This window comes from Enhydra lutris, unplaced genomic scaffold (genome assembly GCF_002288905.1).
Source record: "Enhydra lutris kenyoni isolate GAN:26980312 unplaced genomic scaffold, ASM228890v2 scaffoldscaffold13, whole genome shotgun sequence".
NCBI classification, from domain to species: Eukaryota; Metazoa; Chordata; class Mammalia; order Carnivora; family Mustelidae; genus Enhydra; species Enhydra lutris.
Window position 1 is genome coordinate 30333944 of NW_019154097.1, and position 70965 is coordinate 30404908.

The 70965-nt window shown below is 40.8% G+C and overlaps 3 protein-coding genes and 1 pseudogene across 6 annotated transcripts in view; 3 read left to right on the forward strand and 1 right to left on the reverse strand.

The window, feature by feature from the left end:
* The window catches only part of LOC111146295 (Rab9 effector protein with kelch motifs), a 20051-nt gene extending 15239 nt beyond the window's left edge, over window positions 1-4812 (forward strand). Inside the window, exons 6-8 of the mRNA XM_022501786.1 lie at window positions 1200-1349; window positions 3620-3769; window positions 4254-4812. Of these exons, the coding sequence (XP_022357494.1) occupies window positions 1200-1349; window positions 3620-3769; window positions 4254-4546 (593 nt within the window). The 3' untranslated portion in view covers window positions 4547-4812. The remainder of the gene's footprint in view (window positions 1-1199; window positions 1350-3619; window positions 3770-4253) is intronic.
* Window positions 4813-6656: 1844 nt separating this feature from the next.
* LOC111146005 (heat shock protein family A (Hsp70) member 5) lies at window positions 6657-11379 on the reverse strand. 3 transcript variants are annotated; one of them, XM_022501369.1, is made up of 9 exons: window positions 11000-11379; window positions 10664-10895; window positions 10101-10238; window positions 9467-9579; window positions 8990-9380; window positions 8567-8804; window positions 8048-8215; window positions 7502-7573; window positions 6657-7237 (listed from the first exon to the last, which is right to left on the reverse strand). In XM_022501369.1, exons 1-9 carry the CDS (start codon window positions 11119-11121, stop codon window positions 7011-7013), a joined length of 1701 nt encoding a protein of 566 aa, XP_022357077.1. In that variant the 5' UTR covers window positions 11122-11379; the 3' UTR covers window positions 6657-7010. The 3 variants fall into 3 exon arrangements, with proteins under 3 accessions (XP_022357077.1, XP_022357075.1, XP_022357076.1); XM_022501367.1 differs by having other exon boundaries at window positions 6657-7573; window positions 11000-11219; window positions 11301-11360; XM_022501368.1 differs by having other exon boundaries at window positions 6657-7573; window positions 9467-9525; window positions 10206-10238.
* Window positions 11380-17161: 5782 nt separating this feature from the next.
* LOC111145980 lies at window positions 17162-18259 on the forward strand (annotated as a pseudogene). The gene has a single exon (XR_002640512.1). The product of XR_002640512.1 is annotated as a hypoxanthine-guanine phosphoribosyltransferase pseudogene (transcript).
* Window positions 18260-22695: 4436 nt separating this feature from the next.
* Window positions 22696-57584, forward strand: LOC111145459 (GTPase-activating protein and VPS9 domain-containing protein 1-like). The gene is made up of 3 exons (XM_022500357.1): window positions 22696-22753; window positions 55192-55409; window positions 56705-57584. The coding sequence occupies exons 2-3, from the start codon at window positions 55225-55227 to the stop codon at window positions 57582-57584; spliced, it is 1065 nt and encodes a 354-aa protein (XP_022356065.1). The 5' UTR covers window positions 22696-22753; window positions 55192-55224.
* Window positions 57585-70965: the final 13381 nt, after the last annotated feature.

Sequence of the window (70965 nt, forward strand, 5' to 3'; positions counted from 1 at the left end):
AATAAAAATAAATAAAATTTAAAAATAGCAGAGATAATTCTACATGTAATATTTGTATCCTATATTTTTCATTTAAGCACTTTCCCTGTGATCGGGAGGTTTGCACCATTTTTATTTATTTGTTTGTTTGTTTTTAAGATTTTATTTATTTATTTGACAGAGATCACAAGTAGGCAGAGAGGCAAGCAGAGAGAGAGGAGGAAGCAGGCGTCCTGGGGCTCGATCCCAGGATCCAGGGATCATGACCTGAGATGAAGGCAGAGGCTTTAACCCACTGAGCCACCCAGGCGTCCCTTTTTGTTTAAGTAGGCTCCACACCCAGGGTCGGCCTCGAACTGATTCTGAGATTAAGAGTCTCGTGCTCTACTGACTGAGCCAGCTACGTGCCTCAGTCTTCAACATTTTTAATAAATACATACTGTTCTGTCATGACTGTAGTAATAACCTGTTGAGGCACTGAAGCTATTTTCAGTTCTCTTCTCTTACAAACAATGCTATGATGAATGTGTTTGTGCATAAACCTTTTTCAGATTATTTCAAACTGTATTCCTTCAAACAGTGGGGCTCCATGCACAACCTTTAGACATGCCACCCATAGCAATTCTAACATAAACTCTCACGCACTGAGTACTTCCTCTGAGCCTATGCCTTATGTACATCATCTCATTTAATCCATACTTTAACCCTGAGAGCTAGGTAGTATGCTTACGCCCATTTTACAACTGTGAAAACTAGAGCTTAGGGAATTCGCTGGTACAAGGCCACAAAGTTGTTCAATGAAATGAGCCAGTTTTAACTCCATACCTCGTGTTCTGACTCCTACTCTATACTGACACTTTAGCAGGCGCTGCTACATTTGAAAGTAGTCTTTTTTTACCCCCGTGCTTCCAGCAAATCAGTCAAAGATATACTGTGAAGGCCTGTCATGGAAGAAGCAGTCTCATTCTTTTGAACTCTGGAACAGTTCCAGGCCAAAGCAAAGAATAGTTTCCCAATGCCCAGTAGAAGGGGCAGGCATGTTAGGTAGTGAATTCTCCAGCCCTGGAAGTGTTCAGGCAGAGGCTGTATGGGCTGTGGGAGAAGGGAGGCCTGGCTTGGGTTAGCATGTTGAAGTGAATGACCCCAAGGTCTCTTTGCTGGGAAGTGAAGCTTCTTCTTCCTAGCTTTTTCATCTGATGTCCGTGAATTTACTTTTCTAGACACTATGACCTGGTCACAGCCGGAAACACTTGGAAAACCTCCATCCCCCCGGCATGGTCATGTGATGGTGGCTGCAGGGACAAAGCTCTTCATCCATGGAGGCTTGGCAGGGGACAGATTCTATGATGATCTCCATTGCATTGATATAAGTAAGTAGGGTAGAGTGCATGGGGGTTTGTCTTCTTAAAATTAAATAAAATATGCTTTGATAGAATATAGCGCTGCTCTTAAATGTGGGTAACCGGCCAGCTAGCAGAATCTTGGCTAGATTTCTGTCAATTGTGGCCTGAATAATAATAAATAATAAAACCAATGAAAGCCATCCCTTTCTGAGTACTTGCTATGTACCCAGCTATTAATTATCTCTTATGCTTCCAACAACCCTGCTCCTTCATTAAAATTCATTATTCTTTGTATTCCCTGGCTGGCATTAACCATTAACCCTGTGCCCATGAGGGGCATGGACAACTTCAAATGTGTCTGGAGGTAGTCATGCTAAATAGTTAAAAACACCAGGAAGAGGGGGCACCTAGGTGGCTCAGTCCATTAAGCATCTGCCTTTGGGTCAGGTCATGCATGATCTCTGGATCCTGGGATCGAGTCCCACATTGGGCTCCCTGCTCAAGGAGGGAAGCCTGCTTTTCCCTCCGTGCTCTCCCTCTCTCTCTCCTTCTTAAATAAATCTTACATGCACACACACACACACACACACACACACACACACACACACACACAAGAAATAGAAGAAAGGGAGAACATGAGAATTGTCTCTAGGGGTCTGAAGGGCTGATGTGTCCTAGAGATCTTGGACTTATTCTGGGTCATTCTTTCAGACTATGAGCTTCCTTAGGGCAGGGGCTATGTCTCTTTTGTTCCCTAGTATATTTCCAGCACTTAACACAGTGTCTGGTAGATTGAGGGTGATGAGTGCATGCCTTGGATGGACAAACAAATGAACATCTTTTGTGTTACTGTAGAATACAAGAATTAGAACAGTGGGCAGAAGGCAGGAGAACTGCTATGCAGTGTTTTGGACTATCTTGCCCAATAAAGGATTCTCTAGGTTGGTGACATCTGAGGCTAGGTGACACTGGTTGGGATTCTTGTTCTGGTTAGGCTGGGTGATTCTCCCTTCCAACTCTGAGATGCTGGGCCCCTGCCTTGAATTGACAGATGGAAAAATATCTTCACGGAGGTGTTCCTTGCAGCAGTCAACTGAGGCTTTATTTTTAAATTATTTGTTTTTTAAGGCTTTATTCGACACACAGAGAGAGAAAACGAGTGGGGGGGAAGAGGAGGGCAGACAGAGAGGGAGATGCAGGCTCCCTGCTGAGCAGGGAACCAGACATGGGGCTTGATTCCAGGTCCCTGGGATCATGACCTGAGCCAAAGGCAGAATCGACTGGGCCACCCGGGCACCCCTCAACAGGGATTTTAATGTGTATTTATTTTATTTTTAAAATATTTTATTTATTTGACAGACAGAGATCACAAGTAGGCAGAAAAGCAGGCAGAGAGAGAGGAGGAAGCAGGCTCCCTGCTGAGCAGAGAGCCCGATGCGGGGCTTGATTCCAGGACCCTGGGATCGTGACCTGAGCTGAAGGCAGAAGCTTTAACCCACTGATCCACCCAGGTGCCCCTTAATGTGTATTTTAAAAAAGAAAGTCCTACTCGCTTGTGCTGAGGAACTGCTTCCTGGCAATTTCTCTTCCTTTCCTACCATGGTAATTCTGTAAACCTAAAATGCAAGAATATCGTGCCTCATTTCAATGCCTGTTTGAAAAGATGCAAATATCCTTGCCAAAATAGGTTGCGAGCAGGTGCTTGAGGCAGCACGTTACAGTGTTGAGAACACAGGTTCTAGCATCAGACCTGAGTAGACACACATTCTAGCTGTGCCTCTTGCTAGCTGTGAGGTCTTGGACAAGTGTCTCCGTCTTTGATTCTGTTTTTTCACCATTAAAAAGAGAGTAGGCAAATGTAATATCAGTTTCAGAGGACTGTTGTGAGCAAGCAAAATGTTTAAAGTGCCTAGCCAGCACTCCCAACTTTGCTTTCTAAGGAAGTGCTAGTATTTAAAACGTGCACACACATAGAACTTGACTCCTTCTGGGCTCCAAATTAGTAAGTGGTGACACTCACCAAAGATCATATCCTGTTAATCGGTAAGCTCCAAAGACCACTTACGTCAGAATCATCTGAGATACTTGCTAAAACCAGGGAGTACTGAGCTCCTCCTCCCTCCCTGGACACCCAAAGGGAATTTGAAGCTCCCTCAAGTAATTTCTGCGCCCATTAAACCTTGCTGTATTACCTCTCAGAGTGCTGAGTGGATCGGTTTGCACACTGCAGGAGTCTGACAGGTAAGGTGGAATCCATCTTCTAGGTCATGTTGTACCCACTTGCTTTCTCTTGGCAGGTGACATGCAGTGGCAGAAGCTAAGTCCCACTGGGGTACCTCCCACAGGCTGTGCTGCCCACTCAGCTGTGGCTGTGGGGAAACGCCTGTATATCTTTGGAGGGATGACTCCCACAGGAGCGCTGGGTACAATGTACCAGTATCACATAGGTGAGCAGGTGTTCACTGTGGGTCTTTAAACAAATGTTTAAGCAAATGTGACTGTTGTTTGAAAAGTACCAAGGTGCTTTGTTTTTTCCCTCCACATCTAAATCCAAAGGAACAAAGGCCAGACTTCAGGGAATGACATCATTAAAGCAGCAACCATTAGTTTTTTGTTTTTTGTTTTAAGATTTATTTAGTTTAGAGAGAGAGAGAGAGACAGCATGAAGGGGAGGGGCAGAGGGAAAGGGATTATCACAAGCCCACTCTACACTGAGTACAGAGTCGGACATGGGGCTCAATCTCACAACCCTGAGATTAGGACCTGAGCCAAAACCAGGATTCCAAGACACCTAACCAACTGCACCATCCAGGTGCCCTAGATTTTTCTGTTGCTTCCTATTTCTGTTAGGGCTGATATAGCAAATCACTGAGCATTTCTGGAAATTTCTTAACACAGAGCCTTTGTATGTTTATCTTTTCTCTAACATAGAAAAGCAGCATTGGACCTTGCTTAAATTTGACACTTTTCTATCCCCTGGACGACTGGATCATTCCATGTGTGTCATTCCGTGGCCAGTGATGTGTACTTCTGAGAAAGAAGATTCAAATTCTGTCACTCTAAACTGTGATACTGAGAAAGGGTATTCCAACGACAAAGGAGTGACCGAAGGTGGTGACTCACATGAGGAAAGTCAGGCTGACATACTGCTCTGTTTTGTGTTCGGCGGGATGAACACAGAAGGGGAAATCTATAATGACTGTATTGTGACTGTAGTTGACTAATACATGCCACATTTTTATTAAATGACAGACTTTCAGAGAAGTTAAATGAAACTTTAGCTGTTTTATACCTCCAAAATATTTTTTGCACACTATATCCCTCTTGCTCTCACCTACACAGTAGGTGAGGAAATGGGATAGCCCAAGTGCAAAAACCTCTATTAAAAGGGTTTTACCAGCAATATAGCTTAAGTAAATGTGATTGCTTTGGAGTATTGATTACAAAGGAGCACCCGGCTGGCTTAGTCAGTAGAACATGTGATGCTTGATCTCAGGGTTGTAAATTCATGCCCCATGCGTGTAGAGATTACATAAAAATAAAATCTTTAAAAAAGAAAATTGACCACAAAGATGTTGAATAAGGCTGTATAAATCAGGGAATGGACATTTACAGGTTGAAGTCTATCTTTCTAGTATTCAGAGCTGCTCTCCAGAAAGAGGTGCAGCCTGTTGGTATTTGGTACTGAGAGCCACTGGGGACAGGGACGAAAAATGGTCCTCGTCTTTCCCAACCGCCGGCTAACACCACAGCACACAGCACTGCAGATCACTTTTCTTTTTTTTTTTAAGATTTATTTATTTGACAGAGATCACAAGTAGGCAGAGAGGCAGGCAGAGAGAGGGGGGAAAGCAGGATCCCCGCTGAGCAGAGACCGATGTAGGGCCCAATCCCAGGACCCTGAGATCATGACAGGAGCCGAAGGCAGAGGCTTAACCCACTGAGCCACCCAGGTGCCCCCTGCAGATCACTTTTAAGGTTTGTGTGGAATTTGGCCTGAAGATCTTCCGTATTACGCTTTAGGCTTGTCCAAATGCTTCCGGGGCACTGTAGCAGGATCTGGGCCTCAGAATAAAATAATCACGCACGCCCTCAGGTTTCATTTCTGCCACAGTTAGCCAATTAACCTTTCAGCTGGTTGCCCACCTATAAAATACTTATCCTTGAGCAGTATTGGATTTCTTATTAGCACCAGAGAGCCTGCCCTTTATTGATCACACAAATTATTCATTTAGATCATTTGTTTCCTCAGGGAACCAGTCAAAGTAATCTTGAACCTCTTTTGATACAAATGACTGCCTTTGATCCACAATTGTAGTAGGGCTTCAAATGGTTTCAGGATCACCATCCTAGATCCCACTCCAGACCACTAATGAGAAATTTCAGAGAGGGAGATTCTGACATAGCAGAAGTTTTAAAATACACCTTTGTATCCTAAAGTTATGAACTAAGTCCAGGTGTATAAAGTTAACATCCATGATCTGTCACTCATACCAAGTCTTAGAATAGCAGCTGCAAAGCATTGGTAATAAAAAGCCACTAGAAAGTTTTAAAGGGGAAATCGGAAATTTCAACTACATTCAAGACAACTCCACCCTTGGGCACTGTAAAAATGACCCTTGTCTAGGTAAGAATGTTTACCTTTTCTGTCCCTTTTTAAATTTTTTTAAGATTTTATTTATTCAACAGAGAGGGAGACTGCTTGTGTGAGCACAAGCAAGGGGGAGGAGCAGAGGGAGGTGGAGAAGCAGACTCTCTGGTGGACAGAGAGCCTGATCTGGGGTTTAATCCCAGGACCTCAGGATCATGACCTGAGGCGAAGGCAGAGCCCAACTGACTGAGCCACCCAGGCGCCCCTCTTTTAAGATTTTCTATTGTGGGAGTGGGGGTAGAAGGGGTGGTCTGGGGAAGGGGCAGATAGCAAGGAAGATCTCAAGCAGTGTGCTGAGCTGGGAGCTGAAAGGGGGCTCAACCTCGTGAGCCTGAGATCATAGCCTGACCCAAAACCAAGAGTCGATTGCTTAGCTCACTGTACCACCCAAGTGTCCCTCCCTACTGCCCTCCCTCTTTTCTTTAAAGATCTGAGGAAGAGGGAAGGGGGAACAAGGTGGAGAAGCAGAGGGAGAGGGACAACCCAACCCCACAACACAGAGATCATGACCTGAGCAAGTCGAGTCAGACGCTCAACCGAGACACCCAGGGGTCCCCCACCCCTTTCTTAAACTAGGTTAACATTAGGCAAATTCCCTGAAAGTGTTAAGACCCAACGCCCCTCCACACAAGCGAGAATTTAACCTTGAAACAAATGACTTAATTAGAAGCTTATCACAAAAATTAGACCAGTGTAAATAACAAACATTTATTGGTGTCACTTATGGTAGAAAAAGTTCCTACACCAGATGCGCATGACCCAATTGTTAAATAGAACATTTCCAAGGTGAACACACGCCCTAACCCAGCTTTTTTACCCACGTTTTAAGATAGCCAATTCTTCCGTTCCCCCCACCCCAAGACATGTGAGCAACTGCTAATGAAAAGCAGTAAACAGCCACTTAGGCTATATCATTTTCAACTCCACTCCAAGGTGAAGATTCCAATTACATTCGAGACTTAAGTTCTCTCAATTTTCTCCTAACGAAAGTTCCTGAGTCCAGTATTTACAATATTTAAGCACTAGCAGAGCAATGTCTACAACTCATCTTTGTCTGCTGGTTCCTCATCACCAGTTGGGGGAGGGCCTGCACTTCCATAGAGTTTGCTGATAATTGGCTGAACAATTTCTTCTAGTTCCTTCTTTTTAGCTTTGAAATCTTCAATGTCAGCATCTTGGTGACTTTCTAGCCATTCAATCTTTTCCTCTACGGCTTTTTCCATGGTCTCCTTATCTTCGGAGGAGAGTTTACCTCCCAGCTTTTCTTTATCTCCAATCTGATTCTTTAGAGAATAAGCATAGCTTTCCAATTCATTCCTGGTGTCAATGCGCTCCTTGAGCTTTTTGTCTTCCTCGGCAAACTTCTCAGCATCATTAACCATCCTTTCAATTTCTTCAGGTGTCAGGCGATTTTGGTCATTGGTAATTGTAATCTTGTTTTTGTTGCCTGTACCCTTGTCTTCGGCTGTCACTCGAAGAATGCCATTCACATCTATCTCAAAGGTAACTTCAATCTGTGGGACCCCACGGGGAGCAGGAGGAATTCCAGTCAGATCAAAAGTTCCCAGAAGGTGATTGTCTTTTGTAAGGGGTCGTTCACCTAGAAGTTACACCAAAAAAAAAAAAAAAAAAAAAAAAACCCACAAAAAACAAAAAAACAAAACTTGTTAGTTGTTACTGACAAACATTAGTGGATCTGGATCCTTGTATTTCAGTCTGTTAGAGCCTACAGTGGCACGGGCATGCTTATCAAGCTAGAAGTGGGTCAGTATTGATCTATAAGGAGTAGCAAGCGGGACTATTAAGTTACTACTAACTTTTAATTGAATTTCATCTACAGCATTATCAACATTTCTAGAAGCCAGCTCAGAAGTTATTTTTAAAGGCAAAGAGTGCCAGATAGCAAGGTAAGAACTAGATTTTGGGGCTGACTCTACCAAACTCAACACTAGTCATATTAGGGACCCTGTCTGAAAATAGCAAATATTTCTTTCCTTTCTCATTTCAATAGAATATATTAAGAAAACATCCTTCTCAAAAACATAGTATGTCATTCACAAACGTAGGGTATTACCTTCATAGACCTTGATTGTAACAGTTGGTTGGTTATCAGAAGCTGTAGAAAAGATCTGAGACTTCTTGGTGGGCACCACAGTGTTCCTTGGAATCAGTTTGGTCATGACACCTCCCACAGTCTCAATACCAAGTGTAAGGGGACACACATCAAGCAGTACCAGATCACCTGCAAAGGTAAAGTTAACCAAAGTTAAATTCCAATTCAAGAGTCACAAGAACACTACTAAGCAGTCTCCCCTGGAACTGTGTAACTTTATCTTCTCCAACTTGCCATTTAATGTGAGGTTCTAATGCAGAATCATTTTAGAAGCATTGAATTCAATATAGCCGCTAATGATCTTGAAACTGAGCCAGGTCTTGTCCTCACTCTATCCTTTACTAGCTGTGAGACCCTGTTGCTCATGTTCTATTACCTTGTAAAGCAAAAGATAGTTATACTCTTCCCATCAAGCTATTGAAGTACCTATCAAGCTATTGAAGTGAAAGTACTGTGGAAGATGCTGTGACAGGGACATACCTGTATCTTGATCACCAGAGAGGACACCAGCCTGGACAGCAGCACCATATGCTACAGCCTCATCTGGGTTGATGCCACGGGATGGCTCCTTGCCATTGAAGAACTCTTTAACCAGTTGCTGAATCTTTGGGATTCGAGTAGAGCCACCAACAAGAACAATTTCATCAATATCAGACTTCTTTAAGTCAGAATCCTCCAGCACCTTCTGGACAGGCTTCATGGTAGAACGGAACAGGTCCTGGAATAGAGAACACAATTACTGTGATGATGCCTATTGTACCTAGATATTGTCTACATACCTAAATACAGTACCCTAAACACAAAGTCTAACTAGATCCCATTAGCAAAGCAAAAAAAACCCAAAAAAACAAAAACAAAAAAACCCAAAAACAAAACAAAACAAAAAAAACCCCAAGAACATACCATATTTAGCTCTTCAAATTTGGCCCGTGTCAGAGTCTCAGAGAAGTCTTCTCCTTCATAGAAAGACTCAATTTCAATTCTTGCTTGATGTTGAGAAGACAGGGCCCGTTTGGCCTTTTCTACCTCCCGCCGGAGTTTCTGCACAGCTCTGTTATCTTTTCTAACATCTTTGCCAGTCTTCTTTTTGTAGAGTTTGATGAAGTGTTCCATGACACGTTGGTCAAAGTCTTCTCCACCCAGATGAGTATCTCCATTAGTAGCTACGACTTCGAAGACACCATTGTCAATGGTGAGAAGAGACACATCGAAAGTTCCACCACCCAGGTCAAACACCAGGATATTCTTCTCCCCTTCCCTCTTATCCAAGCCATAAGCAATAGCAGCTGCTGTACTGTTAAGAGAAAGAGAAAGAAAAAAAAGTTTAGTTTACATTCCCCCGATTTGGAAAATATGCCATGCTTTTGAATTAACACTCACGGCTCATTAATGATCCTCATGACATTCAATCCAGCAATAGTCCCAGCATCTTTGGTTGCCTGTCGTTGGGCATCATTGAAATAGGCTGGTACAGTAACAACTGCATGGGTCACCTAAAAGAATAACAAAAGGTAAGTTAATGTATTTTATCACACGGTTTACCTCTTATATAAGTTGCACTCAAATCATCACTTTAGGGGCGCCTGGATGGCTGGTTAAGCATCTGCCTTCGGCTCAGGTCATGATCTCAGGGTCCTGGGATCGGGCCCCACATCAGGATCTCTGCTCACCCACTCCCCCTGCCTGCCCCTCTGCCTACTTGTGATCTCTTTCTGTCAAATAAATAAAATCTTAACAAAACAAAACAAAAGAACACCACTTTAGTTTCTAAGACAATTTGTTAGGTGTGTATAATAATATGTAATTTTATACCCACGGATTTCCAAGCATTACATGGTAATACATGAAAAGTCCTTAATATTTTGTTTGGCCCACAGTAAAACATGCAAGTAATTAAAACTGATATACATAGATGTCATTCAGATTCAAAATTATTAAAACAATGAAGGCATCTACACAATAAATCAAGAATAGTAAAAATAGAATTACTTAACACCGTTCTAGAAATATTTACCTTCTTTCCCAAGTAAGCCTCTGCAGTTTCCTTCATTTTGGTGAGAACCATGGCAGAAATTTCTTCAGGAGCAAATGTCTTTGTTTGCCCACCTCCAATATCAACTTGAATGTATGGTTTAGTCTTCTTCTCAACCACCTATTTTACAGAACGATCATTACTTCCAGGCACAGAAGCAAGAACATTGAAAACTTAGAGGGCTGTCTGAGTCCCACTTCCTCCCCCATGGTTTGGTTTACTTTGATCGCCTGGAACCGCATACTGACTAGAAATAGGTTAAGGAATATGGGTGCCTGACGAAGACAAGCCTCCTCAATTTTAATCAGGCTCTTAATCCTAAACGATGGAGACAGGACAGTTAACGTGTGAAATGTCTCTGCCGGCCAAGCTTTCTTCGAGCAAGTTTTGTAACATACCAAGATTACTCAATAAAAGTTACTACAAACACACTAGGTCTGTGCCCTTCCTGTTGTCTCCACCATTTTCCAGCAACTTCTTAATCTTAAAAAACACTCCGACCACAGCCGCCCACCTCCGTTCGGGTGAGGAAAACCCCATCGCACCTTGAACGGCAGGAACTTGATGTCCTGCTGCACGGACGGGTCGTTCCACGTGCGGCCGATGAGCCGCTTGGCGTCGAAGACCGTGTTCTCAGGGTTGGAGGTGAGCTGGTTCTTGGCTGCGTCGCCGATCAGACGCTCCCCTTCCGGAGTGAAGGCCACATAAGACGGCGTGATGCGGTTGCCCTGATCGTTGGCGATGATTTCCACGCGGCCGTTCTTGAACACCCCGACGCTGGCAGAGAAAAATCACCAAGAACGCCAGGAATCAGCACCGTGATTCTCACAGTGGCCCAGGAGGCCACGCCCCATTCCCCCCTTTCCAGAAACCCCACTCACCAGGAGTAGGTGGTCCCCAGGTCGATGCCTACCACCGTGCCCACGTCCTCTTTCTTGTCCTCCTCCTCGGCCCGCGCCGCGCCGAGCAGCAGCAGCACCGCAGCCACCAGGGACAGCTTCATCTTGCCGGCGCCGTAGGCCAGTCGGTCAGCAGGCTGGCAGGACGTCACAGGCAATCCAGCCACAGGCCACAACACCCGAGCGGACCGAGGTTACTGATCTGAAGGTACAGGGCCCGGGGTGAGCAGGCAAAGCAGACAAGGCGAAGGGCAGGTCCGGAAAGACAGGCCGCGGCGCTTACCTCTCAGACTCACAAAAACCCCCCAAGTTGATGAGCCTGTGATGTCTCAGCCAGCGTCAACCGCGCCTTCGCCGAGGCCGCTTATATACCCTCCCCCCAGCCCCGTCGTGGAGGCCACCGATTGGCGAAGGCCCTACTCGTTGGAGGCCGCTGATTGGCCCAGGCCACCAAGCTGGCCGCCGCCGATTCGAAGCGGCCTCCTCCGCAACAAACGTCACCGCTACGCCCCCCCGGCGGACTCATTGGCTGCTGGCCGCACCCGACAGCCACCAATGGGAGGCAACATCCGCTCCAGGCGCAGGCCCCACTGGTTCAGCAGCTGCCTGTCCCTCATGCGACCTCTCACCCGGAGGCCGTTTCCGCAGGTAACGGCAGAAGTCCCGCCTTCCACGCTGGGCCCTGGGGGGCCGAGGCTAGTGTGCAGTGCGTGATTCCCTCGAGGCGGTGGGATTTGGGTCTCTTGCTTCTGGTTCCCCCCTGTCTGTTTGTCCCTCCTCCGTCCTTCATCTTGGAAGCGGGAAGCGGCTCTTCCTCTTCCCAGCTTCCAACCCGTCCCAGGCAGGCAGGTCTCAGCGTAGATGCTGTGATCACCTCAGAAGAAATTTCTTTGCCCTTTATAGCCGCTACGGTTCTGGGGTGTCCGAGCCTCAGGGCTTTTTGTTGTTATCCAGCCCGCAGCCCTCGAGCTGGGTCCTGGCCGGAGCACCGCTCGGCCGCAGATCGTGGCTCCTAGCCATTCTGTCGGCTCTGCTCTCCCTAGCCACCTATATTTATTTATACCAGGCTACTTCACATTAACCTACCCCACGGTAAGTCACAGGGCTGGCCAAAGTAACTGCCTCCTCGCCCCGAGTCCCCACCCCGGTGTGGCAGCCCTCTCCTGAAGAGCTTACTAATGCCATCGCTCCCACCTTGAGATGTACCATTTTTCTAGCTCTCCTTCTCTGCTCATCTTTTTTTTCTTTTCTTTTTCTTTTTTTTTTTTTTCCTTTGTGGCCCCGATTATCATTATCATTTATCATTTGGTTGTCATTTGCAAGGTCTTCCCCGTCCTTTATTCTTGATACCTTTCTAACTTCACTCTTCCTGGAAAAGGTCAGAGTGTGCTTGAACCCATTTGATAGACAAAGACTTTTTGAGATTGCCTTTACTCTTGTATAACAACCTGTAGCAAAAAATAATAGACGCTGCTATTTACTGTAGACTTACTATGTGCCAACCATTGTTTGGTTTCCTATGCCATTCGGCCCTTACAGTTTAATACTTGAATTTCCCGTTTTCCAGATGAGAAAATTGGGACTGAAATATTAAATAAGTAGCTTAAAGTCATAGAGCTGGTGAGTGATGCACTTAGAATTGATATCCAAGTCCGCTTGGCTTCATAGCCAATGCTCTCAGTTTTGTTCTTTTTTTTTTTTTTTTTAATGGTTCATTCAGCAAATCTTTTTGGAGGACCTGCTATGGACTGATACAAAATATTTTGAGATCTTACAAAAATGCATGGGACTTTATCATAGGAACTGATGACTCCAGTATTTTTCCACTAAATGTATTCTTGAGATTCATGGTATTCATCATACCTTGTCCAAATAGGACTGAAACATCTTACACAGGGTTTACTAAGATGTTCAGCTTAGGAGTCAGTACTCAAGAATTTTTCCTTTCTCCTTCACTGCTTCTCAAAGGTTATGCTGGTGACTCAGGATTGACTATTGAAGTTGCATCACCCATCTTACAACAGGGCTTGTAATACTGCCGTAATACTGACCCTCTGTAGTTTGCATCAGTCCATTATTAAGATAGAAATTACCATCCAGCCACTTTCCAGCTTCATATAATTTCAAACAAACTTTGTATATGTAACATCTATTTCCCTTAAAAGCAAAGCTCTCAGTTTCAGCCTTGTCATTGATAGATGGCGTAATCTTTTGCAACTCTTGTTCCTAAGATTTAGATAAGTGATATCTGGCTAACTCCCAAAGGGAATGAGTATATTGGTGGTTGTAATATCTTTTTAAAACCAAGTATATTAGGTATATGTTACTGTATAACCCAAAGTGTGGTCTTTTATGGATTGAATAGAAAAATGCATAGATAAATCTAGTTTCCTGAATGTTAAATGCCAATAATAGTATTGGTGCCAAATTATCAGTACTTAACTAAGCACTAGACACTTTGCTAAACACTTTATGTGCTTATCTTTCAACTTTTATGAAAGCATTTTTTAAACCCTTATTTTAGAGCTAAGGAATGTGAAGAAGCCCCAAGAGGTAAAGAAACTTGCCCAGGAGATTACACAGCTAAAATAGAGAGCCAGGATTTGAGCCTTGGCAATTTGATTTTTAATTTCTGTGGTTTAGATTATCATCCTGAGCTTTGGGTTTATAAGATTTATATCTCATTTAGGGTATAGAGTAGTTACATAGTTTACAAATATTTTGATGAGTGTATCCCATCAAAATCTACAATCTACAAAATCAAAATCTACAATCTACAAAAGTCTACAAATGTAGAGTTTTATCCAGTAATTTAAACCAGCTCGTTTGGCTTAACGCTCTTATGGGTAAGAAAATAGATTTCTATTTCCCATCTGATCTCAGCTAAGCAGAGTTGGGACTGATCAGGATTGGATGTCATTTAGCTCTTAAATCTTCCTTTCTGAAAGGGAATTATACGCATACAACAGGAAGGAAAAGGAAAAGACTTATGTAATTGACAAATTGAATGTTTAGACCCTGATAACTGAGAATTTTCCACATCCTCTGTTGGGGAGAATATTCAGCTAAAAGATAAGGTACATGACCTTGGGGAACAAACCTACCAGAGCCTCAGTATTTTTATCTGTTGTATGTCAGGGATTTCTGTCCTGTTGGCTTTAGCAGCTTGTTTCAAGGATCAGATAAGATACTGTATATAAAAGTCTGTGGGAAGTTGTAGGGTAATAGGAATGCTATTAATCATGTGACTATACCATGAGAAGAAATTTTAGAAGCTCTTCAAGAAACCCATCTCGTGAGAATGAATTTTCAAGATTTCTTTCAATGGGAAATAATGTATGGTAATTATGTTGAATTTGACATATTTTTGGAAATATTTTTTAAGTGCTCTAATTACTCTCTTATATGGTTAGATAGATGTCTTTTTTATTAAGAGACTCAGCCCTTAGAACCCTGAACTTCCCTTTTCTTAGAGCATTTACTTCAAGAAAACTCTGATTGTAGGAGTGCCTGGCTGGCTCAGTCAGTAGAGCATGTAGCTCTTGATCTTGGGGTTGTAATGTGAGATCTTGGAGTCCCACACTGGGTGTAGAGGTTACTTTAAAAAAATAAAATCTTAAAAAAAAAAAAGAAAGAAAAGAGAGACTGGGCCTTAACTTTTATTAAACAAGTGAGGAGTAAAACAAAAGTATCTTCCTGACACCTGAGCCAGGAACAATACTAGGTATAAATCATGTAGCTTTTTTGTGTGTGTGTGCGCTTTTGAAAGTGCAATGTGTTATGCAATTAGTTTTCTTTGTCTTGACTTTTTTTTTTTTTAAGGGTTTTATTTATTTGATAGAGAAAGGGAGCACAAGCAGGGGGAGCTGCAGAGAGAGAGGGAGAAGCAGGCTCCCCACTGAGCAGAGAGCCCAACGAGGGGCTTTTAGGAACCCGGGATCATGATCTGAGCTGAAGGCAGATGCTTAATCGACTGAGCCACAGAGGTGACCCTTGACTTTTTAAAAGAGAATTTTCTGATTAATAGGGAACCCTCCCCACACACAAATGAGAAGCTACAAATAGTGCATCTTCTTCTTTTTTTTTTTTTTAAGATTTTATTTATTTATTTGTCGGAGTGAGCACAGGCAGAGTGGCAGGCAGAGGCAGAGGGAGAAGCAGGCTCCCTGCTGAGCAAGGAGCCTGATGTGGGACTCAATCCCAGGATGCTGGGATCATGACCTGAGCCGGAGGCAGCCGCTTAACCAACTGAGCCACCCAGGCGTCTCAATAGTGCATCTTCTTTACTTCCCCCGCTCCCCTGGTGGAAGACATTTAGGAAGGCATGCTGTGTCAGATAGTGTGATTGAGAGAAAAGCACATGAGGTTTGGAAGCATAAAAACTAGTTATAGTTCTATCACCGAACTAGCTATGATTAGGGCAAGTCATTTAATCTCTCTGAGGCTCTGTTCAGTAGTGTGTGAAATGTATACAATTTTGCTTCCTCACAAGGCTGTTGTTATGATAAAGGTATTTTATTGTTTTTTTTAAATTTTTAATTTTTTTTTTTTTTTTTTTTTTTAAGATTTTTATTTGAGGGAAAGCAGGCCAAGTGGTGGGAGAGACAGAGGGAGAAGCAGACTCCCCTGTGAGCAGGGAGCCCGACGTGGGGCTCCATCCCAGGACCCTGGGACCATGACCTGAGCGGAAGGTAGATGCTTAACAAACTGAGCCACCCAGGCGTGCCTGTATTTGATTGACTGAAGCCTTTTCATTTTACAGAGAAAATATTTTAATTTTTCTTCTGTTTTAAATTTTCTGTTGAAGTAAAATAAGCTACTAAGTATAAAGAGCTACCTCTATAGAACCTGAATGATATTTGAGTGACAATATGTATCCTAAATCTCTAAATTTTTAAAATAGGGGTGTCTGCCTGGCTCAGTCAGAGGAGTGTGCAACTTCAAGCCCCACGTTAGCTGTAGCGATTACTTAAATAATAAATGCTTAAAAATAAATTGAAATAGGAAATTATGTATGTGGTACAAAATCCAAAGGGTACAATGTATAATATACAATGAAAATAAGTCTGCCTGCCACCCTATCCCAGCCTTACTCCTCTACTGGTAAAGATAACCACCATCACCACTTTCTTGTGTAGCCTAGAGAGGTTTTATTCATATTCATATGCAGTGTGTGTGTGTGTGTGTGTGTGTGTGTGTATGTGTGTGTGTATTCCTAATTTAAAAATAGTGATGGAGAATGCTACATACATGGTTCTGTTTTCATCCAGTTAGCTATATTTCTTGGAGATTGTCACAAATCCACTGCCTCTTTTTTTTTTTTTTTTTTTTAATGGCAATAGTAGCTACCCTTAATTGGATATTTACTATGTGCTGGATGTTTTACATATCTTAACTTTTTTTTATTATAAATTGCAATGTGAATACAGAAAAGTACATGAAATGCAAGTATACAGTTTAATGAATAGTCATTAATAATATTTGTTATTTAATAATCTATAATTTTAAATATTATATGCTATACCATATATAATAAATGCTATAATTATAGAATTAAAAACATAAAAATAATTTTATAATTTAATCAATAAAATAAATCCCTAGGTATTCAATGTCCAAATTAAGAGAATGTTGTCAGCACCAAGAAGTCCTCACTTTTTCACCCCATCTGATCCTAATTCCTCTTCCATAAAAAAGTTAACTTTTCTTTATTGTTCCAGTCTTTAGAATTTTACCATTTATCATATTAGCTTCTGTCTTAATTACTATAGCTTGATATCCAGTAGAACATGTTCTTCCACCTTAGGAGTGTCTTTTGCTTTTCTTGGTACTTGTATTTCCATATAAACTTTAGAATTAGCTTGTCAAGTTGGCAAAACAAACCTATTATATCTTGTTAAGTAAGAAAAGTAAGTTATTTAACAGTATGATAATACTATGCCATTATTTTTAAATATGCTTTATAAGGTCTTAAATCTCAATTTCTATATTCTAGAATTTTTTAAAAAATTGCATGAATTTAGTATTTAATATTTATTGGAAATTAATAATTTTGTTTTTAAATGATATATTATGTTACTTCAAGATGATGAAATGTGGCTATTAAAATTATTGATACCTATGATTTTCAAAGAGTAAATTGTAAGTATGTTACTTTTTTGTCTACTTTTCTTGTTATTTAAAAAAAAATCCCTGTTTATCTATCAGGAATTTACTGAGCTTGAAAAATCTTTAAGAACTAAAACTAAAAGTAATACAGAAGAGAACTGCCCTCAGTCCACGCACCAGCCAGCTCCGTTATGGCAACCCGAAGCCCCAGCATTGTGATTAGTGATGATGAACCAGGTTATGACCTAGATTTATTTTGTATACCTAATCATTACGCTCAGGATTTGGAAAAGGTGTTTATTCCTCATGGATTAATTATGGACAGGACGGAACGGCTTGCGCGAGATGTGATGAAGGACATGGGAAGCCATCACATCGTAGCCCTCTGTGTGCTCAAGGGGGGATATAAATTCTTTGCTGACCTGCTGGATTACATTAAAGCACTGAACAGAAATAGTGATAGATCCATTCCTATGACTGTAGACTTTATTAGACTGAAAAGCTACTGTAATGACCAGTCAACAAGGGACATAAAAGTAATTGGTGGAGATGATCTTTCAACTTTAACTGGAAAGAATGTCTTGATTGTTGAAGATATAATTGAAACAGGCAAAACAATGCAAACCTTGCTTTCCTTGGTCCAGCAGTATAATCCAAAGATGGTCAAGGTTGCAAGTTTGCTGGTGAAAAGGACTCCTCAAAGTATTGGATACAGACCAGACTTTGTTGGATTTGAAATTCCAGACAAGTTTGTTGTAGGATATGCCCTTGACTATAATGAATATTTCAGGGATTTGAATCATGTTTGTGTCATTAGTGAAAGTGGAAAAGCAAAATACAAAGCCCAAGATGAGAGTTCTGGAAGCATCTAGAGTCCCATTTAAATCAATAGTAAAATGGTTAAATGTTCTAGTTCTGTGGCCAGCTGCTTAGAGGGGCTTCTTGCGTGTATCTTCTAAGAATTTTATCTGTTTGGTATGTTTGTTAGAAATGTCATTTGCTGCATTCCTAAAGTCTTTATTTGCGCTATGAGCCTCTAGAGTATCAGTTCTGTTTGGGTGGATTGTTTAACTTATGAATGAAAAATCTCTTCAACCACACCACTGTTGGATGAAAATATTGAAATTGTATTTGTCGGAAACATTTAAAGAGAAGATATATTCATTTTTAATTGGCATTTTAATTTTTATGTATTCAGGAAAAAAACAGAAGTGATTGAATATTGTTGATTATGCCACTGTGTTTAAAGAAGCAGTCAGTTTTTGTATCAATGACAGCATTTAAGAGGCATTGTTTTGTTGGATAAACCATGTGTCCTTGAATTATTTTAGTGTTTCAGTAGTATTAACTGTATTTTTCTGCTTGTTCAGATTATTTCTGGTGAATCTTTGTCAACAGTTTATTTTAAATACAAATCAATAAATTCCAAAATACCTAAAACAATAAAAGTAATACGAGAGAACATCAAAGGTCAGTGAAAGATAAGTTTAAGATACATTACATTGGGGTGCCTGGGTGGCTCAGTTGCTAAAGGGTCTGCCTTCAGCTCAGGTCATGATCTCAGGGTCCTGGGATCGAGTCCCATGTTGGGCTCTCCACTTACTGGTGACTGCTTCTCCCTCTATGACCTCTATTGCTTTCACTGTCTCTCAAATGAATGAATAAAATCTTTTAAAAAAAGATATAATTACATAAAGATATTTCATACGTTATAGTCATAGGTTAAAACGAATACAAGTAATATACCAAAATGTGATGTTGTGTTAACATGACAGCTCCCATCAGTCTGGACATGCCCGATACTGATAGAAAGATAAAGTATTTTTTTGTTTTGCTTTGTTTTGTTAAGGCTTGAACTCATGACCCTGAGATCAAGAGTCGGGCACTTACCAGCTAAGCCACCAAGACACCTTGGAAGGATGAGGTTTATAGTAGATTTCACTGTGCTGAAGTACAAGTTGCCTAATTTATGACTCTGTTCTACAGGCGTCTTTTTCCTCATTTTCAATATTCTCAAGTTTCAGGCTTTTATCTGTTGCCCTCAACTTAGCCAATAAATAAAAATTCTTTAGCAAATGTTACAAAATCATATTGACTGAATTGCCTGGGCCTTGGAAGAATCCCCAGGTGAATGAGGAGCCCTAAATCATAATCTCCATCAGCTTCATAGTATCTCCATCTCTGAATGCTGCTACTATTTCTGAGCCTGCCAGTGGGGGCCAGTGTAGGACAACCAAGGGCCCAGAATATGGAGTAAGGTTATGCTTGTAATCTTGTCCTTTGCTTGCAACTGGGCTGTTCAAAGGGCAAAAAGCATTTTATAAATATCTTCCACCTGTGCCAAACAGCTTCCCTGCATGTGTTTCCGGATTTTTTTGTTGTTGTTTTACAGATTACCAGAGCTTTAAAAAAAAAAAAAAAAAAAAAAAAAGTTTTCCCTTAAATATTTTTTGAACTATGTTAAAAAAAAAAAATCGTTAGTTCACATTTTATCTTTTTGTTATTCAGAATGTACAGTCAACCTAAATGTCAAACTCAATAGGGGATGCCAGATCAACTATGGTAGGTGATACTATGGAAATAGTGTGCAAAGTTTCAAAGCTGAGGTAGATTTTTATGTAGTGATATGGAATGAAGCTCAATTTATTTTTAAATGAAAAGAACAGAATGGTATGTACAACGTGATCCTATTTGTGTTAAACCCCTCCCCCACGGTCTAGACAGATACCTACCACTGACAAGAGTGGCTCCCTCTGGGTGGAATTGGACAGGAATCAAGAGGATTTTCTTGACTTCATTGTATACATCTTTTAAGGTCAAGAATTTCTGTATTACTTGTTTGAAAATGAATTTTAGGAAAGAAATTTAGTGAATATAATGGTTCAGTTAGCTTTTAGCATTGAATTTTTTTTTTAAAGAGTTGTACTTATTTTGAAAGAGAGAGAGCATGAGCAGGGGGGAGGGGCAGAGGGAGAAGAAGATCCCACTGAGCAGGGAGCTCGATTTGGGGCTCCATCCCAGGACACTGAGACTATGACGTGAGCCAAAGGCAGATGCTCAACCAACAGAGCCACCGAGGCACCCCAGGAACTTTTTTTTTTTTTTTTTTTAAATTCTGAGTTTGTCAATGCGCTCTGATTCTGCAGCAAAGTAGTTTTATGGAGAGTATGGAGTTAGAAATCTGAAAAAAAGAGCTCTAATCAAGATCACTATGAATTTCGTAACTACGGATATGTAACTTCATGTCCGTGTGTATCAGGGAAGGCTGAGAGGCGTAGTGGAAAGAGCTTTAGCCAGGGTTCACTCTTTATTCATCCCATTCATTAAAAAAAGGGACAAAAATATGTATTACATCATAGGTGGTATGCCAGGTTCCAGAGGGACAGTGGTAAATAAGATGGGGTTCTGTGCCCTCCGAGGTCACTTTATTGATTTTGAGCTTCTGTTCACCTCTTGAGTTCATTTCTCCATCCGTAAAAGGTGTCGAGAATACCACCTGCCACATATTCCACAAGAATTACTGTTGTAGAGGCACCTGGGTGGCTCAGTCGGTTAAATATCTGCCTTTGGGTCAGGTCATGAACCCAGGGTCCTGGGATCAGGCCCCATATCCCGCTCCCTGCTCAGCCAGAAATCTGCTGCTTCCTCTCCCTTGGCTCCTCCCCCCGCTCATGCTCACCATCTCTCTCTCTCTCTCTCTCTCTTTCTGTCTCTCAAATAAATAAAATCCTTTTTTAAAAAAAGAATTACTGTTGTAGTGATCCATTGTTCTAATGTGGGGGTTGTGTTCCTGGGGTGTGCTGTGGGGGGAAAAAATGGAAAGCCTTTTAGTTCAACCTCTTGATTTACAGATGGCAGAGTAGGGTTCAGAATGATTGACCATCCCAGTGCTCTTTCTACAAACCTCAGGAGCTTTTTGCAACTTTTAGGGTCCTTTCTTCCTCTCTCCCATGGCAAGTGTGCTCCAAGCTCATCTAGAGTACTCAGTGTTAAGTGAAAGCAAACCTTGAATGTGTTCAGGTTTTGCTCAGGCTGGGTTCTTCCTTAGCAATCCATCTTTATACCTTAGCTTATTATTATGATCCTTAATCTGTGTGAGTTATCCTCATGGTCCTTTGGGCAATGCTTTAAAACAGAGCTTGTAAGTAGTCTTTCAACTGAATTCCTGAACCAGTTGAATGACAATATGATAGTCATAATACCTGACCAGCTAACTGTAGAATGCTATCATGCTAATAAAATGAGGCAATAAATAGCAAATTTTGACAATTTTTAAGTGTAATACATCAAGGAGGATGACTAAATGGAAAGCAATGTGGGAGCTGATTCACATTTGAAATAGCTGGAAAACTGAATATTACTTTTTTTTTTTTTTTTTTTGGTCTGGAGAGTCCCAGTGATGGAGGATATAATCGTTGTTTTCAGTTTTTTGAAAGGCTGTAAAATGGAAAACATTGTATATTGTTCCAGACATCAGAACTTCTAGCACTGGAAGGAGGTAAAAGGGAAGCCGATTTCACCCAAGGCAGAACTTTCTAACTTTTAGAGCTGTCCAACAGTGGAGCGGGCTATCTCACTTGAGATAGCTCCCTGAAATTGGAACTGTGGAAATAGAAGTTGGAAGAGGGGGCGCCTGGGTGGCTCAGACGTTAAGTGTCTGCGCTCTGGTGGGGTCATGATGATCTCCTGGGGCTGGGATGGAGCTCCAGGTCCAGCTCCTGGCTCAGCGGGGAGTCCATTTCTCTTTCTTCCTCTGGCCCCTGCTCCTGCTCTCTCTCTCTCAAATGAATAAATAAAATCTTAAAAAAAAAAAAAAAAAGGAGAGAAAGTTGGAAGATCATTGCATGGAATGTACAAGAGCGAATTCCTGCCTGGGCAGGAGTTAGACTAATAACCTATAACGTGTCTTCCAATTCTAAAGTTTCTATGACTGTTCAGCTCCGTTAACTTGACGTTTGAATATACCTGAGTTATTTTTGTAAAATAAAATTTTATCAGATAAATCAGCCAACTTAAAAAACCGTATGGTCAAATTCACAGTAAGTAAAAGGATAAAACGAGGACTGGGAAATCAAGTTTAAGACTGAAAATCCCGATACCATTGAAGGCCACTTGCAAAACTTTTAACAGAAAGGTGGAGGTGATGTGTCTGTGCGTGCGCGCGCGCGTGAGTCGAGTCATGTGTCCGGGGCAAGAGACACTTGTAACCGAAGATGTTAATGTTCTAAATTCTTTTACTTTACACGGACTTGCACAGGCGTGTTTTTCACAGCCAGCAGCAACCTGTGCAGAAGCAAGGTCGCGGGTCAGTTGAGGAACGGTTTTCCGGAAGGTGCTTCGCGGTACCGCAGATGCCCCTGAAAGCTCCAGCCGGTGGCCGACCGTGCGGGCTAAAACCGGAGGGCCGCTTTGGCCGCCCGCGCGAACCACCAGTCCCAGGGGCCCCCGCGGCGCTGCGCACGCGCCATGGCGTGGCGGCAGCGCCGCCGCAGGACGCAGGGAAGCCAGCTAGCTAGTAGTGGCGGCGGCGGCGGCAGCGGCGGCGGCAGTTCGCGGCGACGGCGACGGTTCCGAGGCCGAGTGGCGGTGCGGCGAGACCTGGGTGTCCTCCTTCGTGTGATCCCCGTGGTGAGTGCGCGTCTCCGGTTAAGTCGCGCGGAGTGCGCGGCTCGCTGCCTGGCGGCCGGGCTGGTCTGGCCTAGGGCCGCAACCTGCGCCTAATGGCCGGGCCACCCAGTGCAGATGACCCCTGGGCTCTGGGCCCTTCCCTCCCGTGTCGGTGGAAGTAAGGGTAGGGGGACACACGGTTACGCCCAGGGGACAGATGTGGCGGCGCCCGCGGGCCAGGGCGGCCTGGGGAGACGGGAGGGAGGGACGCGTGGGGGATGGGATGGGAACGGACCGAAGAACGGCGGGGCGGCTTCGGGTGGGAGCCGCAGGCGAGCGACCTGGCAGGTGGAGAACTGAGCACAGGAGGCGAGAGGGAGGTGGAATATCTTCTGAGTGACGCTGGTGAAGGTGTCATGCTTCGGGGATTCCTGACAAGCTGGACTCCTGGGTCTGGGGGCAGCCCAGCTTCGAAAAACACACACCCAGTATACTTGGCATCTTTCTACCTGCTGTTGAATGTCTTGGAATTGAGAGACTGGTGGTTGCTTCCATCTCCTTTTCCTTCAACTTCACCTTTTATTGACTGTCAAATTTAAATGGGTGCTGGCTGGGCAAACCATAGAAATAAACAGTGTTCTGTGTATAAGTCTGTGGGAAAACAGGCATGGTGATATGTTCAGATGAGAGCTAGGCCAAGGGAGGAATCTTTTTTATTTTAAAATTTGTGACAGAAGTCAGTTTGAGCACAGCTTTGAACTAGAAAGGATTTTAACCTGGGATTTCACCATTTGGTGGATTTTTATAGGGGATTTTTGAACTAGAATGGGGATAAAATCACATCTATTTTTATTACCTGGGAACTAATTTTTAGTTCTTTCAATTATGAACGTAGGCAACAAACCACAGTGGAATTAGCAATGCCTGTGACTTTGTCACCAATAAAAATTATAAATTTTTTGTATCATGTTTACACTTTTTGCAGATCTCTCAATATCATTTATGCTTATATATTTTTTTGAATTTATAGCATTACTAGGTACACTGTTAGATCTTGTTATTTAATGTGATGATAAAGCCACACATATTAACAAGTCATGATTTTTAAATAACAGTTTCATATAATTGGTTTCTTTCATGATTTCATATATTTAGTTATTTAAAAGCAATCTGAGGGATGCCTGGTTGGCTGAGTTGGTAGAGTGTGCAACTCTTGATCTCAGGGCTGTGAGTTCAGGCCCCACGTTGGGTGTTGAGATTATAATCAAATCAATAAAATCAAAATCAAAATCTGAGAGTCCATAGGCTTCATCAGACTACCAAAAAGATCCGTGGTACAAAAAAGATGAAGAACTCCTGAGGTAGAAGTAAGTGTTTGGTGATCTATAAATTGGACTGAAAGATATTTGAATCTCTTTTTTTTTTTTTTTAAAGAAGACAAAGCAGATAGGATTATAGTATAGATAAAGAGGGAATTTTGTACACAGAAGTAAAAGAAGATTTGGCTGAGTCAGAGTAATAATTTTGAAAGATAGACTGTAGATACTTCATTCAGGGTACTGGGGAATCAGCAAAATAGTCTGAGGAAAAAAGGGAAGTGAATACTTTGGCTCTTAGATGTTTGTAGGAAGGCACCGCCTAGTTCTAAGTGGTTGAAGCCTTCTAAGCTCTTGTGTAAGCCTGTGAAAAGAAATTTTAATGTGTGCTGGTTTTCTTCAAATCATATAGGTAGTGTGACTTTTAAAGAGAGAGATACTCTTTTTTTTTTTTTTTTAAGATTTTATTCATCTGAGGGGGAGAGAGACAAAAATGAGTTTGGGGGAGGGGCAGAGGAAGAAGCAGACTTCCCTTTGAGCAGGGAGTTGGGCGGAAGTGGGGCTCCGTGTGGGGGTTGTTCCCAGGACCTGGGGATCATGACCTGAGCCACCCAGGTGCCAAAGAGGGGGATATTCTAATTATTTTTAATCTTTAAGTAAAAATCACATGATCTCTCTTCAGATATATTTTCCTATTGCTGCTATTCTTTTCATATATGATAGAAAGTAAACATGCAGGTGATAGAGTTGGGAGAATTGGTAAATCATTTTCTCGAAATTCAATTTTAAATTCTTACAGTTCAGCTTCATTTTAGCATCAGACTTCTCACTGATGGATCACTGTTGACATTTCTTTAGAATGTGTGGGACTTGAAATTTGCAACTGTTTGTAAAACACCTGTCAGTACCTTGTGTGAGATTTTTTTTCCTCTAAAATAATAGCAATAGTGGGAAAACCATTGCAGCAAACTTTTTTTTCCCCTGGAAAAAATAAAGCAGGGTATGGAAAAGTGAAGAAGAGTATTTTATGAAAAGATACTGGTGCTGATGTAATAATTAAAGATAATGTTCTAAAACTCCTAGTGTAGTGTCAGGTGCATAGTAAGTTCTTGGTAAGTGGCAGTGTTCATCATTGGTACTGCCTAGTTGACTAAGGTCTTGTCAGCCTTGGACATTCTAAGTAAAATGTTTTGCTAATAGCTTTATGTTTTGATCATTAAGAAGTAGGTTCCAAGATATAAAATCATATATCTGTAAACATTTGTCTGTTAATGGCCAGAATATTGTAATAGCATAGTATCTTTCTAGTTAATCTGCTGGTAGAAATTTAAGGCAAGTTAAATATTCTGGTGCGATTATTATGCTCTTAGGGGGATTTGCCTCAAAAACTATGTCAGATAGCTTGTGGAAATATCTTAAGAGTAAACTGTTTCTATTATTACTTCTGGGAGTATAATGTTGTAGATCCAAATATTAAATACACTTGAATTTAAAAAAAAAAGATATTGGTGCTGAAATAGTTTATTCTGAATTGAACACACCATATGACAAAACCAGTGCCACGGAGAGATATTGCCTGGTACTTTCTGTGTCCTTATGCTGCCTCCCTTATCATTCTTTGTTCCCTGCCCCTTTATTTTTTTTAATAGCATGTATCTGTCTCATACCGTATTATTTGTAAATTAGTTTTTAAAATTTTTGCCTCCCCATTAGAATGTTAGGTCTGTGAGAATAGTGACTTTGTCTTTGCCACAGTGCTGGAATAGTGGCTGGCACATAACAGGTACTCAGTAAATATATGAGGAATGAGTAAATGAGTTAATTTATAAGACCTAGGTTATTTATTTCTAGGAATAAAATATCTATTTTAAAAATCTTACAGATAGGGGTGCCTGGGTGGCTCAGTGGGTTAATCCTGTGCCTTCTGCTTAGGTCATGATCTCAGGGTCCTGGGATCGAGCCCCTCAACGGGCTCTTTGCCTGGCGGGGAGCCTCCTTCCCCCTCTCTCTCTGCCTGCCTCTCTGCCCACTTGTGATCTCTCTCTGTCCAATAAATAAATAAAATCTTAAAAAAAAAAGTCTTACAGATAGTATTATGTATGCCGGTTGAATTTGAACCTTTTCATCTTACATTTTTTTGCTTTGTTTTGTTTTGTTTTTAAGATTTTATTTATTTATTGACAAATAGAGATCACAAGTAGGCAGAGAGGCAGGCAGAGCGAGAGAGAGGAGGAAGCAGGCTCCCCGCTGAGCAGAGAGCCTGACGTGGGGCTCGATCCCAGGACCCTGGGATCATGACCTGAGCCGAAGGCAGAGGCTTCAACCCACTGAGCCACCCAGGCGCCCCTTATCTTACGTTTTTTAAAAGACAAATTATTTCCCAAACATTATGCCATGCTTTCATGGGCATTTGGTTTCACGTGGGAACTGATCATTCTTAGTACATGTTGCCATGTAGGTTTGATTATCCTGAATGTCTTAACAGTGATGTGATAAAAGGAAGGGTCTGTGGATGAAGTTCTTATTTTGTTAAGATTCTTTTACTTTGTGATCCTAGGTTGGTATAAATGACACTGAGTTTTTCACATGAGATTGATAAAAAAAAATTTTTAATGTCTGACAGTATCAAAGTTAGTGAAGATGTCACTGAAAATGGTAATTTAGAAACTGCTGTGGGATAGTTTCTATGTAGGACAGATTCTAAACAATGTAGGCGTTTAAATTGGTACAGCTGCCTTGAGAGACAACATTTGCAGTTATTTAGTAAAGTTGAAAATGGGCATACCCTACCTCATAATTTCACAGTTTCTGGAAGGCAGTAAGAATGGGTGGAGGTGGTGCAAAGGGGATACCGTAAGTTTTCTTTAAATACTAAAAGCAATTATGATGATAACAGTTAATTCTAATACAGGTGCTAAGTCATCTTTGTACCTATCTCTATTTTCTGTTGATTTTGTTTTGAATCCATAACTTTTTTTTTTTTAAGATTTTATTTATTTATTTGACAGACAGAGAACACAAGTAGGCAGAGAGGCAAGCAGAGAGGGAGGAAGGGAGGCAGGCTTCCCGCTGAGCAGAGAACCCTATGCGGGGCTCGATCCCAGGACCCTGGGATCATGACCTGAGCCAAAGGCAGAGGCTTTAACCCACTGAGCCACCCCGGAGCCCCCATAACTTTTTTTTAAAAGTAATTTCTACACCCACGTGGGGCTTGAGCTCTCGACCCCGAGATCAGGAGTTGCGTGCTCTTCTGTTTGAGCCAGCCAGGCACCCTTGAATCTATAACTTTTAAGTATTGTTTCCCAACTCTTTGAAAAATTATAAGCCTACAGAAGAGTTGCGACAGTAGTGTAATAATACCTTTGTACTCCTTACCTAGATTCCATAGTTGTTAACGTTTTGCTATGCTTGCTTTATGCACTAGTAGACACATTTCTCCCTGAACCACTTGCGAGTTAGGTATAGATACCATCAGGACACTTTACCCTCTAAATACGGGTATGTATTTCCCAAGAACAAACACTTTCTTCCACATAATTGCAATTCAGTTGTCAGCCTCAAGAAATTTAACATGGATATAATATTATTCTTTAATATATAGTACCTATTCAAATTTCCCCAATTGTCCCAATACTGTCCCTAGATCCTTGGTTTTGTGTTTGATCCAAGATGCATTTAAGGGGCTTGCATTGCATTTAGTTGCCTGCTTGAATCTGGACTGGTTTTCCAGCCTTTTGGAGGGGGCGGGATGGAGGATGTCTTTCATGGCAGTCAGTATCCAAACGGGTTGTTGTAGGATGCCCCTCAATTTGGATTTGTCTGAATGTCTCTGCGTGATCAGATTCAGGTTAAACATTTTTGGTTGGAATGCTGTGTAGTTGATTTTAGGTCTCAAGTGTGTCACATCAGAGGCACTAGAGGTCAATTTCATTATTGATGTAAATTTGGTCATTTGACTAAAGTAGTATCTACTAGCTTTATATTGTAAAGGGGCCCTTTTTCCTTTGTAATAAGTAATCAATAAAGTGATTATTATTTTTTTAAGATTTATTTTTCTAGAGAGGGAGTGTGTTCACTTGTGTGAATGGGAGGAGGGGGTGAGGGAGGTATCTCAAGCAGACTCCCCCACTAAGCATGGAGCCCAACACAGGCCTCAATCCCACAACCTCAAGATCAATACCTAAGCCAAAATCAAGAATTTGATGCTCAACCAACCAAGCCACCCAGGTGCCCCCTTTTATTATTATTTTTTAATGTAAAAAATTTTTTTTCCCTTTCTTTTAAAAGATTTCATTTATTTGAGAGAGAGAGAGAGACAGAACATGAGCAGCAGGGAGGAGGCAGAGGGAGAGGGAGAAGCAGGCCACCGCTGAGCAAAGAGCCTGATGCGGGGCTCAATCCCAGGACCCTGGGATCATGACCTGAGCCGAAGGCAGACACTCACCTGACTGAGTGTCCCCACATTATGTTTGTTTTGAACAGTACTGATTTAAGGGCACCTGGATGGCCCAGTTGGTTAAGTGTCCAACTCTTTGTTTTGGCTCAGGTCATAATATCAGGTTTAGGAGATCCAGATGAGTGATGGGCTCATGCTCAGTATGGAGTCTGCTTGAGTTTCTCTCTCCCTCTGCTCCCCCCCCACCCCATGCTTGCTTCTGCTCGCTCTCTCTCTCTCAAATAAATCTTTGAAAAAAAAACAGCACTGGTTTAACAAAATAGACTTTCAAACCTGCACACAGAATAATATATGCAATATGTGTTGGGGCTATACTCAGAATTTTACACTCAGTATTTATTCATTTCTCACTCTTCAGCCTGTCTTCTTTTTTTTTTTTTTTTTTTTTAAGATTTTATTTATTTATTTCACAGAGAGAGATCACAGTAGGCAGAGAGGCAGGCAGAGAGAGAGATAGAGGAGGAAGCAGGTTCTCCGCTGAGCAGAGAGCCTGATGTGGGACTTGATCCCAGGACCCTGAGATCATGACCTGAGCTGAAGGCAGAGGCTTAACCCACTGAGCCACCCAGGTGCCCCTTCAGCCTGTCTTCTGTATCGAAATATCAAACATACCAAATATTTTTATATCAAAATATGAAAGTTTCAGAGTCTAATGTGAAATTGTTTACAGAGCACTAATAAATGTTTGAGTGACCATGTGCACACGGCATTCTATCCATAAAGTAACTTGTTCTGAGGCATGTGGTTAGCTCAGTCGGTTAGGTCTCCAACTCTTGTTTTCAGCTCATGTCATGATCTAACAGTGATGGGATCAAGTCCCATGTTGGGCTCTGTGCTCAGTGTGGAGTCCTCTTCAGATTCTTTCTCCCTCTCCTTCTCCCTCTCCTCTGCCTCCCTCCACTCCCTCTCCTTTCTAAAGGAAATAAAGAAAATGAGGAAAAAGTACGTTGTTCTGCTACACTTCAGCAGCTGAAGGGACGCATATTCTGTGTCTGGCTAATATGCATTCTGCTCCTGCATTGTACCTTGAACCGTGCTAGACGCTTTACTTTCACTGACTTGCAAAATCCACACAACTACCCTATGAAGTAGGTTCTGCTTCAAGAAGAAACTGAAACACAGAGGTTAAGTAACTTGCCAAACTTCTACAGTCTGTGGAAGGTAGGATTCCAGCCAAAACCACCACACATTCCTGGGGCTTGATCTCACAACCCTGAGACCATGACCCGAGCCAAAACCAAGAGTCTGAGGCTAAACCAACTGTGCCACCCACGCGCCCCTGGAGTGATTATTTTATTTTATTTTATTTTTAAAATATTTTATTTATTTATTTGACAGACAGAGATCACAAGTAGGCAGAGAGGCAGGCAGAGAGAGAGAGAGGAGGAAGCAGGCTCCCCGCCGAGCAGAGAGCCCGATGTGGGGCTCGATCCCAGGACCCTGGGATCATGACCTGAGCCGAAGGCAGAGGCTTTAACCCACTGAGCCACCCAGGTGCCCCTGGAGTGATTATTTTAAAACTTTATCTGACTCCATGGGGTGCCTGGGTGGCTCAGAGGGTTAAGCCTCTGCCTTCAGCTCAGGTCATGGTCCCAGGGTCCTGGGATCAAGCCCTGCATCGGATTCTCTGCTCAGCAGGAAGCCTGCTTCTCTTTTTCTGCCTACTGCTCTGCCTACTTGTGATCTCTCTCTCTGTGTCAAATAAATAAATAAAAATAAAATCTTAAAAAAAGAACATCAGACTCCTGAATTGTTTATATAGAGGTACCAGGATAAAGGGTAAAGAAGATTTAGATTGGAGATACTACCACCGAATGGGAGAGTGGAAGATCAGGGAATGCTGTTTGAAGGAGGTGGCATTTGAGGTGGCCTAAAAATCATAGATGTAATTGGCTACAGGGCTGTTGGAGAAAGGCTCCAGGTAAAGGAATAAGCGGAACAAAGAAGAGGAATTTGTAAATTAGATAGAATATCCAAGTCTTTTTTACTTTTTCTTTCTTTCTTTTTTTTTTAATTCTGGCTAGTATGTTAGGTCTCTGAAATGGAAAAATGGGAGGAAGGATTGTAAAGGTAGTTTGGGATGAAGAAATACTGAAAAATTGAGGCCACCCAGGTCATAGTATGTGATCATTTGCCTGCAGGTGTATCACTCCCTTCCTAGTGCTCACTACAGTGAAATTGCTCACAGGGAACCTGAAGTCAATATTCTGAAGAAGAGCCAGAGAGGCAGCGTGGGGAAATGAAGAGTGTGGGCTGTGAAGCCAAACAAATGTAGTTTTAGAATTCTCTGCCGCATGACAGCTGAATGGCTAGGCAGGAAGTTATTTGACTTTTCTAAACCTGATGCCTCATCTGTAAAGTGGGGGGTCATAGGACTGACTAATGACAGGAGCATATGAAAAGCTTCGGGAACACGCCTTTCGTTCAGTGATTGCTAGTTATCTTTTGGTGCTCCAGCTCTCCTGCATTCTGTTTTGCCTTGGTACCACATCCTTGACTTTAAAACAAGCCTTGGGGCGCCTGGGTGTCCTGGGTTCGAGCCCCACCTGCATCAGGCTCTCTGCTCAACAGGGAGCCTGCTTCCTCCTCTCTCTCTGCCTGCCTCTCTGCCTACTTGTGATCTCTGTCTGTCAAATGAATAAATAAAAATCCTTAAACAAAACAAAACAAGCCTTAGTCTTCTGGTGCCTTCTTGGCCACTATCACAATGCTGTCACTTCTCACTTCACCCAGTTAGTTCTGCTGTGAGTTTGTGAGCTGCTTTCCAGTGATGACCCAGAGCGCTTCCCACCTTATAAGGTGATGCTGCCTCATAATGGCATTTGGAAAAATTACCCCTAATTATTGTAGAAAATTGAAGAGGGAAAGTGGATATATTCCTAATAGTTAGACATTTTCCCTTTATTTAAAAAAAAAATTTTTTTTTTAATTTTTTTAGGTTTGATTGGGTGGAGTTGGTTACACATTACTTTAGGATTCTTCAAGGTAAAGTATGATTTATTTTTTTCTTTTAATTTTTAATTTTTTTTGTAAAAGCCTGAAATAAGTGGAATCCCTCCTACTTGCTATGGAAAGACCAGTACTTGAAAGAAATTTTCTCAAATGGTTAATTCACTTTTTTTTCCCTTCAACTTCTGGATTTTTGCTATAATTCCTTCCCTGGAGTTAATCTTTACATAGGCATGAAGGATTTTAGTTAGGTATTTTTTCACTACAAACTGCCTAAACTTGTGTTTGTGGCTTTTGCTCCTTAAGTAATCCTAATTAAGGTATTTTCATTTTTAAAGAAACTAGGACGAATAATTTCTGTATCATGTATATATTTTATTTTTTTTTAAGATTTATTTATTTGACAGAGATCACGAGTAGGCAGAGAGAGGCAGGCAGAGAGAGAGGAGGAAACAGGCTCCCTGCTGAGCAGAGAGCCCCATGATGCAGGCTCCATCCCAGGGCCCCCAGGACCACGACCCGGACCAAAGGCAGAGGCTTTAACCCACTGAGCCACCCAGGCGCCCCTCATGTATACATTTTAGAAGAGGCTTCAGGTTCTGGGATATTTGATTTTTTGTTTTTATTTTTGTTTTTTCTTTTTAAAAAATTTTTTAAAAAGATTTTATTTTATTTAATTAATTTATGTTTTAAAGATTTTATTTATTTATTCAAGAGACAGAGATCACAAGTAGGCAGAGAGGCAGGCAGAGAGAAGGGGGGGAAGAAGGCTCCCTGCTGAGCAGGGAGTCTGATGCAGGGCTTGATCCCAGGACTCTGGGATCATGACCTGAGCCTAAGGCAGAGGCTTTAACCCACTGAGCCACCCAGGCGCCCCAAAGATTTTATTTATTTTTATTTGAGAGAGAGTGTGAGAGAGAGCGTGAGAGGGGAGAAGGTTAGAGGGAGAGGCAGACTCCCCATGGAGCTGGGATCCCGATGTGGGACTCGATCCTGAGGCTCCAGGATTGTGACCTGACCTGAAGGCAGTTGTATAACCAACTGAGCCACCCAGGCACCCTTTCTTTTTTTTTTTCACATTTTAACTAGGTTTCACACCCAATGTGGGGCTCGAACTCAAAATGCTGAGATCCAGAATTGTGTCGTCTACAGACTGAGCCAGCCAGGCTCCTCTCTTGTTTTTAAATTATAGTTAATTAAAATTTCTTTCTTTATACTTACTATATTTTTCTCATTTTTTGGAATATGTTTCAATATGTATTGTGACTTTGTAAAAAACATTTTTAGTAGGGGAGTTTTTCATTGTTTCTAAGCTGAAACCCAGTTTTTTGTTTTCTTTTTTTAAGTTTATTTAAGTAATGTGTACACCCAGTGTGGGGCTCAAACTCCTCCCCCTGAGATGAGAAATTGCATGTTCTTCCAGCTGAGCCAGCCAGACTCTGAAACCCAGTTTTGAACTATTTGTTGATACTTCAAGTTGTCATATTTAATACGTATAAATGAATGGTTGAGCGTATGTTTAAAAGAAAAGCATAGCTTAATGCTAACAGTATAATTATGTATATATTTATATATATATTATATATATATATATATATTATATATATATATATATCAGGCCAAAATTATCTTTGTATACACCTTTTTTGTATGCCATTTTTAAAATGTAAGGCTTTAAGCCCACTGTTGTAACTGTAAAAGCAGGCAAGATGTCTGCTCATTAATCTCTCTGTCCAAGAGGGTGCTTGCATGGTCTTGCTCCATTGTCATGCCGGTACACCCACGCTAGAGACTAGCGGGAAGCGTGTCGTCAAACATGTTCATTCTTCCTTTTTTTTCTACTTACTAATTTATGTTTTCAGTTTATTTTCGATGAGTCTTTGAAAGAATTAAAAATTGGAAAATTTAAAGGACAAAAGAATTAGTTAAGGGATATTAGCCTTTTTCTCTTTTTACAGAATCACAGTCAAATTATTTTCCTAAGCTGTCTTAATTTTATCCAAATACGTATATTTTTAAAGTTTTTAGGACTTAGGCTAAACTCATCTTTTTTTTTTTTTTAAGGTTTTATTTATTTGAGAGAGAACGAGCAGGGGGAGAAGAAGAGGGAGTGAGAGAAAGGGAGACCCAGACTCCCCGCTGTGCAGAGAGCCCAATGCAGCGCTTGATATCAGGCCCCTGGGGTCATGACCTGAGCAAAAGCAGACACTTAACTGAGCCACACAGGTGCCCTTAAATGCATCTATTTTTAACACCCTCCGAACTGTCTCCTTTCATTTTCTAATGCAAAACTTTAACCCCAGCTGTCAATTTTACTTCCATTATTTATAAATCATAATACCTGACAAAAATACATTAGATCTAAAAGTCACAAGGCAGAATTGCAGAATGTTTACAAATACAGATTTCTGTATCGAAAAGCTTAAGAAAGAGTAGGTGAATTCTTTTTGCAGAATTATTTCATCTTTAGTACCTCCTTTAGAACCCAAGGAGTCTTTGAGTCCTCTAAAACCAAGTGTTTTTTTTTTTTGTTTTGTTTTGTTTTTTTTTTAAAGATTTTATTTATTTATTTGACAGAGAGAAATCACAAGCAGGCAGAGAGGCAGGCAGAGAGAGAGGAGGAAGCAGGCTCCCCGCTGAGCAGAAAGCCCGATGCGGGGCTTGAACCCAGGACCTGGGATCATGACCCGAGCCGAAGGCAGCGGCTCAACCCACTGAGCCACCCAGGCGCCCCAAACCAAGTGTTTTTTAATATCTAACTATTCAGGGTTGTAATGGGCCAACTTGAATTCTGATTTTCTGTTCCATCATTAATAACTAGCAGTTACTGAGTTCTTTCTCTTTTTGTAAGCATTATGTAAACTAGTTAAAATTAAGAATTTCATAATTCTGTGGAGTCATCTTAACAGTTGATTTCTTTTTGAAAAACTATTTAAACTGGGGCACCTGGGTGGCTCAGTCAGCTAAGTGGCTTCCTTCAGCTCAGGTCATGATCCCAGGGTCCTGGGATCGAGGCCCACATGCGGGGGGGTGGGGGGGCGCTCAAAGAGTTTCCTTTAAGGTAAAACACAGTCAGTGATAATAATGCTGCTTGAAGATTGGTAATATTTATAATTTTATCAGATACCATTCTGGTAAATGTGATGAAATGAACATGACAGCCTGCTATTTATATATCTTCCCTAATTTTTAGGGTGGACTCTTGAAACTCTTGGATCTTGAAACAGGCTTTACCAGTATTACAGCTCAGCAAAAAAAATGCAGCTGAAGCTCAAAGTTCTCTTTCTGTTCTTCTGTTTGGTTGTTTTGTATACCCACTGTATTCATGGGGGAAGCTGTGTTTATCCAGGGGACTAAAGCTTCCTCAAAGCTTGTAAGGTGGTGAAATCTTTCTCTCAAAATTTCTCAGAGGGTTCTAAGGATTTTAGGTTTTTTAAGAATCATTTGGTTTATCTTAAGCTCCCGGTTTGTATATGTCTTAGTGAGTTGTCATTAGAGATTGTTGAATAGGAGGAAATTAGATTTGGTGGTATTTAATTTCAGACTATTAAAGTAATGGAGATTTATCTAATTGTGAAACTTCCTGATACCCATTTCTAGATTGGGTGCATAATTTTGTATTTATTGCCTCCAGGAAATCGAAGGACATCATTGCAGTTCTGCTTATTGGTGTGTAGCTTGTTATTGTTGAACTGTGTCCAGAAGTACTATCCTTTTTGTTGCACTTGAAAACTTTCACTTTTTAAAAAAAAAGATTTTATTTATTTATTTGACAGATAGACAGCGAGAGAGGGAACGCATGTAGGGGGAGTGGGAGAAGAAGAAGTAGGCTTCCCGCTGAGCAGGCAGCCTGATGTGGGGCTGGATCCTGGGAGGATCATGACCGGAGCTGAAGGCAGACACTTAATGACTGAGCCACCCAGGCACCCCTCACAGTGTTAATATATAATTGTTTACAGAAGTTGGTCCCGAGTGTTTAAGTAATTGCACTACTTACTGCCAAGTTTTTATTATGTTCTCTCTTTTTTTTTTAAGATATTTATTTATTTATTTATTTATTTATTTATTTATTTATTTATTTATTTATTTATTTATTTATTTATTTATTTATTTATTTGACACAGATCACAAGTAGGCAGAGAGGCAGGCAGAGATAGAGAGGGGGGAAGCAGGCTCCCTGCTGAGCAGAGAGCCTGATGCGAGAATCAATCCCAGGACCCTGACCTGAGCGGAAGGCAGAGGCTTAACCCACTGAGCCACACAGGCTCCCATGTTCTCATTTTTAGAAATTACTGAAGTCGTGTTCTTTGTTTAAACAAAACAAAACAAAACTGGGGTTAAGTGTCCATCTCAGTTTTGGCTCAGGTTGTGATCTTGGGGTTGTGGGATCAAGCCCTGCTTTGGGCTCTGTGCTTAGCATGAAGTTTGCTTGGAATTATCTCTCCCTCTCCTGTCCCTCCTCCCCCAACTTGTCTGGGCATGGGTTGCCCTGAGCCAAAGGTAGAGGCTTTAACCCACTGAGCCACCCAGGCGCCCCTCTAAAATAAATCTTAAACAAACAAAAACTAAAAACAATGCAGAAAAGGAGCCCTTGGCTCTCTCAGTCAGAAGAGCATGTGGCTTATTATCATGGGGTTGTGAGTTTGAGCCCCATGTTGGGTATAGAGAGTACTAACGAAAATAAATATAAACTTAAAAAAGAAATGCATGGGGCGGGGCACCTGGGTGGCTCGGTGGGTTAAGGCCTCTGCCTTTGGCTCAGGTCATGATCCCGGGGTCCTGGGATCGAGCCCCGCATCGGGCTCTCTGCTCAGCAGAGAGTCTGCTTCCTCCTATCTCTCTCTGCCTGCTTCTCTGCCTACTTGTGATCTCTGTCAAATAAATAAATAAAATCTTTAAAAAAAAAAAAAATGCATGGGGCGCCTGGGTGGCTCAGTGGGTTAAAGCCTCTGCCTTCGGCTCAGGTCATGATCCCAGGGTCCTGGGATCGAGCCCCGAATCGGGCTCTCTGCTCTGCGGGGAGCCTGCTTCCTCCTCTTTCTCTCTCTCTGCCTGCCTCTCTGACTACTTGTGATCTCTGTCTGTCAAATTTAAAAAAAAAGAAAAAAAGCAAAAATTGAAAGCTTTTCTTCCCCATGTATACATACACATACTATATGTTTTGGAATTTTTTCTTTTTCTTTTTTTTTTTCTAGAAATTATAGTTAACACTTGTGCTTGCATAGTGCTTTACAGATATTAACTTGTTGTTGTTGTTTTGTGGGGGGAGGGAGAGTGGGAAAGAGTGAGAGAGAATTCTAAGCATGTCCCATGCCCAGTGCACAGCTTGGTGCAGGGCTCGACAGTCTCACAGCCCTCAGATCATGACCTAAGTCAAAATCAAGAGTCGGGGGCTTAATTGACTGAGCCACCAGGCACCCTGAGATATATTAACTTGTTAAATCTTCACCACCCTATGAACATACCTCACGAACTGGATTCTCTTTTATATACACTTGAAGATGCAAAAACTGAGGCAAGGAGAAGTAATTACCAAAGGTTGCATGGCTAGTGAGTGGCAAAGCTGAGATTTGAGTCCAGGTAGTTTTGCTTGAGTGTTGTGTTTTAGATGCGTCTGGGGTCTTACCATGCATAGTGTTCTGCACTGTGCTTTTTTCATGTAATGGTAGGTAATGGACCTCTGTACCTCTGTCTCCTTAGCAATTGTGTAGTATTCGATGGCAGAGGTGTACCATAACTTACTTAGTGTCTTTCGAACCTAATCTTGTTTAATATTGCCAGTTACATTAGTAATGGTTTCAAGTAATACTTTAAAAAGTCAAGGTTTTTGAACTGGAACAAGTAAGGATACATTAGTATTTACTAAGTAATGTTATTTGCTGTCCAGGTATTTTGATATTCTCTCATTGGAGTTACATAATAAAATCCAAGCTTAACCCATAAGCTGTTGGGTATGCATGAATTTCATTATTTTTGCGGTCAGTCTGTCTTCTTTAGTTGTGGAAGATTTGTAGTGTATTGGGGGTAGAATTGACATCTGTTTGGGTTTTATTTACTTTGGCAGGATCTTGAATTTTGGTGTCATAAGAATTAGTCTGACATAGTGTTAACTTGAGATGTAGATGCACTCTGGCTTTATAGTACTTGTATTTCAAGGTAGGGTGCATTTCTGTTCCTTGTGCCAGGAAGAGTTGGTACTAAGTCCATTTTTTTTCCTACAATGTTTTACCCTTATTTCAAATATACCAACTGAAGATGTTAATGTATCATTGTTTCCTTTTTTTCTTAGTGGTAGTTATTTTTTAAGTGTGAGGAAATATCTTTTTTTTAAATATATATTTTATTTATTTATTTGACAGAGAGAGAGAGAGATCACAAGTAGGCAGAGAGGCAGGCAGAGAGAGAGGGGGAAGCAGGCTCCCCGCTGAGCAGACAGCCCTATGCGGGGCTCGATCCCAGGACCCTGGGATCATGACCTGAGCCGAAGGCAGAGGCTTAACCCACTGAGCCACCTAGGCGCCCAGGAAATATCTTTTTTAGTACAGTAATAATTATTTCAGGTATGCCTGTTAGAAAAATAGTAGATATTTTCAGCTTAAATTTAGTTACTGTTCTTTAATCATTTTGGAACTGGTTAGAAGTTGCTTGGCTGATTCCTAACTAGCTCATTGCTCGTTATCATTCAGTCCTTTATTGATTAACTTTTTATAAATGTAGACGTTAAATCAGACTGCTAAACACCAGTTTGTCTGCTAAGCAGTGGGGGTACCAAGATGACTATCTTCCTACTTCAGGTAATGGAATTTTGTTGAGAAAACAACATTTTGTTGCTAACAGTATAAATGCTGTGATAGAGATGAGGCTAAATGAGAAAGTATGAGAATGGTCAGGAAAGGCTCCTCAGTTTGAGCCAGGCTCTGATGCCTAAGTGAGATTTAATTGGCCAATGACAAAAGTGGGCAAAGGATTCTAAATAGAGGATATATAGAAATCTGATTTGTGGAAACTGTTCAAAATTGTTATTATCACGTACAGTGTGAGAACACGGGCCCCTCAAGGACAGACCTTACCCGTCCTGTTCATGGGTGACTAGTGTATTGTTAGATGATTAACAAACATTTGTTGAATGAATGAGTGAAGGAATTGTAGTAAGCTTACTGTGCTTGTCTGTCCATTTTTTGGAAAGAAATGAGTTCATTATTTTTAATACCTAACGATTTTTAGGTCATATAATTAACAAAACATAAAATAAGTAATAAACTGTTACAGCACTGAAGGAGGTTAAGTCTTATAAGGGGACACGCTTAGACAAATCCTTGTAATTCAAGATGGTTATTTATATTTATAAAAAATATTTGCAAGGGATATCTATCTCATATGGATTGGTTGGATTCCCGAAAAGTGGTGGGTAGTTAAAATAAATCCTCAAATTTAAAATACTTGATTGATAAAATGTAGGCAGTAACATTGTGGCAGGTAGGTCATTAGTAATTGGCAGTCATGTCCTTTTTTTGCCATATCAGGTTAATATGAATATTATGTAAGCACTGTTGTTCCTATGTAATGAACAACAGAAAAAGTAACTGGCAGTTCTGTCAGGGTGTAGGCATCAGTATCTAAAAATGTTTCCCATGCTTACTCCTTGAGTAACATCAGAATTTTTCCCAAATCTGCATCCTACTTGTACTGTTATTTGTCTTTTTTTGTGGACACAATTTGAAAATATTTTTCAAGAAGCTTTATGTTGGGCCAGCTGGGTGGCTCAGTCAGTTAAGCCTGTGCCTTTGGCTCAGGTCATGATCCCGGGGTCCGGCATCAGGCTCCCTCCTCAGCGGGAAGTCTGCTTCTCCTTCTCCCTCTACTGCTCCCCTTGCTTGTTCTTTCTCTTCTGCTCTCTCTCCTGCTCTCTGTCAAATAAATAAAAATCTTAAAAAAAACCAAGAAGCTCTATGTTATTACCATAATGAAGGGCTAACACCTCAAAAGCAACTTAAATATAGTAAAAACAAAGCAACGTTATGAAACCTAGCTAGCTGCTACTAGCAGAAGTTGCTGGGTTTGGGGCGCCTGGGTGGCTCAGTCAGTTAAGTGTCCAGCTCTTGGTTTTGGCTCAGGTTATGGTTTCAAGATCTTGAGATCAAGCCCCTCTTGGGGTTTTGTGCTGAATGTGGAGGCTGCTTAAGATTCCCTCTCTCTCCCTCTGCCCCTCTCCCTGCTTGCGCTCTCTGTCTCTCTGAATAAAGAAATAAATAAATACATATTTTTAAGAAGCTGCTGGGTTTGAAGCCTGCTATCCTTTAATTAAAAGAAGAGATTAGCCAAGTGTTAGAGAAGTGTTGAAGACAAATTGGCACCTTGCTTAGATTTTCTCCATGATGTAAATAGAAGGACTGAAAGAGACTTGAAAATGGGGTAACTTTTGGGATGCCCGGGTGCCTCATTCAGTCACGTATCCTACTTTTTATCTCTGCTCATGTCTTGATCCAAGGGTCATGAGTTCAGGCCACATGCTCCAAAAAAAAGATAAAGAAAAAGAAAGTGGAGTAACTTTCCTACTTCATGGTTCATTGTTATTTAGTGTCATAAAGGAGGAAGGGACTCACTCTGTTGGTGGGAGTAGTTCCCCTAGAGCTTCACAGAGGGAAGAGATTTGGGGGCTGGGCCTTGAAGGATAAATCTGAGATCATTTGAACATAAGGAAGCTGTGGGCCTTTTGGGGCCCATATACTAGCATCTGCTCATGTTGGAGACTTCAGGATGTAGTATGGAGCAACAGCTGCTTTTGGGGAAGTGAAGAAATGGTGGGAGATGAGCTGGAAAATGTAAAAAGAGGGATTTCAGGAATTAATCTCCAGTAACTTTTTCTAAACTTTATCATATCTTTCATAGAATTTGAGGGAATCTAGGTTATTTATTTAGTCTTGAAGTCCAACTAAACCTGACTTTGTCAGACAGTTTGAAACTTCCAAAGAGAGGGGGACTCGTCCAGATACTGACCCTCATATTAATAGTTTTCCGAAGATTGGGGTGATTACAAGTGGCCTTGACTGTGAATTATGCACTCAGATGGCATAGTGGTAAAAGCTCGGTGAGCCACATGTACCTGGATTCTACTCTCAGCTTTGCCAGTTACTAACTTGACCTGGGCAGGTCCTTTAATTTCCTCTGTCCTCACCTGTGAAATGTCGATAAGAATACCTGCCTGGGCGCCTGGGTAGCTCAGTCGGTTAAGCGACTGCCTTCAGCTCAGGTCATGATCCTGGAGTCCCCGGATCGAGTCCCACACTGGGCTCCCAGCTCCATGGGGAGTCTGCTTCTCCCTCTGACCTTCTCCTCGCTCTTGCTCTCTCTCACTGTCTCTCTCTCAAATAAATAAATAAAATATTAAAAAAAAAAAAAGAATACCTGCCTTTCAGGGGTGTTACACAGATGAGAGAATATCCGTGTTCAAGCCCCTGATTGGTGCCTAGTTCATGACTAGCCTGAAATGTGTGGTAGCTCTTCTTTTCTTTTCTTACCTTCTTTCTTTCTTTCCTTTTTTTTTTTTTTTTTAAGATTTTATTGATTTATTTGTCAGAGAGAGAGAGCGAGCACATGCAGGGGGAGTGGGAGCAGCAAGCAGAGGGGGGAGCAGGCTGCCTGCTGAGCAAGGAGCCCGATGCAGCACTCCATCCCAGGACCCTGAGATCGTGACCTGAGCCAAAGGCAGACACTTAACCAAATGAGCCACCCAGGCGCCCCAGTTATTGTTCTTTTACTTTCCTAAGCATGGATATATTTTACTACCACCAGTTAAAATTCTCTTCAAGTTCAGCCATTACTATTTATAATGCCTTTTAAGAGAGTTTGCTGTTAAATGGAAACTAACGTATAAACAGACTTTTCTTAAACATTCTGGCTAGGAAGTGTATTTGCCTCCGTTCACTTGACCAGGAATTAGTACAAAATGTAATGTGCCTGTGGAAATTTTGTTATGAAGTATCTGTGTTTCATTTCTGATCACAGTAAATGGAGGAAGAACATGTTTTTAGTATGATAGTTTAAACACTAAAATATGTTGGGGCACCTGGCTGGCTCTGTTGGAAGAGCATGCAGCTCTTGATCTCGGGGTTGTAAGTTCAAGCCACACGCTGGGTGTAAAGATTACTTAAAAATAAAATCTTAAAAAAAATGAACACTATAATGTGTTACCAGCTGTTAACCGATTCTGGAACATCATATGATAGCTGGTAATCCTTTTTCTAGATGGTGGTTGTTGAAGATTGTGATAAATTACTGTGTTCAAACGTTTTCTCAAGTTAGTATACTTTTTTTAAACTGAAAAAAAGTTGCTAAATTGAATTCTTGGACTTTGAAGTGTATTACTTGTGTAATTTTTTTTAATTATACTTTATAATTATTTTAATTATAATTTATTTTTAGAACAGGTTAAGATTTACAGAAAAATTGAGAGGATAACACAAGGAGTTCCTATATATACCCAGCACCAAGTTGCCCTTAATACTAACATCTTACATTAACATGGTATATTTGTTACAATTAGTGAACCACTGTTGACACATCATTGTTAACTAAAGCTCATGTTATTTAGATTTCCTTGGTTTTCACCTGATGTCCTCTTTCTGTTCTAGGATCCTATATTATATTTAGTTGTCATTACCTCTGTAATTTTTAATCAGATCATTTTAAATTAGGCACATTAACATATTTGCAAAGCATGCTTTGTTCTCAAATTTTAAAGCCACACTTGTGTGTGGAATTTATGTTGCTAAAAATGCTCTTAGGCTGAAGATTGTTGGCCTTTAGTTTCACTTTTAATAAGCCTTTTACAAGTGTAGTTTCTACAGTCTTAGCAAGTAGTCTAACCTGTTTAGTTAAGACTTTAATGCTTCCCACTTAGTTTCATGGAGAGGTTCATTTTGGTCAGTTCTCTTATGCGATGGACATGGAGCTGTGTCCCTTCGAAATGATAGACATCACCTTGTAATTGACAAGAAGAACAACGTCTTATACTGTGTAGTCATTTACACTTTCCAGTCACCTCATATGAACTATACAAGTTAGCATATGAGAGGGTCAAGGACACTCCAGTTTTGGAGATGAGGAAACAGAAACTTAGGTGAAGTGACTAAGTTACCAATAGGTAACACTGACAGTAGGTGTCAAAGCCCAGCCTTAAATGCCTCAGATCTTCTGACCCCAGTTTTGGTATCCTTTTTGCTATGTTGTTTGATGTAGTCTCTAAAATGAGAAAGTAGCAGGTGGTCTTCTCTCGTGTAATATGGACTGTCTCACAAAGTTATTCCTGGATTTATTAGATTAATTTATTTACTTGAAGTCTAGCTGTTAAAGTATAGAACCATTAGATACCTATCATTATCTTGGGATCCCTTTAATTAGAAATTTTCAACAGAGAAAAAACATGAAACATGATTCTCATTCCATAAAACATTTGAAATCATCTTTTCCCTAGTATAGAGTCCTTCTCTTGAGTCATAAGAGCTCATTCAGGCATAGTTGCTAGCATTTGTAATATGTGTATCCTCCTTAGAGCATATTTCCTAGGTCACACATTTCAGGCTGTTCTTCCTCTCCATGCTCTGCATCGGATTAGGTATGCTTCTTATCAGGAATTGGCAAACTGCTTCTGTAAAGGGCCAGATAGTAACTATTTTAGGCTTTGGGGGCCATATGGACTCTGGAAGACTCAGGCAACTATTTAGCTCTGCCGTTGTAGCATGAAAACAGCCATAGATTATACACAAACCAATAGGCATGGCTGTGTTCCAATAAAACTTTATAGAATCAGGCCCCTCGCTGAATTTGGGCCATAAGCTATAGTTACAGTCTGCCAGGCCCAGCTCTATACCATAGACACAGAAACCCATTGTGCTTTACTCCTGCAACTAAAATCTTCCCACTGTTCTCTCACTGATATGTTTTCATAACATGAGTTGAAAAGCTTAACATTTGATTTAATGTGCATGGTTTATAATGAATTTTATTTTTGTAGAAAATGTGGTAAGTGAAACTGAAGTTACAGATTTTCAGAGTCTAATTTTTGACTACAAAAAGAAATGATCTCCCTTGGAAAATGCTTGCAAATTTCAGGAAAAAATTCTGTTATTGTTAGATATGTTAGTGCCTAATATTAATGTAAAGTCTTTTATTTTACTTATGTTCTCTTTTGCAGAGCACCTTGTGACAATGCAGTTACCAAATATATATGAGCGCTTCTCTGTGTGCCCGTGGTATTCGGGGATAGGGTTACATCCATCTAAAAGATACTCTCAGCCTTTAGGGGACCTGTCATTTTTGCTGGAAAGACAGGATACAGACATCAAAGATGAAAACAAAAAAAGTTTCAAATTAGTAGTATGGATAAGCAGTGCTTTAAGAGTTCAGAGTTGGAATTTATCACTGGGGCCGTACTATATGGTTGGGAAGGAAGGTTTTATTGAGCCAGGCTTTGGAAATTAGAACAAGTAAGTAAGTAATTAAGATGAGGTCTGATGTAAATAACAATGAATATAATACTAGGGCGCCTGGGTGGCTCATTTGGTTAAACAGCTGCCTTTGGCTCAGGTCATGATCTCGGGGTCTGGGATGGAGTCCCACATCAGGTTCCTTGCTCAGCGGGGATCCTGCTTCTCCTCCCTCTCTGTTGCTCTTCCTGCTTGTGCTCTCTCACTCTCTTTTTCTGTCAAATAAATAAATAAAATCTTAAAAAAAATAATACTATGAAGGTGAATTAAAAATAAAAATGAAAAGACGGTTTTAGCTGGAACAAGCGATTTTATATAGGAAAATTGTGTGAGATAGGAGTAGAAGTGTGGGTTAAGGCAAGATTGGTCCTTGAATATTAGGCTAAGGAGTTTGAAAACTGTCTTCTGGGAAGTAAGGAATAAATGAAGAGTTTGAACACCTTTGTTTTTCCTTTAAGTCTTTCCTGAACCTTCCAGGTATTATTGTTAAAGTTTTCAGTATTGTGTGGTTATTTTAGTTAACATTTAATGATGATTTCATGCTGTTCACCTCTTCTTTTCTCATCCACCAAAGACTGTATTCCTGTTCTTCCTATGTTATATCTACTCTGGTTATGAAATCTCTAACTAGAGTATGTTACTGAAATACCTCTTATTCATTCATATATTTATTTACCAAATATGGACTGAATGCTTGTGATTTGACAGGTTTTGTTCTAGTCAGTGCAGATTTGTCAGGGAACAAATTGGGCAAAAATACCTCTTTCTGTGGAGAGGGAATATGAATGTGTGACAGGGTAGGGGCTGACATTTTAGATAACGTGTCCAAGAAAGACCTCATTGAAGACGACCACTTTTTTATTTTTTTAATTTTATTTTTTTCAGTGTTCCAAGATTCTTTGTTTATGCACCACACCCAGTGCTCCATGCCTTCCTTAATACCCACCACCAGGGTCACCCATCCCCCCACCCCTCTTCCCTTCCAGTACCCTCAGCTTGTCTCTCAGAGTCCACAGTCTCTCATGCCTCATCTCCCCTTCCAGTTTCCCCCAATTCACTTTTCCTCCTTCTTCGAATGTCCTCCATGTCACTCCTTATGCTCCACAAGTGAAATCTTAAGATAATTGACTTTCTCTGCTTGATTTATTTCACTTAGCATAATCTCCTCCAGTCCCATCCGTGTTGATACAAAAGTTGGGTATTCATCCTTTCTGATGGAGACCTAATATTCCATTGTATATATGCATCATAACTTCTTTATCCATTTGTCAGTTGAAGGGCATCTTGGATCTTTCCACAATTTGGCGACTGTGGCCATTGTTGCTATGAACATTGGGGTTCATATGGCCCTTTTTTTCACTACCTCGGTATCTTTGGGGTAAATACCCAGTAGTGCAATTGCAGGGTCATAGGGTAGCTCTATTTTTAATTTCTTAAGGAATCTCCACACTTTTCCAAAGTGGCTGCACCAACTTGCATTCCCACCAACCGTGTAAGAGGGTTCCCCTTTCTCCATATCCTCTCCAACACTTATTGTTTCCTGTCTTGTTAATTTTGGCCATTCTAACGGGTGTAAGGTGGTATCTCAGTGTGATTTTGATTTGAATCTCCCTGATGGCTAGTGATGATGAACATTTTTTCATGCATCTGTTAGCCATTTGTATGTCTTCTATGGAGAAATGTCTGTTCATGTCTTCTCCCCATTTTTTGATGTAATTATCTGTTTTTTGAGTGTTGAGTTTGAGGAGTTCTTTATAGATCTTGGATATCAGCCATTTGTCTGCAGTGTCATTTGTGAATATCTTCTCCCATTCCGTGGGTTACCTCTTTGTTTTGTTGACTGTTTCCTTTTCTGTGCAGAAGGTTTTTATTTTGATGAAGTCCCAAAAGTTGGTTTTCACTTTAGTTTCCTTTGCCTTTGAAGACGTGTCTTGAAAGAAATTGTGGCTGATGTCAAAGAGGTTACTGCCTATGTTCTCCTCTAGGATTTCGATAGATTCCTGCCTCATGTTGAGGTCTTTTATCCATTTATCTTTGTGAATGGTGTAAGAGAATGATCAAGTTTCATTCTTCTATGTCCAGTTTTTTCCACTGGATTATTTTTTCCTGCTTTGTCGAAAATTAGTTGAGTTGCAGGTCCATATCTGGACTCTGTTCCACTGGTCCATGTGTCTGTTTTTGTGCCAGTACCATGCTGTCTTGGTGATCACAGCTTTGTAGTAAAGCTTGAAATCAGGCAACGTGATGCCCCCAGCTTTGTTTTTCTTTTTCAATATTTCCTTAGCAATTTGGGGTCTTTTCCAATTCCAAACAAATTTTAGGATTATTTGTTCCAGCACTTTGAAAAATGCTGGTGGAATTTTGATCGGGATGGCATTGAAAGTATAGGTTGCTCTGGGCAGTATAGACATTTAACAACGTTTATTGTTCCGATCCATGAGCATGGAATGCTTTTTCATCTTTTTGTGTCTTTGAGGAAGACCACTCTTGAGTAAAAAGTCCTAAAGGAAGTAAGAGATTTGGGTGGAGAGCAAGTGTGAAGGTACAGAGGTGAAAGTATACCTGGCAAGTCTGAGAACACAGATGGAGCAGTAGGAAAGGGGGACCAATAATAAGAGTGATTATATGCCCTTTTTTGCATCTCTTATCTTGATGACGTATTATTAATAGTGCCCACTTTCACTCCTACCTAGTAGTGTGTTGGTTTGAATGGCAAATTATAAGGTCTTCTGGTTATAGAGGTGAGATCAGAGAGGTAAGGAAGGTGGAGGTAGACCACGGAGAGCTGAGAAAAGAAGCTTTTGGAGGATTTTTGGCACAAGCGTGATATGATTTGACTTGGGCTAATAGGGTCATTCTGGCTGCTGTGTTGAGAGTAGAATAGGAGCAAGGACTGAAGCAAAATTAGGAGGCTGTTGCAGTGATCCCAAGTGAGATATACGGTACTTTGGACCAGGGTGGTAATTAACAATAGAAACGATGGTAAGTAGGTATATTCTGGATATGTTTTGGAGGTAGAGTCATCAGGAGTTGATAATCGGTGTAAGAAAAAGAAGGAAGTCGAGAATGATGAAAAAGTTTTTTGCCTAAACAGTTGGAAAGATGGAATTACCATTGACTGAGATGGGGAAGCCTGGGATTTAAAGAGGTTTTTCTTGGGGGGAGTGGAGGGAGATGAGTGCAATTTTGGACATGTTAAGTTAGATGCCAGTTAGACAACCCACAGGAGCTGTTGAGTGGGTAGTTGCAAATTTGGATCTGGCATTTAGGGGAAAGGTAAAGTCTGGAGATACTAATTTGGGAGCTGTCAGCATTTTGATGGTCTTAAGCCATGAGATGGAATGAGATCGCCTAGTGCTGGGTATAGATAGAAAAGGAAAGGTCTAAAGACTGGGTTTAAGGGTAGGGTACCCCAGTGTTTTGAAGTCAGGGAGATGGGTGGAAAGTAACAAATGAGACTGAGACTGAGTGGAGAAGACAAGAGGAACACTGTGAGGGTGTAATGTCCCAAAGTCAAAGGAAGCGTTTAAAGGAGAGTGGTCAGCCATGTTAGATCCTTCTGTTAGGTCAAGAAGAGGAGAAATGATAATGTATCATTGGATTATAGTGTGCTTATTTGTTTGTATATATATTTTTAAAAATTTATTTGAGAGAGAGCAGGGGAGAGGAACAGAGGGAGAGGAAGAGAGAAACTCAAGCAGAGCAGACTCTACACTGAGCATGTAGCCTGATGTGGGGCTCGATCTCACGACCCGGAGATCCCAACCTGGGCCCAAACCAAGATTTGGGCTCAAGAGGGGATCAGAGGAGAGAAGCTGGAGACAGTGATTATAGACACCTCATTCAAACAATTTTCTTGTAAAGGGAGGGACAGAAATGGAGGTGGAAGTTGAAGGGAAGACGTGACATAGAGAGTTTTCTTTCTTTATTTTTTTTTTTTAAGATGAAAAATAATAGCATGTTTATTTATTGGTGAGAATGATCCATAGAGAAAGAAATGTGGATGGGAGGGGGATAGGGTAGTTGGGATCTCTACAGTAATGTTCTTAAGTAGATGTGAAGGGAAGAAATCAGCATACAAGTGAGGATTGGGTTTAACCTTGAGAAAGGCAGTTCATTCAAAGTAAAGAAAAAAGTAGAGCACAAGTGTGTGTGTGTGTCCATGTACACACACACGTTTATATACTTGTAGTTATTTACAGTTTACTTGCTCCTGGCTTCATAGTTGACTAAGCTTTGCAATGACAGAGGCTGTCTCTGTTTTGTTCTGTCCTGTACTGTTAGTGCTTGGGTACAGGGAAGACATTCAGAAAATATTTGTTGACTTGAATTAAATTGGAGACCATAGGGACACCTGGGTGGCTCAGTGGGTTAAGCCTCTGCCTTCGGCTCGGGTCATGATCCCAGGGTCCTGGGATCGAGTCCCGCATCGGGCTCTCTGCTCAGCAGGGAACCTGCTTCCTCCCTCCCTCTCCGCCTGCTTCTCTACCTACTTGTGATCTCTGTCTGTCAAATAAATAAATAAAATCTTAAAAAAAAAATTGGAGAAGATAGCTTTTAACAGCCTTTCCAATTCTGAGATTCTGTTTTGATGTTAAGATCATAGAGGACGGGCGCCTGGGTGGCTCAGTTGGTTAAGCATCCAACTTTTGATTTGGGCTCAGGTCTTGATCTCAGTGTTGTGAGATCAAGCCCCCCTGCCAGGTTCCACGCTTAGTGCAGAGTCTGCTTTTCTCTCCCTCTGTCCCTCCCCCTGCTAGTGCTCTCTCTCAAAATAAATAAATAAATAAATAAATAAGCAAATAAATAAGTACAATCTTTAAAAAAATAACAGAGGAAATAAAGAATTTAAGCTCAGGTAAGAGGTAAGGTTTGGAGACCCCTGTATTTTAAATGATATTTGAGCATAAACTCAGGTGAAATAGATGTAACTAGAAGCCAGATGAAGTTCTGTAAAACCAGTAGATAAAAGGAACTTTAAGGAGTCAGATATTAACAGAACTGGAAGTTAAGGTAGATGTGACTGACAAAATGTTTAGATTAGTCGATTGAGAGCAAGGGCTGCTTTGGAACCAGAACTGAGTCATTGTGAATTTTGATGTAGCTGCTTGCTAGGTATGTCAACACTTTTCTCAACTGTTAAATGAAGTTAATGAGCACAGTCATCATAGGGTTATAAGGATTCAGTGAGGAAAAAAATAGCAGTACCTGGCATGATAATGTTCTAAATAAATGTTAGCTTGGTGTGAGTATTGTTAGTGTTAGTTCGATATTGATATTGTCATTGTTACTTATCAGGAAACTAACTTATTTGCAAATGTTTGTACTTTGCTGTTGTGTTCAGTATGGTGAAATTTCCCCACTTTTAGTTATTACGCCTACATTTTATTTAAGCAGTTTCCCAGTAGCTATAATGATTGTGTTATAATGGTGCCTCAGAAGGGCAGAACAACTTCATAGACTTTGCCTTTTATGTTTTCAAACCCTCTTCTCCAACTGTTGTTTTTATTTTATTTTATTTTATTTTATTATTTTTTTAATTTTTAATTTTATTTATTCATTTGTCAGAAAGAGGGGGGAGAGAGCAAGCGAGCACGGGCAGACAGAGTGGCAGGCAGAGGCAGAGGGAGAAACAGGTTCCCTGCCGAGCAAGGAGCCTGATGTGGGACTCGATGCCGCTGGGATCGTGACCTGAGCTGAAGGCAGCCGATTAACCAACTGAGCCACCCAGGCGTCCCCAACTGTTGTTTTTAAGGAGTGCCTGTTATTTGTGTGTGGGAGTATTATTATTATTTTTTAAAGACTTTATTTATTTATTTGACAGAGAGAGAGAGATCACAAATAGGCAGAGAGGCAGGCAGAGAGAGAGGGAGAAGCAGGCTCCCCGCTGAGCAGAGAGCCCAATGTGGGGCTTGATCCCAGGACCCTGAGATCATGACCTGAGCCGAAGGCAGAGGCTTAACCCACAGAGCCACTCAGGCGCCCTGTGTGGGGGTATTATTTTATCAAACTGTATGAGCCAATAGACTTGGGGCTACCTGAATTGAGTTCATTTAACATGTTTGAGCTCTTAACCTGCCATTAGCTATGTTAGGACACAAAGCTGAATTCTTTCCCTCAGTGTTTACAGTCTAGATAGAGATACAATATCATTATACTTTGGCATGTGCTACATGTATAAAATGGTACTTAGAATGTGAATTTAATTTAGGTAAACTGTGGATGAAAATATAGGTCAGAGTTAATTTATATTTTTAATCTCTTGGATTTTACCCAGTGGTTTACTGACACTTTTTTTTAGGGGAGGGCGAGAGAAAGAGGGAGAGTAAGAATTTTAAACAGGTTCCACACCCAGCGTGGAGCTGGACACATGGCTGGATCTCACAATCCTGAGATCATGACCTAAGGTGAAATCAAGAGTCGGATACTGGGGGCGCCTGGGTGCTCAGTCAGTTGGGCGTCTGCTGCCTTCGGCTCAGGTCATGATCTCAGGGTCCTGGGACTGAGCCCTGCATCCTGGCTCCCTGCTCAGCGGGGAGCCTGCTTCTCTCTCTCCTTCTGCCGCTCCTCCTGCTTGTGCTCTCTCACTCTCTCTCTGTCAAGTAAATAAATAAATAAAATCTTTAAAAAAAAGAGAGAGAGAGAGAGAGAAAGACACTTAACTGACTGAACCACCCAGGCATCCCTGTATAATCATGTGTTTAAAAGTATTATTTTGTGGGGTATATTTTTACCTGTTTTTTTGGCAGCACTCAAGACTAATTATAGAAAGAAAAGCATTAAAGCATATAATTCCTGAACTTGATGAAAGGAAAAAAATGCTTAACAAGTTTGTCTAGATTTATTCAAAATATTTTTGAAGATGTTTGGGACTATTAAAGGGTTTAGAAGGTGAATTCTTGTTTAGACTAGGTGGAGCATTACTTTCACGTGTTAATTTTTTTAAGCGAAGCTATATTTGAAGGTTTTAATTTCTAAATTATATAAATTGATATTTTGCTGTGTCATTGGAAACATTTTATATGTCCTATCTTGAACAATATTTCGGTTATAATTAGACTGTGAGCTCCTTGAGATTAGGGAACCTGGCTAGGCTCCAGCCAAGCCCAGTAATATGTTTGTTGAATTAAGTTGTAGTAAAGCAGCAAGAAGGGCACAGTTTGAGAATTTCCAAAAAAAAAATTTTTTTTAAGATCTTATTTATTTATTTGACAGACAGAGATCACAGGCAGGCAGAGAGGCAGGCAGAAAGAGAGGAAGGGAAGCAGGCTCCCCGCTGAGCAGAGAGCCCAACGTTGGGCTCGATCCCAGGACCCTGGGATCATGACCGGAGCCGAAGGGAGAGGCTTTAACCCACTGAGCCACCCAGGCGTCCCTTCCAAAATATTTTTATCTATTTTTTTCATTATGAAAAATTTCTGACATAACTGAAATTATTGAAAGGTAGTATAATGGTTATCGTCTACCCTCCACCCAGATTCAACAGTTGCTTGCATTTTGCTGCATTTTAAAAGTCTCATTTTTGGGCGCCTGGGTGGCTCAGTGGGTTAGGCCTCTGCCTTCGGCTCAGGTCGTGGTCCCCGGGTCCTGGGGTCGAGCCCCGCATCGGGCTCTCTGCTCGGCGGGGAGCCTGCTTCCCTTTCTCTCTCTCTACCTGCCTCTCGGCCTACTTGTGATCTCTCTCTCTGTCAAATAAATAAATAAAAAATTAAAAAAAAAAAAAGTCTCATTTTTTTGCTGAACCATGTACAAGTAAGTTGCAGATCCTAACACTACTTCTACATACTTGAGCATATGTCTCTTAAAAATATGATATTCTCCTAAGTAACCACAGGATTTGTGAGTCATTCTTGTAGAGATCGGGGTAATAATAATGGTGTACTGGCTCTGTCATCTCTCACTTGTGTGGTCCTGGGCAAATTACTTCATATCCCTGAGCCTCAGTTTCCTTAGCTGCAGAGCACTTATCTCAGAGGAATATTATGAAGATGAAGTGTGTAAAGGCACCATTTTCAGTATTTTCCCATACAGTACTCAACTGTGGTGAATTAATACCACACCCACCCTTATTCCCAGAGTTGGAAACTTTTACCTTTTTTTCCTCCCTCATTTGTTGTTAAAAAATCTTACATTTCTATCTTGTAACATTTCTCAAACCTGTCCTGTTCTTTCCATTGCCACCACATTTCCTGCCTGTCAACAATTTTAGTCTCTCTTCTGGTCCCATACTCACCTCCTCATCCTTTCCTTAAGGCTGCCAGAGTTTATGCTCCCAAATAAAAATTTAATCTTACTCATTTCCTGTTTAAAACTTTTCCCATCACCTACAGTATAAGGTCCAAGTTTCTTAATTCTGTCTTCTGTGTACCTTCTGTCTCTACAGCCTTATCTCTCATTATGTACATTCCCTCCCTTCCCCCACCTCACTGAACACACAGACACCATCCCCCAAACTGTAGCAAGCCATGGGTAGCTGTCTAAATTGTACTCTTTGTTACATACTTCTGTGCCTTTGCTTGGTTGAGTCCCCATATCTGGAATTGTACCCCACCCACCATCTTCTTTATCTCTAGCAAATACTCATTTTCTCAACCCCTTCCCCAGCTTGCCTTTTAAGACTAGGTGCCATACAGGTTCCTTCTCTTCCCCCTCCATCTACATTGTACAGTCTTCTAGCATAATTCCCATAACATTTTTGGACAGTCATTTGCTTGCATGTCTGCTTCATTCTGCTAGGTTAGAAAGTCCTTAAGGATACACAGGTTTTATCCCTTTTTTTATTCCTAGTACCTAATATATTGCTTGTACCAGGGATAAAATAAATATGGATATGGAGTCCGTATTTTATGGATGAAAAAAATCTGAGGTTCAGAGAATATTCTTTATGTGCCCAAAGTAACAGAACTAATTAATGAAACATTCAGATCTTTAAGAGCCCATTTCATTATTGTTGCCATTAATTGTAATACTTATAGTTCTTAGTCTGTGTACTTAGAGGCCCCTAGAGGATGTTAGAGTTCCCACATGGAAGTCTATAAAGTCATATATGAATTTTCGGTGAATTGAATTAATACGATTATATATGTCTGTATGTCACCGATTTTTCTTAATGTACCCACATGGTTTTGTTATTAACTTAACAGATCATTTTAGTGGACATACTTACATCTTTTTAAAAAAAATTTTTTTTATTTACTTGAGAGAGGGATGGGGAGGAGCAGAGGGAGAGGGGTGAGCAGACCCTCACACTGAGCACAGAGCCTGTCATGGGGCTTGATCCCATGACCTGAGCTGAAATCAAGAGTTGGATGCTCAATTGGCTGAGCCACCTAAGCGCCCATACTTTTATCTTTTGAGAGGAGAGAAGTATGAGGGCCTTCATGATACGGGTGATTTGGAATAAAGGCTTGACATAGTTTGCTAGGGAATTGATAAGGTGTAAGAAAGTTGTTTTTTTTTTTTTTTTTTTTAAAGATTTTTATTTATTTATTTGACAGACGGAGATCACAGAGAAGCAGGCAGAGAGAGAGGAGGAAGCAGGCTCCCTGCTGAGCAGACAGCCCGATGCCGGGCTCGATCCCAGGACCCTGGGATCATGACCTGAGCCGAAGGCAGAGGCTTTAACCCACTGAGCCACCCAGGCGCCCCAGAAAGTTGTTTTTTTAAAAAGATATGTTTATTTTAGAGAGAGAGAGAGAGAGAGATAGCACAGTTGGGAGGAGGGAGAGGGAGTCGCAAGCAGACTCTGAGCTGAGTACTGAGTCTGACTTGGGGCTCTATCGCATGATCCTGATATCATGATCTGAGCCAAAACCAAGAGCTGGGTGCTCAGCTGATCAACTGACAGCACCACCCAAGTGCCCCAAAAAAGTGGTTTTGAAAGCAGTAAGATTCAGGTTAGATGGTAAAATCTGAAATTTTCTTAGTCTTCAGTAATTCATTAAAATAAAGTTTAAAAATATCTAAAAACAGGAGTGCCTGGGTGGCCCAGTCAGTTAAGCATTTGCCTTCAGCTCAGATCATGTTGGACCTCTTAAAAAAAAAAAAAAAAGTGTGGTCTGGCAGGCATTCTAGGTTCACAGGTATAGCTTAAATAATAACGCTTTAAAATATGTGTGCTATTTCTATCAGTTTGTTTAACTACTAGATAAATAAGATTTGTGTGACTTCATTCATTCCTTTGGCAAATATTTGTTCAATTCTTGCTATGAACCAGGTGCTCTGCTCAGTGCTGAAATTGCAGCTGTGAGTAAATAAAACAGAGAAGCCATACTTCTCCCTGGTGGCCCTTACCTTTTAGTGGGGGAACCATACTCTAACCATAGTGAACATGCAAGTAGGTGTCTGTAGTATAATGCTAGACAGAGGCAAGTACTTTTTAAAAAGGCCAGAAAAGGGAATAGGAAGTGATAGTTTCTATTTTAGGAGTTACCTAAGAAGGCCTTTCTAAGTAGCCATTTGAACAGAGAGACCTGAGTTAAGTAAGGGTACTTGCCATGCAAAGATACCTGGAGGAACAGCCTTCCAGACAGAGGGATCATCAAATGCAGGAAGCTTTGAGGAAGGGGCATGCTTGGCCTCTTAAGCAAGGAAGCCAGTGCGTCTGGAGCTATGTGAGCAAGGGTAGAATGGTAGGAGATGAGGTTGGAGAAGTAGCCAGGGGCAGATCATGTAGGACCTTTAGATTTCATTCTAAATGTAATTTCATTCTAAAAATTGGATGGTTTCTAATAAGGAAATAGGGTGATCTAACTTAAGTTTAAAGGGTACTCTACGCTATGTAGAGAACAGACTCAAGTAGTACAAGAAAGGAAGCAGGGCGATCAGTTATGAAGTGGTGGTTATAGACCTTTGTTTGGGTGAGAGAGGATGATGGACATGGTGAGAAGTAGATTGGAAATGTATTTTGAAGATCAAGTCAACAGGTTAAGTTGACTGATGGCAGTGTAAAAGGGAGCAGTCAAAGAAACTCTAGTGCTAATAAATAGATACTAGACTTGAAGGAAATACACAAATTTTTACTGTGGCTGTCTTTGAGCAGTGGCCTTCTTACTAGGAGCTTTTTTTCCCCCCCCTTATCTGTATTTACCAGTTTTTCTATCCTGAACCTGTAATGCTTCTGCAAAAAATATATAGATTATTTTAAAATTAGAGTTAATCATAGTACTAAATGTACCCTAATTCTTAATGTATTCTCTTATCCCTTTTGATTTTGGAAAAACAGTCTAAGTTTTTAAACCTTTTTACTCTTAGTGATCGGCCTTTGTACCTTTTCCACATTTGAAGATGGTGAAGCTGGATATTCACACCTTGGCCCATCACCTTAAGCAGGAACGCTTATATGTGAACTCTGAGAAACAGCTCATTCAGAGGCTCAATGCAGATGTCCTTAAGACAGCCGAAAAGTTGTATCGTACAGCATGGATTGCTAAGCAACAGAGAATTAATTTGGATCGGCTTATCATAACCAGGTAAAAAAAATAGGTTTTGAGGCGTTTAATTTTTTCTGTGCTAACTATAAATAAATGAATCTATTTCCAACAAAGTGCATGCTTTCAGATAGTTTGAATCAACATTAAGGTGAGTCTTTGCCTATTTTGTCTGTTAATTAAGGCTTTTTTAGAGAATTATAACTTAAGCATTAATATTTTGTACCACACCAGTTAATTTTGTATCTTTGTATGATAACCTTTTATTTTACTGGGAGTAAATTATCTTGTGTTTTTTTTTAAGTAGGCTCCACACCCATTGTGGGGCTTGAACTCATGACCCTGAGATCAAGAGTCACATGCTCTACCCACTGAACCAGCCAGGTGCCCCTCTACTTTTCTATTATTATTATTATATTAAGATTAAAAAATTTTTTTTGAGTAATCTCTATACCCAACATGGGGCTCAAACTCACAACCCTGAGATCAAGGGTCATATGCTACACCAGTTCAGCGAGTCAGGCACCCCTTTTCTCCCGGTATTATTTAATACACAGTTGGCCCTTAAACACTGATTTGACCCTGTGGGTCCACTTATACATGGATTTTTTTCGATAGAGTACTATAAATGTATTTTTCTCTTATGATTTTCTTAACAATATTTTCTTTTGTTTAGCTTACTTTATTGTAAGAATACTGTATATAATACTTATATGAAATATGTGTTAATCGAGTATATTATATGTAAGGCTTCTGGTTAACAGAAGTCTATTAGCAGTTAAGTGGGGAGTCAAAAGTTATGCAAGGATTTTCCACTGCACAGGGAGGTCAGTGCGCCTAATCCCCACATTGTTCAAGGGTCAACTGTGTGTATTTCCATGTTTTGATTCTGTATATCTTCCTGTATATCTACCTCTCACGTTTAGAAACCTCTTTTTCACTGTGTTAATATCTTACTCTTTTGCTTCAGGAACCAGTTTTTAGCTCTAAGTGGTGGTGAGGTATAAATTTGAGAAAACGAGGCAGATGCAGAAAAGTATGATTCCATTTATGTGAAGCTGAAAAAAAGCAGGACTGATCTTTCATAACAGAAATCAGAATAATGGGTTTTTTTAATATTTTTTATTGAAGCTGATTAACTAGGAGGAATTTGTCCTCCTTTGTACTTTTTGGTTTTCGCCTTTCTTCACATGTTCAGATGCTGGTCGGCTGAAAGATTCGAGCAGTTGGGAGTGGTCTCGTTACTAGGACTATCATCAGTCTACATTTCCACGTTCCAGTGGTATCGTATTATTGTTACTGATTTTTATTGTTTTGCTTGTTTGCTCATTTTTTAGCGCTGAAGCTTCCCCTGCTGAATGTTGCCAACATGCCAAGATTTTGGAAGATACACAGTTTGTTGATGGATACAAGCAATTGGGGTTTCAGGAGACTGCTTATGGAGAATTCTTGAGTCGATTAAGGGAAAATCCTCGTCTTATTGCCTCCTCGTTGGTTGCTGGGGAGAAACTGAATCAGGAGAACACACAAGGTGTTATATACACAGTTTTTACCTCCCTTTATGGCAACTGCATCATGCAAGAAGATGAAAGCTACCTCCTTCAGGTTTTGAGATACTTGATTGAATTTGAACTTAAAGAAAGTGACAACCCCAGGCGACTTTTGAGGAGAGGAACCTGTGCCTTCAGCATCTTATTTAAACTTTTTTCTGAAGGACTGTTTTCCGCCAAACTTTTCCTCACAGCCACTTTACATGAGCCGATCATGCAGCTGCTTGTTGAAGATGAAGACCACCTGGAGACGGATCCAAACAAGCTGATCGATAGGTTCTCCCCGTTACAACAGGAAAAGCTCTTCGGAGAGAAAGGCTCAGAGAGATTCAGGCAAAAGGTTCAAGAGATGGTGGATTCCAATGAGGCCAAACTGGTGGCTCTGGTGAACAAGTTTATTGGTTATCTCAAGCAGAACACGTACTGCTTTCCACATAGTTTGAGGTGGATTGTGTCACAGATGTACAAAACCCTCTCCTGTGTGGACAGACTGGAAGTTGGGGAGGTCAGGGCAATGTGTACTGATCTCCTCTTGGCCTGCTTCATTTGTCCTGCAGTTGTCAATCCAGAACAGTATGGAATAATTTCTGATGCTCCTATTAATGAAGTGGCAAGATTTAATCTGATGCAGGTACGCTTTTTAATGTGGCATTCAGTTGAAAGTTGAGTGAGTAGTGTGGTGTGAACAAAATATGATGGCAGTATGTTTACATTCTTACTATTCTGTTTCCTCAAACTGGCTTAAATATTTCTTTCTTTCTTTCTTTTTTTTTTTTTTAAGATTTTTATTTATTTGACAGTGACACAGCTTGAGAGGGAACACAGGCAGGAGGGAGTGGGAGAGGGAGAAGCAGGCTTCCCGCCGAGCAGGGATCCCGATGTGGGGCTCTGTCCCGGGAGCCTGGGATCATGACCTGAGCAGAAGGCAGACACTTAACCACTGAGCCCACCCAGATGCCCCTAAATATTTGCTTCTTAAGAAATAAAAGCAGTTATGGGGCACTTGGGTGGCTCAGTCAGTTGAGTGTCCCACTCTTGGTTTCAGCTCAGGTCGTGATCTCAGGGTTGTAGGATGGAGCCCTGCTTTGATCTCCAAGGTCTAATTCCACTCTAAGCGGGGCATCTGCTTGAGAGTCTCTCCCTTTGCCCTCCCCCCACCCCCTTGTGCACACACACACACACACACACTCTCTCTCTCTCTCTCTCTCTCAAATAAATTTAAAAAAAGAAAGAAAAGCAGTTAAATTGGGATTTAAAAATACCGTAGTCATGAATTTAAAATATTAGTTTTGGGGGCACCTGGGTGTCTCAGTCTGGTAAACATCTGCCTTTGGCTCAGGACATGATCCCTCAGGGTTGTAGGATCAAGCCCCGCATTGGACTCTCTGCTCTGCAGGGAGCCTGCTTCTCGCTGTCCCTCTGCCTGCTACTCCACTTGCTTGTGTTTGCGCTCTCTCTCTCTCTGCCAAACAAATACAGTCCTAAAAAATATATTTTGTTAGTTTTTCCTGTGTAAAGATTTATTTGTTTATTTTAAAGAGAAAGGGAGAGTGAGGGGAGGGGCAGGAGGAGAGAAATCCTCGAGCAGACTCCCCACTGAGCTTGGATCCCAATGTGGGGCCTGATCCCAGGACTCTGAGATCATGACCTGAGCCAAAACCAAAAGTCGGACTCCTAACCGACTGAGCCATCCAAGTGCCCCTTGTGTTAGTTTTTACTCTTTTCTTTTTTTTATTTGAGAAAGAGTGTGAGAGCACAAGTTGGGGGAGGAACAGAAGAAGAGGGAGAAGCAGACTTCCTATGGAGCAGGGAGCCTGCTGTGGGGCTCGATCCCGGGACTCTGAGGGCAGACACTTAACCAACTTAACTACCCAGGCACCCCTAGTTGATTAGATTTTCTAGAACAGGGCCATCATCCCTTTACCATGATTTCAAAACCAGGGTGATTGAAAATATTTATGCATTATCTTTTATACATTGTTTGGTAGCAAAACATGACCTAAACTAACATGAGACTGTTTATCACTGCTAGTTATTCCTTTTAGGGCTAATGAATACTCAGGTTTTGCTGCAGAAATGTGAATACATTTGATTACAGGATGCTTCCCTAATACTGCCTATGTTACATGTGTGTGCTAATCGACCTTTCTAAAATCTTTAAATTTTGAAATTGAAATTCTTCTGGTCCTCAGAGTTCCAGAAAGAGGAGTTTTGGATTTATGTTAGCAGTTTTTTCCCCTCTATCATGAGAACTACTGAAATCTTGTTATTTATTTATTTATTTATTTATTTATTTATTTATTTTTGAGAGGAGAACGGGGGAGGGGCAGAGGGAGGGGGTGAGAAAGAGAATCCTAAGCATGCTCCATGCCCAATGTAGAGCCTGACATAGGGCTGGATCTCACAACCCTAAGAGATATGAGATATGCCCTAAGCCGAAATCAAGAGTCGGATGCTTAACTAACTGAGCCACTCATGCACCTCCATGTTATTATTTCTTTTTTCTTTTTTAAAGATTTTATTTATTTTTATTTGAGAGAGAGCATGAGAGGGGAGAAGGCCAGAGGGAAAAACAGACTCCCCACAGAGTTTGAAGCCCAATGCGAGACTTGATCCTGGGACTCTGGAATTATGACCTGAGCCAAGGGCAGTCGCCCAACCAACTGAGTCACCCAGGCGTCCCATGTTATTATTTCTTAAGGGAATCTTTTAGTCATATCCTGTCCCCCAGAAATACTGTAAAGAAAAAACTGAGTTTATTTAGAATATATCTTTGGATGATTTTTTTTTTTTTTAATGATAAGCTTTTTTCCCCCATGGTCATTTCTGTTATGTTGTTATGTTTAGCAATTAACTATATAAAAATCCCTGAAGTAAAACTAAAAGATTTTTATCAGGGACGCCTGGGTGGCTCAGTTGGTTAAGCAGCTGCCTTCGGCTCAGGTCATGATCCCAGTGTCCTGGGATCGAGTCCCACATCGGGCTCCTTGGACACAGATCACAAGTAGGCAGAGAGGCAGGCAGAGATAGAGAGGGGGGAAGCAGGCTCCCTGCTGAGCAGAGAGCCTGATGCGAGAATCAATCCCAGGACCCTGACCTGAGCGGAAGGCAGAGGCTTAACCCACTGAGCCACACAGGCTCCCATGTTCTCATTTTTAGAAATTACTGAAGTCGTGTTCTTTGTTTAAACAAAACAAAACAAAACTGGGGTTAAGTGTCCATCTCAGTTTTGGCTCAGGTTGTGATCTTGGGGTTGTGGGATCAAGCCCTGCTTTGGGCTCTGTGCTTAGCATGAAGTTTGCTTGGAATTATCTCTCCCTCTCCTGTCCCTCCTCCCCCAACTTGTCTGGGCATGGGTTGCCCTGAGCCAAAGGTAGAGGCTTTAACCCACTGAGCCACCCAGGCGCCCCTCTAAAATAAATCTTAAACAAACAAAAACTAAAAACAATGCAGAAAAGGAGCCCTTGGCTCTCTCAGTCAGAAGAGCATGTGGCTTATTATCATGGGGTTGTGAGTTTGAGCCCCATGTTGGGTATAGAGAGTACTAACGAAAATAAATATAAACTTAAAAAAGAAATGCATGGGGCGGGGCACCTGGGTGGCTCGGTGGGTTAAGGCCTCTGCCTTTGGCTCAGGTCATGATCCCGGGGTCCTGGGATCGAGCCCCGCATCGGGCTCTCTGCTCAGCAGAGAGTCTGCTTCCTCCTATCTCTCTCTGCCTGCTTCTCTGCCTACTTGTGATCTCTGTCAAATAAATAAATAAAATCTTTAAAAAAAAAAAAAATGCATGGGGCGCCTGGGTGGCTCAGTGGGTTAAAGCCTCTGCCTTCGGCTCAGGTCATGATCCCAGGGTCCTGGGATCGAGCCCCGAATCGGGCTCTCTGCTCTGCGGGGAGCCTGCTTCCTCCTCTTTCTCTCTCTCTGCCTGCCTCTCTGACTACTTGTGATCTCTGTCTGTCAAATTTAAAAAAAAAGAAAAAAAGCAAAAATTGAAAGCTTTTCTTCCCCATGTATACATACACATACTATATGTTTTGGAATTTTTTCTTTTTCTTTTTTTTTTTCTAGAAATTATAGTTAACACTTGTGCTTGCATAGTGCTTTACAGATATTAACTTGTTGTTGTTGTTTTGTGGGGGGAGGGAGAGTGGGAAAGAGTGAGAGAGAATTCTAAGCATGTCCCATGCCCAGTGCACAGCTTGGTGCAGGGCTCGACAGTCTCACAGCCCTCAGATCATGACCTAAGTCAAAATCAAGAGTCGGGGGCTTAATTGACTGAGCCACCAGGCACCCTGAGATATATTAACTTGTTAAATCTTCACCACCCTATGAACATACCTCACGAACTGGATTCTCTTTTATATACACTTGAAGATGCAAAAACTGAGGCAAGGAGAAGTAATTACCAAAGGTTGCATGGCTAGTGAGTGGCAAAGCTGAGATTTGAGTCCAGGTAGTTTTGCTTGAGTGTTGTGTTTTAGATGCGTCTGGGGTCTTACCATGCATAGTGTTCTGCACTGTGCTTTTTTCATGTAATGGTAGGTAATGGACCTCTGTACCTCTGTCTCCTTAGCAATTGTGTAGTATTCGATGGCAGAGGTGTACCATAACTTACTTAGTGTCTTTCGAACCTAATCTTGTTTAATATTGCCAGTTACATTAGTAATGGTTTCAAGTAATACTTTAAAAAGTCAAGGTTTTTGAACTGGAACAAGTAAGGATACATTAGTATTTACTAAGTAATGTTATTTGCTGTCCAGGTATTTTGATATTCTCTCATTGGAGTTACATAATAAAATCCAAGCTTAACCCATAAGCTGTTGGGTATGCATGAATTTCATTATTTTTGCGGTCAGTCTGTCTTCTTTAGTTGTGGAAGATTTGTAGTGTATTGGGGGTAGAATTGACATCTGTTTGGGTTTTATTTACTTTGGCAGGATCTTGAATTTTGGTGTCATAAGAATTAGTCTGACATAGTGTTAACTTGAGATGTAGATGCACTCTGGCTTTATAGTACTTGTATTTCAAGGTAGGGTGCATTTCTGTTCCTTGTGCCAGGAAGAGTTGGTACTAAGTCCATTTTTTTTCCTACAATGTTTTACCCTTATTTCAAATATACCAACTGAAGATGTTAATGTATCATTGTTTCCTTTTTTTCTTAGTGGTAGTTATTTTTTAAGTGTGAGGAAATATCTTTTTTTTAAATATATATTTTATTTATTTATTTGACAGAGAGAGAGAGAGATCACAAGTAGGCAGAGAGGCAGGCAGAGAGAGAGGGGGAAGCAGGCTCCCCGCTGAGCAGACAGCCCTATGCGGGGCTCGATCCCAGGACCCTGGGATCATGACCTGAGCCGAAGGCAGAGGCTTAACCCACTGAGCCACCTAGGCGCCCAGGAAATATCTTTTTTAGTACAGTAATAATTATTTCAGGTATGCCTGTTAGAAAAATAGTAGATATTTTCAGCTTAAATTTAGTTACTGTTCTTTAATCATTTTGGAACTGGTTAGAAGTTGCTTGGCTGATTCCTAACTAGCTCATTGCTCGTTATCATTCAGTCCTTTATTGATTAACTTTTTATAAATGTAGACGTTAAATCAGACTGCTAAACACCAGTTTGTCTGCTAAGCAGTGGGGGTACCAAGATGACTATCTTCCTACTTCAGGTAATGGAATTTTGTTGAGAAAACAACATTTTGTTGCTAACAGTATAAATGCTGTGATAGAGATGAGGCTAAATGAGAAAGTATGAGAATGGTCAGGAAAGGCTCCTCAGTTTGAGCCAGGCTCTGATGCCTAAGTGAGATTTAATTGGCCAATGACAAAAGTGGGCAAAGGATTCTAAATAGAGGATATATAGAAATCTGATTTGTGGAAACTGTTCAAAATTGTTATTATCACGTACAGTGTGAGAACACGGGCCCCTCAAGGACAGACCTTACCCGTCCTGTTCATGGGTGACTAGTGTATTGTTAGATGATTAACAAACATTTGTTGAATGAATGAGTGAAGGAATTGTAGTAAGCTTACTGTGCTTGTCTGTCCATTTTTTGGAAAGAAATGAGTTCATTATTTTTAATACCTAACGATTTTTAGGTCATATAATTAACAAAACATAAAATAAGTAATAAACTGTTACAGCACTGAAGGAGGTTAAGTCTTATAAGGGGACACGCTTAGACAAATCCTTGTAATTCAAGATGGTTATTTATATTTATAAAAAATATTTGCAAGGGATATCTATCTCATATGGATTGGTTGGATTCCCGAAAAGTGGTGGGTAGTTAAAATAAATCCTCAAATTTAAAATACTTGATTGATAAAATGTAGGCAGTAACATTGTGGCAGGTAGGTCATTAGTAATTGGCAGTCATGTCCTTTTTTTGCCATATCAGGTTAATATGAATATTATGTAAGCACTGTTGTTCCTATGTAATGAACAACAGAAAAAGTAACTGGCAGTTCTGTCAGGGTGTAGGCATCAGTATCTAAAAATGTTTCCCATGCTTACTCCTTGAGTAACATCAGAATTTTTCCCAAATCTGCATCCTACTTGTACTGTTATTTGTCTTTTTTTGTGGACACAATTTGAAAATATTTTTCAAGAAGCTTTATGTTGGGCCAGCTGGGTGGCTCAGTCAGTTAAGCCTGTGCCTTTGGCTCAGGTCATGATCCCGGGGTCCGGCATCAGGCTCCCTCCTCAGCGGGAAGTCTGCTTCTCCTTCTCCCTCTACTGCTCCCCTTGCTTGTTCTTTCTCTTCTGCTCTCTCTCCTGCTCTCTGTCAAATAAATAAAAATCTTAAAAAAAACCAAGAAGCTCTATGTTATTACCATAATGAAGGGCTAACACCTCAAAAGCAACTTAAATATAGTAAAAACAAAGCAACGTTATGAAACCTAGCTAGCTGCTACTAGCAGAAGTTGCTGGGTTTGGGGCGCCTGGGTGGCTCAGTCAGTTAAGTGTCCAGCTCTTGGTTTTGGCTCAGGTTATGGTTTCAAGATCTTGAGATCAAGCCCCTCTTGGGGTTTTGTGCTGAATGTGGAGGCTGCTTAAGATTCCCTCTCTCTCCCTCTGCCCCTCTCCCTGCTTGCGCTCTCTGTCTCTCTGAATAAAGAAATAAATAAATACATATTTTTAAGAAGCTGCTGGGTTTGAAGCCTGCTATCCTTTAATTAAAAGAAGAGATTAGCCAAGTGTTAGAGAAGTGTTGAAGACAAATTGGCACCTTGCTTAGATTTTCTCCATGATGTAAATAGAAGGACTGAAAGAGACTTGAAAATGGGGTAACTTTTGGGATGCCCGGGTGCCTCATTCAGTCACGTATCCTACTTTTTATCTCTGCTCATGTCTTGATCCAAGGGTCATGAGTTCAGGCCACATGCTCCAAAAAAAAGATAAAGAAAAAGAAAGTGGAGTAACTTTCCTACTTCATGGTTCATTGTTATTTAGTGTCATAAAGGAGGAAGGGACTCACTCTGTTGGTGGGAGTAGTTCCCCTAGAGCTTCACAGAGGGAAGAGATTTGGGGGCTGGGCCTTGAAGGATAAATCTGAGATCATTTGAACATAAGGAAGCTGTGGGCCTTTTGGGGCCCATATACTAGCATCTGCTCATGTTGGAGACTTCAGGATGTAGTATGGAGCAACAGCTGCTTTTGGGGAAGTGAAGAAATGGTGGGAGATGAGCTGGAAAATGTAAAAAGAGGGATTTCAGGAATTAATCTCCAGTAACTTTTTCTAAACTTTATCATATCTTTCATAGAATTTGAGGGAATCTAGGTTATTTATTTAGTCTTGAAGTCCAACTAAACCTGACTTTGTCAGACAGTTTGAAACTTCCAAAGAGAGGGGGACTCGTCCAGATACTGACCCTCATATTAATAGTTTTCCGAAGATTGGGGTGATTACAAGTGGCCTTGACTGTGAATTATGCACTCAGATGGCATAGTGGTAAAAGCTCGGTGAGCCACATGTACCTGGATTCTACTCTCAGCTTTGCCAGTTACTAACTTGACCTGGGCAGGTCCTTTAATTTCCTCTGTCCTCACCTGTGAAATGTCGATAAGAATACCTGCCTGGGCGCCTGGGTAGCTCAGTCGGTTAAGCGACTGCCTTCAGCTCAGGTCATGATCCTGGAGTCCCCGGATCGAGTCCCACACTGGGCTCCCAGCTCCATGGGGAGTCTGCTTCTCCCTCTGACCTTCTCCTCGCTCTTGCTCTCTCTCACTGTCTCTCTCTCAAATAAATAAATAAAATATTAAAAAAAAAAAAAGAATACCTGCCTTTCAGGGGTGTTACACAGATGAGAGAATATCCGTGTTCAAGCCCCTGATTGGTGCCTAGTTCATGACTAGCCTGAAATGTGTGGTAGCTCTTCTTTTCTTTTCTTACCTTCTTTCTTTCTTTCCTTTTTTTTTTTTTTTTTAAGATTTTATTGATTTATTTGTCAGAGAGAGAGAGCGAGCACATGCAGGGGGAGTGGGAGCAGCAAGCAGAGGGGGGAGCAGGCTGCCTGCTGAGCAAGGAGCCCGATGCAGCACTCCATCCCAGGACCCTGAGATCGTGACCTGAGCCAAAGGCAGACACTTAACCAAATGAGCCACCCAGGCGCCCCAGTTATTGTTCTTTTACTTTCCTAAGCATGGATATATTTTACTACCACCAGTTAAAATTCTCTTCAAGTTCAGCCATTACTATTTATAATGCCTTTTAAGAGAGTTTGCTGTTAAATGGAAACTAACGTATAAACAGACTTTTCTTAAACATTCTGGCTAGGAAGTGTATTTGCCTCCGTTCACTTGACCAGGAATTAGTACAAAATGTAATGTGCCTGTGGAAATTTTGTTATGAAGTATCTGTGTTTCATTTCTGATCACAGTAAATGGAGGAAGAACATGTTTTTAGTATGATAGTTTAAACACTAAAATATGTTGGGGCACCTGGCTGGCTCTGTTGGAAGAGCATGCAGCTCTTGATCTCGGGGTTGTAAGTTCAAGCCACACGCTGGGTGTAAAGATTACTTAAAAATAAAATCTTAAAAAAAATGAACACTATAATGTGTTACCAGCTGTTAACCGATTCTGGAACATCATATGATAGCTGGTAATCCTTTTTCTAGATGGTGGTTGTTGAAGATTGTGATAAATTACTGTGTTCAAACGTTTTCTCAAGTTAGTATACTTTTTTTAAACTGAAAAAAAGTTGCTAAATTGAATTCTTGGACTTTGAAGTGTATTACTTGTGTAATTTTTTTTAATTATACTTTATAATTATTTTAATTATAATTTATTTTTAGAACAGGTTAAGATTTACAGAAAAATTGAGAGGATAACACAAGGAGTTCCTATATATACCCAGCACCAAGTTGCCCTTAATACTAACATCTTACATTAACATGGTATATTTGTTACAATTAGTGAACCACTGTTGACACATCATTGTTAACTAAAGCTCATGTTATTTAGATTTCCTTGGTTTTCACCTGATGTCCTCTTTCTGTTCTAGGATCCTATATTATATTTAGTTGTCATTACCTCTGTAATTTTTAATCAGATCATTTTAAATTAGGCACATTAACATATTTGCAAAGCATGCTTTGTTCTCAAATTTTAAAGCCACACTTGTGTGTGGAATTTATGTTGCTAAAAATGCTCTTAGGCTGAAGATTGTTGGCCTTTAGTTTCACTTTTAATAAGCCTTTTACAAGTGTAGTTTCTACAGTCTTAGCAAGTAGTCTAACCTGTTTAGTTAAGACTTTAATGCTTCCCACTTAGTTTCATGGAGAGGTTCATTTTGGTCAGTTCTCTTATGCGATGGACATGGAGCTGTGTCCCTTCGAAATGATAGACATCACCTTGTAATTGACAAGAAGAACAACGTCTTATACTGTGTAGTCATTTACACTTTCCAGTCACCTCATATGAACTATACAAGTTAGCATATGAGAGGGTCAAGGACACTCCAGTTTTGGAGATGAGGAAACAGAAACTTAGGTGAAGTGACTAAGTTACCAATAGGTAACACTGACAGTAGGTGTCAAAGCCCAGCCTTAAATGCCTCAGATCTTCTGACCCCAGTTTTGGTATCCTTTTTGCTATGTTGTTTGATGTAGTCTCTAAAATGAGAAAGTAGCAGGTGGTCTTCTCTCGTGTAATATGGACTGTCTCACAAAGTTATTCCTGGATTTATTAGATTAATTTATTTACTTGAAGTCTAGCTGTTAAAGTATAGAACCATTAGATACCTATCATTATCTTGGGATCCCTTTAATTAGAAATTTTCAACAGAGAAAAAACATGAAACATGATTCTCATTCCATAAAACATTTGAAATCATCTTTTCCCTAGTATAGAGTCCTTCTCTTGAGTCATAAGAGCTCATTCAGGCATAGTTGCTAGCATTTGTAATATGTGTATCCTCCTTAGAGCATATTTCCTAGGTCACACATTTCAGGCTGTTCTTCCTCTCCATGCTCTGCATCGGATTAGGTATGCTTCTTATCAGGAATTGGCAAACTGCTTCTGTAAAGGGCCAGATAGTAACTATTTTAGGCTTTGGGGGCCATATGGACTCTGGAAGACTCAGGCAACTATTTAGCTCTGCCGTTGTAGCATGAAAACAGCCATAGATTATACACAAACCAATAGGCATGGCTGTGTTCCAATAAAACTTTATAGAATCAGGCCCCTCGCTGAATTTGGGCCATAAGCTATAGTTACAGTCTGCCAGGCCCAGCTCTATACCATAGACACAGAAACCCATTGTGCTTTACTCCTGCAACTAAAATCTTCCCACTGTTCTCTCACTGATATGTTTTCATAACATGAGTTGAAAAGCTTAACATTTGATTTAATGTGCATGGTTTATAATGAATTTTATTTTTGTAGAAAATGTGGTAAGTGAAACTGAAGTTACAGATTTTCAGAGTCTAATTTTTGACTACAAAAAGAAATGATCTCCCTTGGAAAATGCTTGCAAATTTCAGGAAAAAATTCTGTTATTGTTAGATATGTTAGTGCCTAATATTAATGTAAAGTCTTTTATTTTACTTATGTTCTCTTTTGCAGAGCACCTTGTGACAATGCAGTTACCAAATATATATGAGCGCTTCTCTGTGTGCCCGTGGTATTCGGGGATAGGGTTACATCCATCTAAAAGATACTCTCAGCCTTTAGGGGACCTGTCATTTTTGCTGGAAAGACAGGATACAGACATCAAAGATGAAAACAAAAAAAGTTTCAAATTAGTAGTATGGATAAGCAGTGCTTTAAGAGTTCAGAGTTGGAATTTATCACTGGGGCCGTACTATATGGTTGGGAAGGAAGGTTTTATTGAGCCAGGCTTTGGAAATTAGAACAAGTAAGTAAGTAATTAAGATGAGGTCTGATGTAAATAACAATGAATATAATACTAGGGCGCCTGGGTGGCTCATTTGGTTAAACAGCTGCCTTTGGCTCAGGTCATGATCTCGGGGTCTGGGATGGAGTCCCACATCAGGTTCCTTGCTCAGCGGGGATCCTGCTTCTCCTCCCTCTCTGTTGCTCTTCCTGCTTGTGCTCTCTCACTCTCTTTTTCTGTCAAATAAATAAATAAAATCTTAAAAAAAATAATACTATGAAGGTGAATTAAAAATAAAAATGAAAAGACGGTTTTAGCTGGAACAAGCGATTTTATATAGGAAAATTGTGTGAGATAGGAGTAGAAGTGTGGGTTAAGGCAAGATTGGTCCTTGAATATTAGGCTAAGGAGTTTGAAAACTGTCTTCTGGGAAGTAAGGAATAAATGAAGAGTTTGAACACCTTTGTTTTTCCTTTAAGTCTTTCCTGAACCTTCCAGGTATTATTGTTAAAGTTTTCAGTATTGTGTGGTTATTTTAGTTAACATTTAATGATGATTTCATGCTGTTCACCTCTTCTTTTCTCATCCACCAAAGACTGTATTCCTGTTCTTCCTATGTTATATCTACTCTGGTTATGAAATCTCTAACTAGAGTATGTTACTGAAATACCTCTTATTCATTCATATATTTATTTACCAAATATGGACTGAATGCTTGTGATTTGACAGGTTTTGTTCTAGTCAGTGCAGATTTGTCAGGGAACAAATTGGGCAAAAATACCTCTTTCTGTGGAGAGGGAATATGAATGTGTGACAGGGTAGGGGCTGACATTTTAGATAACGTGTCCAAGAAAGACCTCATTGAAGACGACCACTTTTTTATTTTTTTAATTTTATTTTTTTCAGTGTTCCAAGATTCTTTGTTTATGCACCACACCCAGTGCTCCATGCCTTCCTTAATACCCACCACCAGGGTCACCCATCCCCCCACCCCTCTTCCCTTCCAGTACCCTCAGCTTGTCTCTCAGAGTCCACAGTCTCTCATGCCTCATCTCCCCTTCCAGTTTCCCCCAATTCACTTTTCCTCCTTCTTCGAATGTCCTCCATGTCACTCCTTATGCTCCACAAGTGAAATCTTAAGATAATTGACTTTCTCTGCTTGATTTATTTCACTTAGCATAATCTCCTCCAGTCCCATCCGTGTTGATACAAAAGTTGGGTATTCATCCTTTCTGATGGAGACCTAATATTCCATTGTATATATGCATCATAACTTCTTTATCCATTTGTCAGTTGAAGGGCATCTTGGATCTTTCCACAATTTGGCGACTGTGGCCATTGTTGCTATGAACATTGGGGTTCATATGGCCCTTTTTTTCACTACCTCGGTATCTTTGGGGTAAATACCCAGTAGTGCAATTGCAGGGTCATAGGGTAGCTCTATTTTTAATTTCTTAAGGAATCTCCACACTTTTCCAAAGTGGCTGCACCAACTTGCATTCCCACCAACCGTGTAAGAGGGTTCCCCTTTCTCCATATCCTCTCCAACACTTATTGTTTCCTGTCTTGTTAATTTTGGCCATTCTAACGGGTGTAAGGTGGTATCTCAGTGTGATTTTGATTTGAATCTCCCTGATGGCTAGTGATGATGAACATTTTTTCATGCATCTGTTAGCCATTTGTATGTCTTCTATGGAGAAATGTCTGTTCATGTCTTCTCCCCATTTTTTGATGTAATTATCTGTTTTTTGAGTGTTGAGTTTGAGGAGTTCTTTATAGATCTTGGATATCAGCCATTTGTCTGCAGTGTCATTTGTGAATATCTTCTCCCATTCCGTGGGTTACCTCTTTGTTTTGTTGACTGTTTCCTTTTCTGTGCAGAAGGTTTTTATTTTGATGAAGTCCCAAAAGTTGGTTTTCACTTTAGTTTCCTTTGCCTTTGAAGACGTGTCTTGAAAGAAATTGTGGCTGATGTCAAAGAGGTTACTGCCTATGTTCTCCTCTAGGATTTCGATAGATTCCTGCCTCATGTTGAGGTCTTTTATCCATTTATCTTTGTGAATGGTGTAAGAGAATGATCAAGTTTCATTCTTCTATGTCCAGTTTTTTCCACTGGATTATTTTTTCCTGCTTTGTCGAAAATTAGTTGAGTTGCAGGTCCATATCTGGACTCTGTTCCACTGGTCCATGTGTCTGTTTTTGTGCCAGTACCATGCTGTCTTGGTGATCACAGCTTTGTAGTAAAGCTTGAAATCAGGCAACGTGATGCCCCCAGCTTTGTTTTTCTTTTTCAATATTTCCTTAGCAATTTGGGGTCTTTTCCAATTCCAAACAAATTTTAGGATTATTTGTTCCAGCACTTTGAAAAATGCTGGTGGAATTTTGATCGGGATGGCATTGAAAGTATAGGTTGCTCTGGGCAGTATAGACATTTAACAACGTTTATTGTTCCGATCCATGAGCATGGAATGCTTTTTCATCTTTTTGTGTCTTTGAGGAAGACCACTCTTGAGTAAAAAGTCCTAAAGGAAGTAAGAGATTTGGGTGGAGAGCAAGTGTGAAGGTACAGAGGTGAAAGTATACCTGGCAAGTCTGAGAACACAGATGGAGCAGTAGGAAAGGGGGACCAATAATAAGAGTGATTATATGCCCTTTTTTGCATCTCTTATCTTGATGACGTATTATTAATAGTGCCCACTTTCACTCCTACC

What these genes read in the sequence shown, in the direction of transcription:
- LOC111146005 (XM_022501367.1), bottom strand. Translation starts at nt 11,121, where the DNA reads ATGAAGCTGTCCCTGGTGGCTGCGGTGCTGCTGCTGCTCGGCGCGGCG. An exon ending in AGGCTTACTTGGGAAAGAAG is followed by an intron (nt 9,580 to 10,100) that starts GTAAATATTTCT and finishes TTATTCTTTTAG; the next exon opens with GTGACCCATGCAGTTGTTAC. An exon ending in CTCTGGTGATCAAGATACAG is followed by an intron (nt 8,216 to 8,566) that starts GTATGTCCCTGT and finishes TTACCTTTGCAG; the next exon opens with GTGATCTGGTACTGCTTGAT.
- LOC111145459 (XM_022500357.1), top strand. Translation starts at nt 55,225, where the DNA reads ATGGTGAAGCTGGATATTCACACCTTGGCCCATCACCTTAAGCAGGAA. An exon ending in GATCGGCTTATCATAACCAG is followed by an intron (nt 55,410 to 56,704) that starts GTAAAAAAAATA and finishes CTCATTTTTTAG; the next exon opens with CGCTGAAGCTTCCCCTGCTG.